The sequence below is a fragment of the Podarcis liolepis genome (assembly GCF_965112155.1).
Source record: "Podarcis liolepis genome assembly, chromosome: 2".
Taxonomy (NCBI): domain Eukaryota; kingdom Metazoa; phylum Chordata; class Lepidosauria; order Squamata; family Lacertidae; genus Podarcis; species Podarcis liolepis.
Window position 1 is genome coordinate 45,858,677 of NC_139555.1, and position 69,852 is coordinate 45,928,528.

The 69,852-nt window shown below is 42.8% G+C and overlaps 4 protein-coding genes and 2 long non-coding RNA genes across 10 annotated transcripts; 4 read left to right on the forward strand and 2 right to left on the reverse strand.

Moving 5' to 3' along the window:
• Window positions 1-2,893: 2,893 nt before the first annotated feature.
• On the forward strand, window positions 2,894-13,249 carry CCNG1 (cyclin G1). 2 transcript variants are annotated; one of them, XM_083482811.1, is made up of 7 exons: window positions 2,894-4,038; window positions 6,126-6,389; window positions 8,086-8,339; window positions 8,768-8,846; window positions 8,937-9,035; window positions 10,510-10,705; window positions 11,544-13,249. In XM_083482811.1, exons 2-7 carry the CDS (start codon window positions 6,126-6,128, stop codon window positions 11,552-11,554), a joined length of 903 nt encoding a protein of 300 aa, XP_083338937.1. In that variant the 5' UTR covers window positions 2,894-4,038; the 3' UTR covers window positions 11,555-13,249. The 2 variants fall into 2 exon arrangements, with proteins under 2 accessions (XP_083338937.1, XP_083338936.1); XM_083482810.1 differs by having other exon boundaries at window positions 2,896-4,189.
• A 3,070-nt stretch (window positions 13,250-16,319) lies between these two features.
• Window positions 16,320-21,617, reverse strand: NUDCD2 (NudC domain containing 2; the record flags this gene model as incomplete). The annotated part of the gene is made up of 4 exons (XM_083483084.1): window positions 16,320-16,658; window positions 17,202-17,353; window positions 18,630-18,678; window positions 21,429-21,617. 4 exons carry the CDS (start codon window positions 21,615-21,617, stop codon window positions 16,575-16,577), a joined length of 474 nt encoding a protein of 157 aa, XP_083339210.1. The 3' UTR covers window positions 16,320-16,574.
• A 155-nt stretch (window positions 21,618-21,772) lies between these two features.
• Window positions 21,773-41,246, forward strand: HMMR (hyaluronan mediated motility receptor). Of its 4 annotated transcripts, XM_083481990.1 has the most exons (19): window positions 22,497-22,578; window positions 24,051-24,109; window positions 24,237-24,335; window positions 25,268-25,341; window positions 26,402-26,491; window positions 27,928-28,116; window positions 29,729-29,809; window positions 30,326-30,426; window positions 32,655-32,726; window positions 34,059-34,237; window positions 34,577-34,695; window positions 35,139-35,311; window positions 35,679-35,795; window positions 37,041-37,199; window positions 37,739-37,885; window positions 38,084-38,183; window positions 38,728-38,904; window positions 40,328-40,490; window positions 41,084-41,246. In XM_083481990.1, the coding sequence occupies exons 3-19, from the start codon at window positions 24,332-24,334 to the stop codon at window positions 41,125-41,127; spliced, it is 1,989 nt and encodes a 662-aa protein (XP_083338116.1). In that variant the 5' UTR covers window positions 22,497-22,578; window positions 24,051-24,109; window positions 24,237-24,331; the 3' UTR covers window positions 41,128-41,246. The 4 variants fall into 4 exon arrangements, with proteins under 4 accessions (XP_083338114.1, XP_083338115.1, XP_083338113.1 ...); XM_083481988.1 differs by lacking the exon at window positions 24,051-24,109 and having other exon boundaries at window positions 21,773-22,578; XM_083481987.1 differs by lacking the exon at window positions 24,051-24,109 and having other exon boundaries at window positions 22,407-22,578; window positions 35,163-35,311.
• Window positions 25,608-42,503, reverse strand: LOC310697053. The gene is made up of 5 exons (XR_014520908.1): window positions 42,429-42,503; window positions 42,140-42,311; window positions 35,344-35,412; window positions 33,757-33,805; window positions 25,608-26,025 (listed from the first exon to the last, which is right to left on the reverse strand). It is a non-coding gene; the product is annotated as an uncharacterized lncRNA (long non-coding RNA).
• A 1,147-nt stretch (window positions 42,504-43,650) lies between these two features.
• On the forward strand, window positions 43,651-56,556 carry MAT2B (methionine adenosyltransferase 2 non-catalytic beta subunit). Its single transcript, XM_083482755.1, has 7 exons — window positions 43,651-43,972; window positions 45,407-45,601; window positions 46,388-46,502; window positions 46,839-46,991; window positions 50,094-50,287; window positions 53,532-53,645; window positions 55,078-56,556. Exons 1-7 carry the CDS (start codon window positions 43,802-43,804, stop codon window positions 55,246-55,248), a joined length of 1,113 nt encoding a protein of 370 aa, XP_083338881.1. The 5' UTR covers window positions 43,651-43,801; the 3' UTR covers window positions 55,249-56,556.
• Window positions 51,951-52,787, forward strand: LOC310697075. Its single transcript, XR_014520919.1, has 2 exons — window positions 51,951-52,677; window positions 52,708-52,787. It is a non-coding gene; the product is annotated as an uncharacterized lncRNA (long non-coding RNA).
• Window positions 56,557-69,852: the final 13,296 nt, after the last annotated feature.

Below are 69,852 nucleotides of genomic sequence, written 5' to 3' on the forward strand. Positions count from 1 at the left end.
CCAACCTACTGTATTGGTATAGTTAACACTGCCCATCTGAAGCACACGACGTCCTGTTCTGCACATGCAACAATCCTGCCCTAAGTCTTTACCTGGTGTAACAACTGAAAGCCTCTGTTCTCTCACCATTACCCTCCAAGCCTGTCTCTATGGAGGGACCCAGAAAAAGGCATTGGCTGGACACCCAAGTGTCCAGGAAGGTTCATATTAGAAGCAGCATTCCAGAAGATATTGGGATCCCCGAGCCATAAAGAGCTCTTTAAGTCAAAACCAGTACCTTGAACTGGAAACATCCAGGCAGGCAGCAGCCATTAATTAGGTGAATTGCTATCCTGCAGTGTTTTTAATAGACACAAACACAAGCACACACATTCAGTTCAGGAAGCGGAACAGATAATGTATGCATAACTTTTAACTTAATTGTGCTCGATTCTAAACTTCTACGGTGCAAATAGCACTCTCTCCAACGTAAGAAAAGAAAGCCATAAATGGTGTTTAACAGCTGAAAGACAAAATTATATGCAATCAACAGCTGCTCGTTACAGAATTGCTACTTTAGGAGTGCAGCTGTTTCATTGTGTCTACTTTCAGCATTAGTCGACTCTTCTTTCCTGAGGCCTTCTAAGATACTGTCGTTCTCCTACAAAGAAGAGAATGAGGGCTTAACCCTACACAACTGTAGCCTGTAAAAGACTATGCACTGTCAGCAGTCTTCGCAGTCTCAGTCAGATCGTATCATTTTCCACTGCAGGGCCAAATGCCTTCACAGGATACCAGTGATATCCAGAAAAAAAGTGCTATTTGTAGTTATTTCCGTCCTTAACATGTCTCGTTCTGCATCAAGGGGACGTTATCTAACCTCCCTACAAACTTTGTGTAAATGAATCAGGATGAAGGTTCAATAAACTTTTCCTTTTAAAATCTGTCCCAGAGTCAGAGAGAATGCTTTAACAGTTTTATTCTTCTGGTCCTTTATTCCCCACATAATAAACAGAATAAATAATAATACACTTTCCCTTCTGTACTGGGGAGACTGTGGGAGCAGATATCCCCCCCTCCCATGTGGTGGTCATGTGAGGGAATTGCAACATTTTGGAATACTGTATAATATTTCAAGAAATTAATAAAAATAATCAATTGTTACAATCAGACCCACAACTGGATTTGCTACTTATTTTTTATTATCATACCAAAACTACAATACATAAAGACTTGAGGTAAACTTTTTTATTAATTGCTGTGATATTTAATATTGCCAAAATTTAGATGGTCCCAAAACCTAAACTGCTATGTTATCAGGCCTTGATGGTAAAAATGAACACATAAACATAAAGTACAGTGGTGCCTCGCAAGACGAAAAGAATCCGTTTTGTGATTCTCTTCGTCTTGCGGTTTTTTCATCTTGCGAAGCAAGCCCATTGACGGATTAGCGGATTAGCGCTATTAGCGGCTTTTAGCGGCTTATCTGCTGATTGGATCAGCTGATAAGCGGCTTAGCAGCTTAGAAAAAGGGGGGGGGGAGGAAAAAACTTGCAGGAACTCGCAAGGCATTGTCGTCTTGCGAAGCAAGCCTTTAGAAAATCGTCTTGCGAAGCACCTCCAAAACGGAAAACTCTTTCGTCTAGCGAGTTTTCTGTCTTGCGAGGCATTCGTCTTGCAGGGCACCACTGTATTATGAAAAGGAACAGAGACAGACAACTTTCAAATGATCTGATTTTGTTTTATTATATATGCAGGCAGGATGGAAAACACATGCAGACAACCAGTGACCAATAGTTACCGTATTTTTCGCCCTATAGGGAGCACCGGCCCATAGGGCGCACCTAGTTTTTTTTTGGGGGGGGGAAATAAAGGGGGGAAAAGTATTTTCCCCCATGCACGGGGCTGGGGCGGGGGAAGCCCAAGCTTCCCCCGACCCCAGCCCCCAGAACAGGCTGCTATCCGCAATCCTTGGGAATCCCCGCCGGGCTCTCCAGGCTTGCGGATATCTGCCCGAAGCCTGAAGAGCGAGAGGGGTTGGTGCGCACTGACCCCTCTCGCTCTCCAGGCTTCGGCGAAAGCCTGCATTCGCCCCATAGGACGCACACACATTTCCCCTTCAGTTTTGGAGGCGAAAAAGTGCATCCTATAGGGCGAAAAATACGGTAACTCCAGTTGGGAAACTTGGGTTGTGCCCTCAGAAATACAGTTATAAAACATGGACATAGCCAGGATTTATGGGGGGGGGGGAGAGGACACCCCCCTGTCATCATCATCATCTGTCTGTCTCTGTCTCACAGATTCGGAATGAAATGTCTCAACAACAGTTGTTTAAATTACAGTGGTACCTCAGGTTACATAAGCTTCAGGTTACATACGCTTCAGGTTACAGACTTCGCTAACCTAGAAATAGTGCTTCAGGTTAAGAACTTTGCTTCAGGATGAGAACAGAAATCGTGCTCCGGCAGTGCGGCAGCAGCAGGAGGCCCCATTAGCTGAAGTGGTGCTTCAGGTTAAGAACAGTTTCCGGTTAAGTACAGACCTCCGGATCGAATTAAGTACTTAACCTGAGGTACCACTGTACTTTCTTTTGACCCCAAGTGATCAGAACAATCTGTCAAAAGCTTCAGTTATTTGAAAACTAGGAAGTTAAATTAAAAAATTAACATTGGGGAGTATATTTCATGCAGTTTACATTTTGCAAAATTACAAAGAACATGCCTTTTTCATATTATTTTTACAAAATCTAAACTAAAACAAGTTTTAAAACAATCTAAACTAAAACTTTTTCAGCACTTCCTTCTCAAATTCCTCCTTTTTCCAATGCAATTTTTCCATGCACACTCTGTAAATATAGCCCATTGAGATGCCCCCCCCCACTGTGGACCTTAGCCAAGTCTTTATACTCTCTGCAAGGTACTGAATGGCCACTCTTCTGTACAAGTGGTGCATGGCTGAGCAAGAGAGATAGCCAGTTAGAAACCACTGCTGTAGTATCCTAAATTCTGATGTTCTGCAGAGAATAGTTCACACACTGCAATGAAGGATGAAATGCATGCATAAGTGTAACAAAAGCAGACCCTAGGAAAATGCTCGCTAGGGAGGGAGGTCGTGGTATCTCAGTGAGCATTTCGGTTTCAAATGTTCTGACGATTTCTACTTTTAGTTATGTATTTTTATTTATTTACTTGATATAATGGGGAGCAGCTGCCCCTCTCCAGCCCCCTGGCTAAACCCATGCTACCAGGAAAGAAGGGGTAAGTGAATATCTACATCAGGAACAAGGGGTTGGGCGATAAAGATCTACATTGGGATCTGTTGTCCTGCCCCTAGAGGTGGTTGTCTCACTTGTGCCGGTCCTGTCAATTAGCCTAAAGGCTGAAACGCCCAGCCTTTCCTTGCTGCATTTGCTAGAGACAAACCTCCCTTGCCTAATACGAACTTCCCTACTTTGCAAACCCAAACCTTTTTTCAAACTTCAGTGCGTGCAAACATTACGTTATATATTTAACAATCGTCATATGAGATAGCGACTAGGTTTACAGCCGCTTACAAGTTTCTTCCAGAGGTTTTAATCCTCTGTCCTTAATGCAGAAATCCCTTTAGCAGTCAGGTTTATTGAAGGAATGGTTGTGTAGTGGGGTTTTTCTTTTTTGCCTCACTCTCTGTAGCCTGTCTGCAGTCCTGGTTAACCTACGCAAAGCCAGGCCAGCCAACTACCGTAAGTTTCGACCAGCGGTAACCGAGATGGTGAAACGGGATACCGGAGCTCGTGCACGACTCTACCCCTTTCTCTCTATGGGCTTTCTCTCGCTCTGCCAGGGGGCGGGGCTGAACGAGAAGCTTTGATTCGCCCATCAGGTCAAAGTAGCGACCAATCGAAGGAGAGCGACCCTTTTATACATATGCGGAGGGGCGGAGCTTCGTGGAAGGTATTTGCAACAGCAGGAGGAAAAGGCTGGGCTGGAAAAGAAATGGAAGAACTTATTACTGCATAAACTTGATCTTTGCTTTCTCTTTTTTAATGCTATTTAAAATAAACGGCTGCTTTTAGAAAGAGTAAGTCCTGTAGAATGCTTACAAGTTTATTTGTTTTTAGTGCAAATCTTTTATTTCCGCGTACTTCGCCTGGAGTTAGGAGGGCGGGCAAGAGCAGCAGCAGCAGCCGCGCTTCCCAATCGCCTGGTTTACATTTCTCCTGGGGCACAAGGTAGGTGACAAGCGAGGGGTTTCAATGGGTAGGTGGCTTGTTTCTGACGCATAAGACCAGTTTTTTGGGGGAGGGAAGAGATTGAGAGGAAAAGGGCAAGCCCGGGCATGCAAAGCCCAGAGCCGGAAGGTGCTGCCGCAGGCGCAAGAGGTGGGCGGACCTTAGGCTTTTGCAAGGTTTTCTTTGCTTTTTCACTATGAAGACCCGTAAGGGCCGCAGATGGAACCGAAACGAAAAGAAGGGCGGGGGGGGGGGGAGAGAGAGAGAGAGAGAGAGAGAGAGAGAGGAGAGGGAGACCCATGTTTAGATTTCCATATAAAAGTGTAGATTTCACTTTTCATTTCATGGGTCCCCTACTCAGTTCTGAAATTAGGGAGTATAGTCGCAGAAGCAGCAGGTCCCAGGCGGCCCATTGATGGTCATGTTTTACATGCAGGGAGCCCAGAGCCTCATCATAAGGCCAGCCCTTGTAACTTCACTTAAATTCTGTTTGCTTATTTTAAGCTTTGCATACCGCTCTTCACCATGTAGGTTTCAAAGCAGCTTACAGCAATAGAATGGAAATATATGCAACATTTAAAACTTTTTAAAATCTCATAAAAGGGATGTGCAAGCTTATGTCTAAATTCAATGGGTAGAACAAAAGCCATTAGATGTACTGCTGGATAACTGTTTTAGTTCTTGTTTTTGTATTGATGTCATTGTTTAAAAATATTGTTAAAAAAGGAAAATAAGGAAAATATCTGGGAAGCATTCAGAGTGCAAAGTCCCCCGGAAATGAAACAGGTTTGGCCAAGCGTCTGACACTCAGTAAGGGCCAGTTCCTGCCCCAACTACTTATGGGACAGAGTTCCCCAGAGTTGGGCCTATAACACTGAAGGTACTCCTGACTTGATTGATGCTTCTGGCCTTAATAGTACTCATCCAAGGAGCACTAAAGGGCAAGGTGGTCCTTAAAGCACCTGGGGCTTAAATGATTAAGGGCTTTGCACACTAGTACAGGGACCTTAAACTTGGCCTGGTAGCATTTTGGAAGCCAGAGCAGGTCTTTCAACACCTGTGCCATGATCCTGTCAACAGTCTTGCTGCAGCATTCTGCACTAGCTGAAGCTTCCCAGACCAGATCCAAGGGCAGCTCCACATGGAGCATGTTGCAATAATCTAATATTGCTAACTTATTGGGGGTTGGCAACATATGCCCATGCATTAAGAGGTCCACCAGTAAATCCTTATGTCTTTGCTAGAAAGGATGCCCTTCATCCAGTTAGCAGCTGTTAGCAACCCCTCCTGGCCGATCTTCAACTCCAACCCAGTTGTGGCCCCTGCTGCCTGTTTAAAAGGGAGTGATGTGGCCTAAAAGCAGTCATGTCTGCACATTGTAGCTGGGAGCATTAGCCTGCCAATTGTCTTGCTTTTGTTTATATCAAGAGATTGTCAACAATCCCTTGGGCTTTGAGACTCACACAGTACCCTCTAATTTCTGCGGCTCCTATGTGGAGTTGAGTCTGTGGACTTGACAAAGATTGTCTTAACTCTGGGGATTTGATCTTTTTAGGCCTGTTTTGAGAGAGCACCCACAAATTCTGATGTGAATATGCATAGTGTTCGCATATAATGTCTGTAACCTTTTAAACTTCAGCCCATTTTTAGCAGAATGCAACACCTGCCATTTTGACTGTTCCCTTCTGATTTTGTCCACATGGGTTGTTGGCACTACTGTCCACCTGTTCCCTCTTTACCCCTCTATTTTGCAGTATCTCATCAAAAGTGGCTTTTGGAGCTTTATTTTAAGATGAGGCAACACATCATGCTTCTTAGCTGTTCCACTATAGCATCTGATGATCTACCTTGGCAGGATTAAATGTGCTCCTTTTGTGAATTTGCAGACAAATGCTATGCTGTAAGCAGTCGCTCTGACCCAAGTCTTGTATTTCAGATGATTGAAATGTTGGCAGCAAGTGAGACTCTGGAATTGCTGCGGCAGCTGAGTGTGTTACTGGATCAAGAGTTAAGATGTCAGCCAAAGTTATCTGGCCTGAGAATAATTGAATCTGCTCACGATAATGGGCTCCGGATGACGGCAAGGTTGCGAGACTTTGAAGTGAAGGACCTGCTTAGTTTAATTCAGTTCTTTGGCTTTGGTACAGAGACGTTTTCTCTCACAGTAAATTACTTAGACAGGTTTCTGTCAAAAATGAAGGTAAGTCTTGGAACAACAAAGCTGTAGGCTCATTCATCTCTTCGTAACTATATGGACTTTAAAGTCTTTGACTGCAAAGGAGTGTTGCATTCAATTCAACATGCATGCATGCAGTTATGCTATGTAAATCCTCTTGACTGGAATTCAGATTTGGAGGTCTCAGTGGTTCAGAGCATCATAAACTTCTCCTTGTCTCATTGATTCACACAATTCTGAACACATTCAAAGACTAGACACTATCAAAGCACATGTCTGAGAGGCTTCATTTGCTCCTGCCTCTTGAGCCAGGAGTAGAGATTGGGTTTCAACATGAAATGCATAACTGTATCTTGAACATGCATGCCAAGTTTAATCTCACCTCTCTTTCACCAGTTGTATTGTCTCTCTTGTATATTTGCTAGCTGCCTTGAAAAGAGATGTGAGGCTGTGACTGTGCTTGCCCTTAAAATGCAGAATGCATATAATTCTGAGGTCTCAGTATTCAAGGCTGATGCTGTGTATCACAAGTGGGAAACTTACACAATACCTTGTTTTTGAGCAGTTTGAACAATGTTGTGGGTGAAAGTGTATCCCACACAGGACCTTCTGTTTCTGGTGTGTTTGTTGCCTTGTTGGAGCTATGTGGAGTGTCCCAAACTGCTGGTAGTGGTTGCTCCATCCGCCGCAAAAAGCAAATGTGTTCATCTAGCACAGGGGTTTTATATCGTTTATGGGCCAAGCACCAAATTGATCATGACCAACTCATCCTAAGCGTATGGCAAGTGGGTCGGGGCAAGACCCAATTCTCAAGCTGCCTTCTCCACCCTAATCATGTCTATTATGTCAATTTTCATTATTAAATTCAGGGTTGTCTTTTAAAATCAATCAATCAATAAATAATTTTCAAAGGACATTTCCAGGTTGGGTGGAGGGTGTTACAAACCTTGTCGAATTGCAGAAGGGGACATTTAGGAGCAGTTAGTCAGTCAGACAAACAAACAAATAGTACCTTTTTGAAAGAAATAAAAAGTATTTAAGCAACTAACTGCTGTGTGCCAGGCATACACAATCTTTCTCGACTGCCCTTTCTGCAAGAGGGCAGGGGTTATCTGTACTGAACTTGAATAGCCTTAAAACATTTGAGACACGTATATGACAGTGGGTGCTTGGGGAGCAAGAAATAGTTGCCTTGCTTCCCCAAGCGCAGAGCTAACTGAGCATGCAGTTCTATTTAAGGGATGACTGCAGGCTTATGCAAGGATATCTGGAATGAACTTTCCACTCAAGGAAGTTAAGATGATTAATTGCAGGTGGTGGGAGGAGAACTTTTGGAAGTTCTACAGGGAAGCACAGCTTAATGGCAGAACATCTGCCTTTCATGTGTAAGTTTTCAGCTCAATTCCCAGCTAGATCCTGAAATGCTTCCCATGTGGAACCCCTGGTGGTTGCTACCAGTCAATCCTGAAGCTTGATAGATCTGACCCAGGAGTGCCCAAAGCTGTCCTAAACCATCTAGCTGCCTATTAATCTTACACATATAAAAATATACTGTTGGACTTGTAGCTCATTAATCCTGTGATGTGAAGTCTTAACTCCCATTGAGTACAGTGGTATTTACTTCCTGGTTTTTTGTTTGTTAGCAGCCTAAGAGTAAAACAAATGAAATTGCACATTAGAAAGAAAAACCCTGAATCTCTGACTGTCTTTCCTCTTCTAGGTACAGCCAAAACATTTGGGCTGTGTTGGGCTAAGCTGCTTCTACCTAGCAGTGAAAGCGACAGAAGACGAGAGGAATGTTCCATTAGCCACCGACTTAATTAGAATAAGCCAGTACCGATTCACAGTTTCCGACTTGATGAGAATGGAGGAGATTATTCTAGAGAAGCTGTGTGGTAAAGTGAAAGCAACGACTGCCTTCCAGTTTTTGCAACTTTATCACTCCGTCCTACATGGCAGCCTAATCTATGAAAGGTAGAGAGTTTTCCTTTTAGAACATGTGTGGAATGGGCAGTTCCGTTTAGGCAGAGTGGAAGTCTTTGCTTGGATGGAATTTGAGAACAGTGGAGAGTGAAATCCGAGGCACCTGCATTTTGATACTTTGTCACCTGCTGAAAATGATTCTGGTTTGAAAACTGGTTTTAGATAATTTGATTCGGTGTTGTTCATTTCTTCTGTATTTTATGGTTTCATAGTTTTATAATGTGTCTCATATATATATATATATATATATATATATATATATATATGTATGTTGGTGGTTTAAGAAATAAAAAAAATGAATATTACTAAACTGATCTAAAATTTCTGTAGCTGTTCAAAGCTTAGTAAGGTTAGCTTTGCCATGTAAACTTTGTGTGCAAAGACGAGACTCTACTAAACTAGGTCTCACTTTCTTACAGGAAGAAACATCTTAATTTTGAGAGACTTGAAGCCCAGCTCAAGGCATGTCACTGCAGGATTGTTCTTTCGAAAGCAAAGGTAAGGATCTTGATTGATTGGTGCTTGAAGATATTCTGCAGGACCTGGAGAGGATTGATTGTCATCTTAATTGCTTTGTCTGTTCCTCAGCCATCTGTCTTGGCACTCGCAATATTGGTCCTGGAAGCTGAAGAAGAAAAACTGCCAGAATTGGAGGGCACCATAGAACTCCTTCAAATACATTCCAAGGTAGGCAGTAGATAAATGCTTAGTCCAGAAGATTAGATCTCTTTGTTTCCAGCAGCCTTGAGTTAATGTATAGAGCCTCTTGCCTAATAAGAGACTATGTACAATGAAGGATTTTGTCTACTTTGGTTTTCAGCATGATTAGATCCCACAGAATCCTAGAGGTTTTCAGCCTTTTGGGGTCCACGGCTCCCTTGAGCAACTACATTCTTTCTGTGGCTGCTCTGTGGGGCTCAGGAGCCCAGTTATGTCACCCCTTGCCTGCAGAGCTGGCAGCCCCTCACCCTTTTTCAAACACCTTCCCTTGTGGAGTGTTCCCTCAGCCTCCTCTCCTTGGTAGTCCTCCAGGCAGCTGCTGCTGTCCCTGGTCTCTGAGCTGCCCCCTCTGCCCCAAAGAGAGGTGCCTCCTCCCACTGCCCCACAGGGGCCTGGAAAGCACCCCCTGGCCAGCCCCAGAGGCACCATTCATCTGGGGAGCTTGTAGTCAGGTCTGCTGCAAGAAACAGCTGTGCAAGCCTTTGGGAGGCAGAGATGCAAGAAGGCATCAGAGGAGGGAGAGAAGAAAAGGGACACCCCTGACCATCATTCAAGGCACCCCAGGGTGCCACGGCACACTGGTTGAAAACCACTGGGTTAGAGGGGATCTCAAAGATCTGCTAGCCCAACCCCCTATTGATATACAGATCTTTCCCTGGGGAAGCAGGATATGGTACTACCTGGTTTGGACAGTTGTCAGGTGGCAGAGTGTAGACTTAAGCGAATAAGAATGTCAAAACTTGTCAGAGTTTGATACACAGGGTGGTGGTGAAACCTTGCTTAAGGGTATTAGTACAGGCGGTGACCATTTTGCATGCGTCCAGTTGATGTGCAACTGCTGATGAACGGATCCTTTTGGACCCAGAAGAGGCTAGAATGGGTGTGCTGGCAGGTGTAACAGGGCAGAGTAGCTTCCACGGCCTCTGCCTGTGCATGTGGGGGTCAGGAACGGAACCCCCGCTCAGAATGGTCACCACCTGCAGTAGTGTGTTAGCTGCTTTATAACCCCTCCCCCAATTCAATTTAGCAAGTTAAACTACAGATAAAATTGATTTAAAGCCTGAAATTTAACAATTTATTATACAGAATTCCTAAAATGAACCTCCCAGCAACACAGAAAGAAGATTAAGTCCTACCCTACCCTACTAAAATATGAGCATCACAGTAAAATCTAACTTAACTACCAAAGGCCTAGATAAATAAAAAATATTTTAGCCTGGCACCTAAAAACTGACAGTGATGGTGTCAGACATGTTGTCCCTATGGAGAGCATTCATCAGGTGGCAGATCAAATTGTATGTTATTGTCTGCCAATCGCAACAGCTTACTTGGTTCCTAGTGTTTCTCATGAAAGCCAAGTACACACCTGACTTTCAAACAAAGCTTTGCTGCTTTCTCAGTGGCACTGATTAGTTTTTATTTTCCAACTTGCTTCTGGCAGATAAATGACAGAGAGCTGTCTTTTTGGAAAGAGCTTGTGTCCAAGTGCCTTTTGGAATACTCCTCAAGCAAGTGCTCCAAACCAAATGTTCAGAAGCTGAAATGGATTGTGTCCGGCCGTACGGCACGGCAGCTAAAACACAGTTACTACAGAATCACCCATCTTCCCACGATCCCAGAAAGTGGTTTCCTGAAAGGTGAGTAAATTTGATTCTGTAAAACTGTAACTTAATCACTTTTAAATAAGTTGCCTATATGGCATGTGGGTTTTCTTGTAACTTTTGATTTGTTTAGAAGAAGTTCAAGGCATAATTTTTAAAATACTTTCTGACCCTCTCTCACTCTGTGTCATAGTGTGTGGCTAGGTCAGCAGTGCTAGTTAAATATCAAAGCTTCATACCTGCTCCACTCCTGATCTTTTCAAGGAGGAAGGGAAGAAGGTTCTTTAAATATTGACAGCACTCACGAGTGGCACAAAAAGTGAGGAAATGAGTAGCCAGTAGGAAAGCAGTCTGCCCCTGGAGTACAGTGGTACATCGGGTTACAGACACTTCAAGTCACAGACGCTTCAGGTTACAGACTCCACTAACCCAGAAATAGTACCTCAGGTTAAGAACTTTGCTTCAGGATGAGAACAGAAATTGCACAGCGGCAGCGGGAGGCCCCATTAGCTAAAGTGATGCCTCAGGTTAAGAACAGTTTCAGGTTAAGAACGGACCTCCAGAACGAATTAAGTTCTTAACCCGAGGTACCACTTTAACTCTTGTTATGTTACATAAACTTTGGATACAACGGACGACTAAAAAATTAGGAGGATTTATAATATGCAGTTGAAAAGGTTAACCAAATAAACCTACGGAGGGGAGAAGTCTAGAGATTCAGAAGAATCTTGTTTATTTGTTATTATTTGTGATTTTGAGTGATTTTTTTTAAAAAAAGAGAGAAGTGAATGTTGTACAGTACTGATTAAATCAACTTATACTATTTTACTTCTACCTTGCAATAACCTTTTTGTTATTATTCATTTAACTACAGAGAATCCATAAGAGAAGATGGGAGTGCAAATTTGGCTAGGATCTCCTTTTGTATTGGAGCAGAGAATCAGCTGGATATATCTTGAACCCTACTGAAAACCAGTATCCATGCTTATTTTAAAATGTTGCTACTTGTTATATCAGTAGTGTTTGTTTTTAACCCCTCATGATGAAGAATGAAGATACTGTTACAGAATGACCCCTGGGCCTAAAGCGTACACAAATGGCAGCTATTTGAGTGTTTCATTCTGACTTCTGGAGGAAAATGAAATTCATACTACCATTAGTGTTTGGTCCTAAACATTTCTACACAAACTTTTTAACATGTTCAGACCACGTTTAAGGAAGTGAAACTTTAATGTCCCAACTGAATCCAGGATTCTGAAACTTCTTGAAATAATGATGCACTTTACAAGTATGGAACTGGATTATATGTCTGTGCCAGGACTGAATCAGATGGGTATTGCAAGTGTTTGAGTTAAACTATGATGTTTTTAATGTGTTTTAAACACCAGGGTATTAGAAGTCAAGCATTTAAATATATAATGTGACTAGCACCACTTCACTGCACATTCTAGCAAAGTGTAAATGCTGCTTAATGTCTGCTTTTTTAAAAACACTGTTTGAAACTTCACAATGTTCACTGACACTTAAGCTGATGTAAGAATGTAGGTCAAGCATTGGGACATTAGCACTACCTAAAAATAGAAAGGCTGTCTGAGACGCTTCGTCCAAAGTCTGTACTGAGTTAAACAGTTTTAAAATGTGTGGAAGTAGAAAGTCTGAAAGGCAGTCCTGGAGTACATCTTGGGGAACACAATAGTGACTGGTCAAAGCATGTGAGGTGGGGATTGCAATAGAACATTGCGTTAGGTTGGTTTTATAAACCTCATACACAGGCTTGTTTTATTTTAAGCTGGAAAGTGTTTCTAGAGGAAGATTGCATAATGTGGCAATGGTTGGGTTTTACCACCAAAGGTCCCCTTGATGCCAGTGTGAGCCAGTTAGGACTAGCTACCACTGATGAGTGTTGGAAGGTTGAAATGGACAGCTGAGGTGGGGAAGAAAACATGAGCTAAGTATTTAGCATCATGACCACTTGAATGCGGACATAGCAGCCTTTGGGAGTGAGGACTTGGGAGCACAACGCCTCCTGAAGTACGAAGCCAAGTAATGCTTAGTGCAGTTTTGCCACATGGCTGTGAATGATGTACTGAAGACCTGTGCCACTGTACATCAAAAGTAGCTTTCCTACCTGGGCTGAATCAGCACCTCTACATTACTTACTCTGAATGGCATCCACTTCTAGTCTAGGTGTCTTCCAGCTGTCAACTGGGTTAGTAACTTATTCTGTAATGAATGTAGCTCCTTGTCTAAATGCATATATGGTCATTTCTACATGTGTTAAAGCTGCTGGCTGAAACGCTCTGTGAGAAAGTATTCTAGAACTTCAGTACCAACTTCTACCTCAATACAAGCTACTCAAAATGAAGTGATAGAATGTTTCCTTGAGCCATTGGTTTCCAAGTGACCATACCGTGATACTTACTGATGCATTGATATCTTCTAACATGTGCCTTTTGTCATCTGGATGTAGAGAGAATTTATAAATCTATTCCGTGTGAGTCAGGGAATGCTGCAACTAGTTAACAAGTGCCATTATGCCTTGTAAGAAACAGTGTACCTTTCAATAAAGCATACTGAAACGGAGTTGTGTAAGTGAATTTCTTTGCCTTACATCCCGCAGGTAATTAGCTTTAAGTAAAAGAACAAGATGCCTCTCATACTACGGAACCATGTGCACAATTTGAAGCCGAAGAGTAGAGACTAGGTGAAGAGCTCCCTGTCCTTTTTTTTCTGCACCAGGGCATATAGAAGTCCTGCAGAGGGCAATGTGTAAATGAGAAATTGCATAAGCCAAAAGCTCTAAGCCTCTTCCCCATACTGTGTTTCAAATTGTAAATTGATTGTGTAAAACAGTAATAATGGAATTACACAATGTGTACTGAGAAGTTAAGCTCTGAAATGTCCCCCCCCCGGGGGGGGGGGAGGGAGGGGAATAAAAGCATTGATTTAAAAATGCTTAAACAACTATAGGGAGTTAAAATCAAAACTAGTCATTGAGTGGTAAGCATCTGTCTAGGTTACATGTGCACCAGACAAAAAGTGGTCTATTTGTGTGGAGTGCCACTGCATAAATAGAAGTTATTTCCTTTGTGGAAATAAACTTTGCAGGGGGACTGCTCTTCAGTCATTCCTACACATCCTAAAAGTGCTAGTTTTCACTTTTTGCAGAGGGTCTAGCACAGTTTTTGCTGCCCTAGGCAAATTAAAATTCTGTTTGCTATACAGCAACATCATAGCTCAATGAATGATCAAGACACGGGCTGTATAAAACCAAGTTGTCTCATTGGTACAAGGACTTCCGCTCCCCATGTAACATCTGTCCTGGTACTTCAATCCCCCAAGCAGATGGGGTGCACAAGCAAAGAGGAAGTCCTGTTGCACAGGCAGAAGCTCTTTTGCTTACAAGACAACTTTGTTCAACGCTGTACTGTAACCCTTTTAGCAACAAAGGCTTCCCACCCACCCCAGCCACACGGAGGCTAAGTGTATGTTTAGACACAATATAAACAAAATAAAGCTGCTCTGAGGTTTGATGAATTTGTTCACAAATACAGTTCATGTGGCAACTGAATAGCTAAAACAATAGCTTTAAGCGTTTGGAGTAGGCTTCAGCAAAGAGATTTTAACTCGGAAATTATAAACACATCCCAGTTTCTGCATATTGTATAAACTAGTTCATGGAAAGGTTTGACTTTCTCAAACATGAAAATTACTACCTCCGCAGGGAACTTAAAGAAAGATGTAAGGCCTACACTATTAAGGAGGTAACCAGACAACTACAATTAAGCGTACAGTCATACCTCTGGTTGCGAACATGATCCGAGCGGGAGGCATGTTCGCAACCTGCAGCGTTCACAGCCTGAAGCACTGAGTCTGCGCACGCGTGTGACGTGATTTGGCACTTCTGCGCATGATGTCATTTTGTGCTTCTGCGCATGAGCCGAAACTTGGAAGTAACCCGTTCCAGTACTTCTAAGTTCGGCATGGTCCGCAACCCGAAAACGCGCAACCCACAGCGTTCGTAACCTGAGGTATGACTGTATTCATTTCACTGTGCATATGCAGTCATAACTTGGTTCTTAAACAATGCATTCCTGAAACCAATCAAAGGTGCGGCTTCCGATTGGCTGCAGGAACGTACTGCAGCCAATCGGAAGCCGCGCTGGACATTTGGCTTCCGAAAATCGTTCAAAACCTGGAATACTCACTTCTGGGTTTTGATCATTTGGGAGCCGATTTGTTCGGGAACCAAGGCGTTTGAGACCAAGGTATGACTACAGGAAACAAGAGGACATTGCACTTACTGTCTATTAGGGTGGGGGACTTATGACTCTCCAGTTGATGGTGGACCAGTTCCCATAATCTTTGACAATTAGCAATGTTGGCTGATAGGAGCTAGAGTCCAACAGTATCTTATCTGAAGAACCACAGGTTCTTCACGGCTGTTCTAGAATGGGGTGCAACTGTTCTAACATCCCATTTCTTGACTGCATAAGAAGTACACTTTATGTTCTTATTTAAAAAGATGTTTACAAACATTTAAAGCTTTGTGTGCAGTACTGTACAGACAAGAGCTGAAGAGCAACACAATATTGCAGCTACATCTGCATGCCCAACGACATTTTGGGCTGGAGTTTCTCAAATGGCAAGAGGGGAAGCTGCAGGGCAAACCCTATTGAAACTCTTCCTGTGTTCTAAAGCAGTTACAGCACCAGACCCTCATCGAATACTAGAAGTCAAAAAGCCAACTGGGAATGCCACAACTCTTGGCTGTATGCGAGGCAGTTCTTTGATTCAAAGCCAGAACCACCACCAGCCTTGTGGAGAGATCATTGGAATGATGACTGGCTTGGTCTGGGTAGAGGCCCAGGAAGAATATTATAAGGTTACTCTGCCCAAGATTGCAGCTGACTGGCTTCCGGCTTTTGGTTCAGGGTTTATCTTACAAATGAACTTGGCACAAAAGTATGGGAGACTCTAATTACAGGTAACTCACATCTTACGCTTATTTCACTTACGCAATTGCAGCTTTGTGTGGGTGGGGTGGGGAAGACCAGAAGAAAACCACTCTCCATTTATTTATTTCCCCACAACCACCCACACAAAGTTGCAATCATGGGCTGACTTGGCTCTGGGAAGGCGACGCAAGAGCCCTTGCAGCATCCCAGAGCCCTTGCGCTGCCTTCTCAAAGTCAGGTAAGCAGTGCTCCACCTTGCACGGGGGTCGGTTCTGGGGTTTCCTGGCTTTATGCATTTTTGTGCCTATGCATGAAGCCCTGGAACTGAACCCTCACGTAAGATATGAGCTACCTGTACACCACACTTTAGCATACACAGCTGGGTCTACAGGCACTTCCACATAATCCAAATTGTGCTTGGATGCCACACAGAATCGCAACAGCATGCCACATCTGCTTTTAATTACCCAGCCTTCAAAATAATGTGCTTTTTTATATCACAACATAGAAGATCACTTCAAAATTCATTTTACTAACTTGCCATGTTGGCAGTTTTCTGTCAAAATTAAAGCCAGGAGCACATGGGGAGTAGTATTCTTATTCCAAAGAATGATGCACCCTATAGTTCTTCAACATAACTTTCAGCTGGCAGGGTTTTTAAAATAATAATAATAATAATAATAATAATAATAGCATTATTATAGGTTTTTTATTGTTGATATACATATAGTACTGACTTGTGAACTATGTATATGCCATAGCATTACCATGTTAGCACAATTTTAATAAAAGCCTATTGTCGTTCAGTGATCTAAAAGCTATCGAGAACAAGCAGTGAACTATTTTTAAGCCTAGTTCTCACAGGTGAGTTCTTTGGCCAATTTATATTTCACAACATTTTTGCTTGAGTTCAAGGGAATACATGTGGAAAAAAAGAAAAAAGACAGCTATCTTCCAAGACTAGAGAAATCTGGCCCTCCTTTGCTGTAGTTTCCAGAAATTTCTGCTCCACTGAAGTCAAATCCAGGGTTCTGGGAAGAGGAAAAAAAACCACATGCAAAAAAGCAGTATTTCATTTATACCCATTCATCAGATTAACTTGCAGCATTTGCTAACTGCTTTGCAAATTAAAAGAAGCATTTAGTCTAAAGGTCTAACCTGGGGTGGCCAACCTGCAGTTCTTGTTGAACTGCAGTTTCCATTATCCCTGAGGACAACAGACCATACTGGCTGTGGATTCATGGGAGTCACACCATCCAAAGGGCCATAGCTTCTCCATCTCTTCCCTAAACTGTGCAGGAAGCACACCCCGCCCCAACATCCCTACCTCTCTGCCACCCGCTCTGCCCCAGTCCAGTGCACTGCACATTCAGCTCCTATGTCAGGTGTAGAGAGGATAGAACTGGCACAACTTAGGGACATTGGGAATATGGTCTGTGGGATCACTACCACTAGTTTGTTTATTTAGATAATTTATATACCGCTGCGGCTATATTCAGGATCCGTCTCAATAACCTGCTTTCGTAATGTACAAATACATAGCCACAAACATTAACAGATGTCCCCGGACTTGCCTCTCTTTGGAACCTTTCTAGCGTCAGCTTCCTCTGCATCTGGTCCTGGACCCAAGGATCAGCAGCATACTCGTTCTCAAGCAAAGAACTCCAACAATTTCCAGCATCACGGTTGGTTTTCGTCAAGACGATTCGTATCAGTTTCTGGTCCTCTGTTTTTTAAAGAAGTGTGCTTTTTAAGAGAGGAAGATGACACACAACAGCTGGAAACTTGCGTGCATTTAGACCAGCTCCTTTCTTTTTGACCAGCAAGCAAAGGCACGTGCTCTCTCTAAACTATTACACACAGTGTTTGTGGAGCCAACACCAAATGAATGAGCTTTCCTTTTGTGACTAAGTTTTTTCGTCTTCAGACTGATGGATAGTGTGCTGCAGGGGTCAGCTACCTTCTGATATCAATGGACATCCTGCTTGGGAGGGGCAGTGGTTCTCCAACCCCAGTGTAGTGCACTTAGATCGATGGAAGATGACCAATTATTAACAGTAGCAATCATATGACAGACAGCTTGGCTGTGCAAAATTGCTGTCAGAGATTCTGAGATTTATCATCACATTAACACATTCCCAGGTGACTGAAGCTTGAACGGTGGTACACAAATCGTTTAATAAGAACAAACTTCATGCCTCTGCAGGAATATTGTGGACTGACAAACATTTACTGAACTAGGAGAGGAAGAAGAAAGATAGTTCTATTTCTCTAGCTTCACTACACCTCCCATTCCTCTAAGCATAATTCTTTAGGCATACATAGAAGGAGGTGAGAGTTCTTTCTGTTTTCGTGCTTGTACCAGAGTAAAAGAAAAATAAAATGTTCTCCCCAGCAACAAGCTGTTGAGTGCCTTTGTAGACCTCTGCATAAAAGACAAACGTCACAGAAACAAACCTCCCACATGCAGATGCAGTAACAGCCCCACATGCTCCCCTTTAGCCCCAATGCATGAGTGACAGGCCTTAATGAGGAATTGGAGGTCTGTGCCTGCCTATCATGACCTCATGCAACTATCTCTATGCTCAGCCAAATGAGGCAGTAACTGGAACTCACATAACATAACAGGGAAGCTGTTTGGGTGTATGGGAAGCATGCACAGTCTTTATTTATTTGTTGAATTTATATCCAACTCTTCCTCCTGAAGGGCAGCAAACGCAACCACAATTTATAACAAGCATTCTAAAACAATGGAAAGATTCTGGAAACAGTTTCGGTATGAAACTTCATTTCATCCATTACTTCCACTCCCCAGGCAGTTCAGGAGAGGGGAGGGAGAAACAGCGCTCTGCCAATCCACGTGTGAATCTTCCTGTGTCCTTGCATGGAAGGATGAAAACCCCATGCAAATTCCACAAATAAAAAAATTAACTTTGCCGGGAAGAAAACTCAACAAAGAAACTAAATTGCCTCCCAAAAGTTCACTTAAACAAAGGTTTTACCTAGTGTCCATGTTGCTTCATCCGCTATTGTAGAATCAAAGAGCTTACCCTGAAAGAAATAGTAACTGTTTTAAAAAGCGTGTCGTAACATGTATTTGTAAACAAACAAGATTTGCTTAAATCTTCAAACTTCTTAAGCTGATTCCAGAAATACCATTTGTTTTGTGTTGCACGTAAGTAAATGATAATTGTTGGAGTTGGTCTATTTTTTGAGAAAACAACAACTTGTTAATTATTTTAGTAAATTTGTTTAATTACAGGGACTCAATCTCCTTGTCTGGTATTGCCATTTTAATTATACAGCTGGCAAGGATTCTATTATGTGTGCAACATCCCAATAGTGCAATATAAACTGAATATAAACCCCTTTATTTCTCATGAAATTGTATTCAATTAATCTATGAAGGCAGAATCTTACAACTTTCCACATGTGATGAAGCAGGCAAATGCTTGCTCACACAAAAGGAATGCAGAAATCTAATGAGGTGCATAGGTCTGCAAGTACAAGGTTCAGACCACATTAATGGCTAAGGCTGAAATCCTGACCCCATTTACCTAGGAGAAAGGCCTACTTAATCCAACAGCATTTACTTCTGAGTACATATGGTCAGACCTGTGCTGTTAAGAGAGTGTAGGGGGCAGCAAGGAAAGAGATCAAGGATACTACCAAACTCCCACACTCACTTTCCTCTTGGATAGACAGAAGCTCTTTTTTCAAAGACTCGGGTCTTTAGAGACAGTATATGTTTGTTTCTTTGTTTTGAGGGTGCATTCTGCAACATGTCATTGATGCAATAACAGTGTATTGTTGTGGATTTAAAAATGGATCCTCCATAGATCATTCCAGTTTATTAGGTGTTGTGCAATGTTGTCCCAATGTTATCACATTATTGCTGTCAGCATGTACACTCCTGAATGAGACTATAGCGCAACAAGAGAAGGACTAAAGACAACTTGGGGCATCAGTAGTATGAAAAGTTACAGGATTTCAGAAGGAAGTGGCAGACATGCACTGATTGGAAACAAAGAAGTATCTCTGCCCCAAACCATTTTGCAGGTGCAAACAGTACTGAGAGTGGGATCACAAATAACCACTCTGATACCACTGGGAGCACAAATAATCACAAATGCCCAATAAAATGGGCAGAGGCCCTGTTTGACACATGCATATTCATCACCTGAAGACTCTTATCATCAAGTGAGACCCCTGGGTATCGGGCGGCATATAAATTTAATAAATAATAGTAAAATAGTAAGTGATGGCTCACATGCACAACAATGGCATGGAATAGCTTATTTATTTATTTGATTTCATTTATATACCACCCTTCATCACAAAATCTCAGGGAGGTTCACAATATAACTCCATTACCAGAAACTCTCCTTCCCATCATATCAACTGATCACTTTTCCATTGAGTCAAGGCAGATGGACCTTTTGCCTTGATGCAGAATGTCTCCTCTTACACCAGAGGAACTGAGGCAGTTACATGTTTAGTATGCAGCCAGACTAGCTTTGGGAGGTAGACTATGGAGCTAGAGAAAGAAGAATCATAGAACTGTAGAGTTGGAAAGTACCACAAGGATCATCTAGTCTCATGGTTCCCAACGTGGGGCACACGCCCCATAGGGTGGCAATTTGATTTTTAAGGGGGGCAATCCGAGAATGAGTTATTAACATAATGGTCTTCCAGGCTTCCTCCATGTGAATAGGAGTTCACATTTTGAATAATAATAATATGTCGGGGGGGGGGGAGTGGCACCAGGATTTTAGAGATGCTTAGGTGGGGCATGGTCAAAAAAAAGTTGGGAACCAATAATCTAGTCAGGGCCACATTTAGGTTTGATGAGGCCCTAAGCTACTGAATGGGGTCCATTTATTTGTCCAGCTGTCCTTTGTCAACAACAAACTGTGGTTGTTTTTTGTGTTGAATATATGCTATATGGTAATTTATGGACCTAATAGGTATCTAAAGCCATCTGCACATAAAATGTGTATTTTATCAAAGTAATTGATATACAGTGGTACCTCTGGATGTGAACGGGATCTGTTCCGGAGCCCCTTTCGCATCCTGAGCAGAACGCAACCCACGTCTGCACGGGTTGCGATTCGCTGCTTCTGCGCATGACGTCATTTTGAGTGTCTGCGCATGCGTGAGCTGCGAAACCTGGAAGTAACCTGTTCCATTACTTCCGGGTTGCCACAGAATGCAACCTGAAAACGCTCAACCTGAAGCAACTTTAACCTGAGGTATGACTGTAGAAATGAGCAAACCAGTGATATTTTAAGCAGCAGGCTAGCAGGTGGGGCACATAACTTACATCATAGGAGCCTACACGACACAAAACACTGTTGCTGTATGTAGGTTTTATTTTATTAGTTTTTTATCTTATATTTTGGAAATGTACATCCAGTGTTTTTTCCCTTTAGTTTTTTTTGGGGGGCCCAAGACAGTGGGACCCTAGGCTATGGCTTGTTTAGCTTATATATAAACCCTGCACTGGATCTAGTCCAGACTCATAGTTATGACTCAGCAAGCCTTACTACAAGAGACTAAGAAAGGAAATATGTGCAACCATGCACTGAAAAGCACTCCCAACGCGCATGGCTTCCTCCCAAGAATCCGCAGAGCCACAGGACTGAAGAGTTGGAAGGGGCGCCGAGGGCCATCTCGCCCAACCCACTTGCAGTCACAAAGGGCGCTGGGAACTCTAGCTCTGCAGTTTCCAGATTCCTTTGGGGGAAGCCGTGCGCTTGGGCGCGGAGTCGCCGCCCCTGGTCCCTGCCTCCTCCCCGCACCTTGAGCACTTCCTCGCCGGCCACGGAGAGAGACAGGTGGCGGCTCTTGAGGCTGCACTCGACGCTCCTGGCGCGGGTCCCCTGCGGCACGTCCACCTCGATGAACACCTCTTCCATGGTCTGGTACCAGCGGCCCCAGGGGGTGGCGCACGGCACCAGCCCGCTGCGCTCTTCGAACGGCGCCGACATCCACTCAGCGGGCGCCTCGCCTCATTCCCCCCACCACGACCCCAGCGCTGGGGAAAGGGCGCATGCGCCCTCGTCCCTTCGCCTCGCAACCCGTCCCCGGAAGTGGTCCTCGAAGTGCCCCACTTCCGCCAGCTTTTCACTGCCCATAGAGCTAGAAAAAAATAAGAGCAGTCTTTTTTTTTTTAAAAAAAATGTTCTACAAATAAGGAAAGGCGGACATCTCGGAGAATATAAACTTGTACCTAACCCCAGCCAGCCACTCAGGTTTGGAAAGGCTTCTTGTCGTTGATTTGAAATGCACAATGTGTTCGTTTGTGGAATGCGCTCGCTACTCAGGATGCGTCCCCGGACGATGCGCGGATGCATCCCGCTGGAGGCGCTCAGAAAGAAAGGCGCTTAGGATACCCGCAACTGGATCAGTAAACTACACCTGTCGCCTACAGTTCAAGAGGAGCACGCGCGTTAAAACCAGACTATTACAACGAAAACGGGTGGAATACAGGAAGAGTTTTCCCTGTGCACGGAGACCTTAACACAATGCGATGAATTCGTATGCTGACGCCTCCCAGACCGTATATAGATTTCCACGTCAGAGCCGTTTACGCAGAGCGAAGCCGTTAAATGAGTCTGCGTCGCCCTTGGCCCGCCTTCCTGGGAGGAAGGCCAGGGGACTGGCTTCTGAGCCGTCCCGCTTTGCGACTGCTCTGGTGCTTCTCCTCACCTTTCCAGCTCTGCGTTGCCCCCTCGCCTGCCCCGCCTCCGTCCCGCTAACTCCTCCTCCCAGCGGCAGCCTCTTTGCCGGCGGCGCTCGTTCCTGATTGGCTGCCTTGAGTTCATATGACGCGGGAGGTGGGGCGCCGCGGTTTTTTGAATTCGTTCTGCTCGCTGCAGGCTGGCCGGACGCTGCTTTTCGCCATGTCGTTCCCGAAGGCTCCTCTCAGGCGCTTCAATGAGGCACCAAGTGAGTAAAGGGCCGGGAGGTGGGGAAGGGGCGCTCGGTTGCGTCTCCTAAGAGCGCAGAGGGTGAATAAGCAGCGGGGAGTATCTACCCAGGGCTTTGCTGAGAGCCCGTCTAGTCCACCACCCAGTCCTCCCCCCCCCCACCTCTTTTTGTCCCCGTTTCTCTAAGGCACACTGCCTCTGAACATGGAAGCTCCACTTAATTCTGTGCCCCTTCCCCACTGAAGGCGGTGTTTGGCCTTCTCTTGTCCAAAGCCCAGTCTCACTTGGGTACCAACCTGTTTGTAGTCTAGTATGACCGGCTCAAGATGCTTTGCTTCCCGAGGCAAAGGGCAAGACACTGCTCCTGCCTCCCATTCCATGTATAAATGTTCTTAATCTTAAACATTGGTGATGGTAAGTAGGAGAATAGAAGAATCACGACACGACCCCACTTACCATTCCCCTCCCCCTCTTTTCTTCCTAGTTATTTAAATTCAGGTAGGTAGTCATGTTGGTCTGATGCAGTCGAAATATATAAAAAATTGTCCAGTAGCACCTTAGAGACCAACTAAGTTTGTTCTTGGTATAAGCTTTCGTGTGCATACACACGAAAGATAACAATAACAAACTTAGTTGGTCTCTAAGTTGCTACTGGAATTTTTTTTTTTTTAGTTATTTAAAGCAATTCATGAACCAAGAACTCATACACTGACCACTAAAAATGAACCATATGTTGTAGATATTACTCCACATTTATTATGCTTTCTTAAAAAAAATATACAGTGGTACCTCGGGTTAAGAACTTAATTTGTTCTGGAGGTCTGTTCTTAACCTGAGGTACCACTTTAGGGGCCTCCTGCTGCCGCCGCGCGATTTCTGTTCTCATCCTGAGCAAAGTCCTTAACCCGAGGTACTATTTTTGGGTTAGTGGAGTCTGTAACCTGAAGTGTCTGTAACCCAAGGTACCACTGTACAAATGAGATGAGAAAACTTGGTATACTTATTTGTACAACATTATTTTTGTTTATAAAACCCAATAATAATAATAATAAACATTGGTGATGGTACAGGGTCATTCACTGCACCTAAAGGCAGTGGGCCTTACTTACGTGGGCCGGACAGGCCTTGTGCACATAGTTTAGTCCTCCAACACATCACCACTGCTCCCTTCCTTTGTTTTTCTCTAGCTTATAGTAGGACTGGCCCTAATTTTAAAATGGACTTTTAAAGCAATTCTTAAGGCACCAGGAAATGGCTGGAGTTTTTTTTTTCTTTTCAAGTTATAAAAATATTGCAAATGGTTACATTGTATAATATATGTATCATTTCTCAATGGGCCCTGATAATGCATTCACGATCATTGTTATTGACTTAGTTGGTGCAGACTAAAGTTTGTAGTGTCCCTTGAATTGGGTCATTTCTACCCTTTCATCTTGTGACTATTTTATCAGGAATTCAGAGATTATCAAAATATGTCCCCTTCCTCAACAGAAATATGAAAAGGAGGTGAAAGAACCCCAGTGCACAATGTAATGAATGCAAACACTGCAGTAAGGATTAATTCAGCTTTTTCTGCAACAGTTGGCTATCCAAAAAGTATTTTTTTAAAAAATGGGGGTCTTGTAATTAGGGCTTTGATTTTTGCTGAATGTTCATCCTTCTTCCCACCTTATCTAGCTTGTGCCCCATCACCAGGCGCTTATGATGTCAAAACTTCAGATCCATCAAAAGGACCTGTGTCTTTTGACAAGTCCCAACGATTCAAAGAGCATATGGGTAATGAAATCGTGGAAAAGCTGGACTGGCAAATGCTTGCTGGATGCTTCTTTAACAAGCTTCAGAGCTGCGCTTCATGCATGAAGAGTCTGTTCTCATCTTCCATTCTTAACCATGTTCCATGTTTGTCAATGACTTCTAGTAGTGTTATGTGTGTGTACCTGGACTCACATGTGCGCAGTCAGCACTCATGTATGTTCATATACACACTACTAAGAGGTTTGGGAGCTTTTGCTGGAGTTATGACTTGCGCTTGTTATGGATGTGCATTAACACTTACTGTCCTTCTGCTTTAGAGCTCCTGTTTGTTGGATTCCTACTTGTTTAATTATAAATTTGTTCATTTTGGTGTCTATTCTAAACACACAAAGAATAATGGAAGGTGAAATAATGCCGAGGGCGACTTGTGCTTGTGTACACGTTGGTTTCCAACTTTCTCCTTGTAACTTCATGCTGTGGCACTTATCCATGCCCTAAAGTAGATTTGCTTATAGTCAATGTTTGTTTTGTGATGTCTAGACAATGTGGGAATGGTGGTATAAAGTTTTCTGTGAGACACCTGGGAAATAGAAGTACATCTGCTTAGTCCTTTTTTAAAAATGGCTGAAACATAAACCTTTTGCGGGTGGTTCTGCAAGATGGGAATTTCACATGTGGGGACACAGACAAGTGCAATAGTGCAACCTTGCCACCCTCTTCTAATTCAGGGGTGATTGGTTTATATCTGTGCAAGTGGAACCCTGATTTGCCAGGGTCCTATGTTACATTGAATGGATAATGCACTTGGTTCTCAATTTCATTTTGTCCACCAGCATCATTTCATGGATTGTTCTTGTGTTTCCTATCTATGGATGCCGAACATCTAAGGATGTTGAACAAATAATTTGGAAATGGAATCTGGTGAAAATTCTCTTATTTTTTTCTTTTCGTAGAGGATGCAGGAATTCAGCAGAATGTTACCAGTATGAAACCTTCGTCAACTGCTTCGAGAAAACTTGACTCGAAAGTAGGATTCATATTCTATCTTGTGTCTCCCTTGGCATTTTTCTAGTGCTGTGTCAAAATCTGCCCTTTAACTTTTCTTTATTATTTTTTCTCCCCGGGGAATGGCTTCTGTTAAGTTGTGGGCGAACATATCAGACGACACAGCGATTCTTCCAAAGCAGCTCTTTATTTGTAAGCTGGAACAGAACTAAGCAGTCAGCCTGCTTATAAAGAGCTCCAGAACAATGCAACTGTTGCCATTTTCTAAAACTATCCAATCACTGAACGTCACTTTTCAATCCTTCATTTGCATACAAACTATCCAATCACTGAACGTCACTTTCAATCCTTCATTTGCATAACTATCTACAGTATCCCCCTGCTGGTCCAGGGTGAGAACTTCAGTACATAACAGCTTCCATGTTTCTGCTTTGTTCTTGGAACTCAGTAGAACTTCTCTATAATTTTTATGGATGTAGGTTTTGAGCTTACCTTATTGTTGCAAGATGGCATAGGGTGGAGCGTTATATATGCACACTTTATAGCAAAGATTTTCCAGTCCTTTGCAGCCTCCCTGGCTGTCTGAGCTTCCTAACTTGAGAAAGTCCTGTGGGAAGAGTTGCTTCATAACCTCCTGCCCTGGACTTTAATTGAAATATTGGCACCCATGAAGGCTGTAGAGCGCAGACAATTGGTGAGATAATTTCTAGAATGAAAGAAAAGGCACACACCCATAAAAGTAAGGTAAGCACCACAAAACTCTGCACCCCACCCAGGATAATTTTGCTAAAGTTTTCTCTTTTCTTTACAAATGCAGTCCTTTTGAAAGCCAGTTATAACTGTCAAACTGAGATAACCCGAAAGATCACTTGTCTTTAGGAGTTTCTTTGTGCATAGAAATTTGGGAAATTATTTTCCCCCAGCAATTGGGAACGTGTATGTGTATATGTGTATCTGTCTGCTGGATAAGTTGCATTTGTTCTTCTGAAAAGCCGTGCTCATAAAGTGTGTGTGAAATCAAAAGGAAATTGTTTTTAGGTTTCAGCCCTTTTATGAAACAAACTTCTTTTCTTGGCCTCTAGAATTTAAAGCCAAACAGCTTGGGAATGAAAGCAGGAAAGGATTTGGCCAGCAAAAAAGACCTGAAAACATGCAAGGAGTTGGAAAAAGAGGTATGAGCACCGCCATTTCTTTTAGTAGCTTATTTAAATAAATCTATTGCATTTCTGGTGTGAGCATCTATGGTTCTTTTAGAATAGGCTTGCAGAATCTGAAAGCAGCCCTGTATAGGGAAGTTTTTAATGTTTGATGTTTTACTGTGCTTAATGCGTTTAATTTGTTGGAAGCTGCCCAGAGTGGCTGGGGAAACCCAGTCAGATGGGCAGCATATAAATAATAATAAACTATTGTTATTATTATTAGGCCTCAATTAATTCTTAAACCTCTTCAGGCTTGTTGGAGAGCCAAAGATTTGACATGTTATTACATAATTTGACCCAAGACACTGGATATATTGGAGTGCAGCATTTACCCTCAGTGTCACTACTGTCCCCCCAAATTTCCTAGTGATGATTAAATAAGTGGGTGGCCAAATCAATTTGTGTATTAGTCAGCATAATAGGAAACTCCCCTTGGAAGTACCCAAGGGCCTTTAAGTCACCTGGCTATCATCAAACTCAACAACATAACCCATTTTGACATTGATGTTACAGGTGTCTGGAGTGTTTCAGTGATAGTTCTTTGTTTATATGTGATGTTGGATTTATGGTTGGCTTACTTGTAAACTACTTTGAAATCATTTATAAAAGCTGACATGTGAATTATTGCTCTGGTGGGTGACTTGGGGTTCCATTCAGACAGCTTGCTTTACTGAGCATTCATTCTGATGTATTTGTAGGGAGCTTTGATGACATTGCATCAGTTCCACTGCATTTCCCCACCACTTCCTTATACCACAAAAAGTCTGATAATTCAGGGAAGTGGGTTTGTGACACAAGCCTTCCCAAACAGCTGTAATTGTGGCAAACTGAATTTGCTGGCATTGCAACTGAATCAGTTTTCAAAACTCCCATTGTTCTAGGGGCATTTTGTGACCGGGAATTACATTCGTAGTTTCTGGGCTCTGGGCGCAGTACTGTGCCTAAGATTTCAGATCAAAACTGCAGAGTGGAAGGAAAGGAGGACCTTTTTCTGCCTCCTCACTTCTAGCTACTCTCTGAAGACTGGAGAAGAGACCCTCTTAAGAATATTAGGGGCGCGGGGAGGGGAAGGACTAGACCATGTGAAAAATGAACATAACATTTTAGCTGCAGTTCATTCATTTTCAGCTTTGTATTCTTGTTATAAAAAAGTGTGCCCAGACATTGTTGTTGCGCCCACAACCTAGTTTTAAGGTGCCATTTAGGTTACAGCTTTCATTTCTCAGTTTCTAACACTGGACTGAATCCCACCCAAAAATAATGAGTCTGCAAGTGCCCTGGGACTTCAACTGTGATACTTATAACGAGAACATTTTGGAATTTCAACTAGTAATGAAACAATATTGTGGGGCAGGGGGGACTTGCTTCCTGGAACTATTTCTCAGCTAATTTCATGCGTATTACTGTAGATTCGGGTGCTGATTGTAGAACGTGGCCAGCAGGATAAAAGGCTGCAAGCTCTGGAGGAAGATCTTGCAAAGTCTGAGTCAAAGCTGTCTGCTGCAATTAGGGAGAAAACCTCACTTTTGGCAAATATTGCTTCTCTGGAAAAGCAGCAGCTGGAGTTGATCAGGACCAATGAATTACTGAAATCAAAGGTACATATCATTATGGTTTTTGTAGCTGTTGTCGTGTTTGGCCCCTCTTTAAGAGGCAGGATGAGCACTTATCTTCTGGTGGTAGTTTCCTCCTGCAAAGCTTTGTGCTTGAATGGGTCTGTCCTTAAGGCACAGTGGGTGAACAGTAATTTCACAAACATGTCATAATCTTTGTAGTTAAAAAAATAGAGATGGTGTCCATCCTTTCACCACCTTTCTTGGTGGCCCTGCTAAGTTGTTTACAATTATGCCTTTATTTTACCAAGTAAATACTAATTTTGGGGTGTATACAGTTAACCTCGGCTCCCGAATGCCTCCGTTTTGGAACATTTTGGCTCCCAAATGCCAAAAACCTGGAAATAAATGCTTCGGTTTTCGGAAGCTGTCCGACGTGCCGTCTGCTCGAGTGCAGGAGGCTCTTGCAGCCAACCGGAAGCTGCACCTCGATTGCTGAACATTTCGGAAGCTGAATGGGCTTCCGGTATGGATTATGTTCAACAACTGAGGTTTGACTATATTGTCTCGCTATCTACTTAATGTGATTTTAGACAGTAACAAACTTAAGCATGGGACATTCTTCCCTTTAACACACTTTAAAATGTGAGGGCTTTGTGCAGCAAGTTCCCTTTAATCAGGGCACCCTACACTGGCATTGAAAAGATGAACACAGAAGTAACTATGTATTGTGCGCACTTCAAAGCACTGATTTCCAATGGATGGGTTTATGCACGTGCTGGAGGCAGTAATGCCCTGCAATAGCCTTCTGCAATTTGATGCTCTCCAGATGTGTTGGACTACAGTTTCCATCGGTCCCAGGCAGCCTAGCCAGTGATCAAGGATGCTGGGAGTATGGAGGGCATCAGGTTGGGCAAGGCTGCTGAACACACAAGGCATGAGAATAAGTTTCATTGACTGCAAGGGGGCTTCCTTTTAAATCCTTCTCTTTATTTAAATTAACCTTTTGGGGCATTCTACATTAGATGATCCTGCTAGTTCAGGCCAATGACCCATCTCACATGCCTGTAGGAAGCCTGCAAGCAGGACATGAGCGCAACTGCACTCTGCCCACCTGCAATTCTCAGCACCTGGTATTCAGAGACAGGGGCAGAGCCACTGTGGCTAGTAGCCATGGATAGCCTTGCCTCCATGAATTTGTCTAATCCTCTTTTAAAGCCAACTTGGTGGCCTTTTCCCACAGCTGCCACACACTGGGTCAACATCTTCGGCAAACTATCCACTATGACCCCAAGGTCTCATTCCTGGGCAGCCACTGCCATGTCAGAACCCAAGAGTAAACATGTGAAATCAAGGATATTTTTGTCCTGGCATGCATCACTTTTTACATCTTTATATAGAATTTCATTTGCTCTTTTGTCACCGATTCAGTTTGGAAAGGTCCTTTCAGAGCTCTTCACACACTCCTTTTGTTTTAACAACCTCGAACAATTCTGTAGGCTCACATTCCAATTTGTTCCCACTGGAATCTAAAATGACAAAGGATAATTTTGGCTAGATAGGATTTGTTCTAGCTAGGTTGCTCCTGAAGATTCCTAAAGATCAGAACTAAAATTGAGAAGAAAACTTTCCTTCTCTCCTGCTTTCTCCCCTTAAGTTCCATGAAGATGGAACACGGAAGAATACAAGGCTATGGATAGAGGTAATGAAGCTGCGGAATCTTAGGAATGCAAAGAAGGTGAGTTACAGTACTCAGACTGGGATTAAAAGCATATCTGTCATAGTATAATTTAGACTTTAAATTTCTTGGCTTATGGGGAGAGGGAGGGTGAAATCTAATGTAATGCTAAGTCTCATTCCATTAGTGCCAATATTTCTCCTTGCACAAAAGGATGTTCTTCCCTTCACTACCACCACATCCCAGAAAAATTGTTCAGGGATTCCTTCAAATTTGGCGGGGGGCAGTATTATTGAGCAAGCAGAAACCCTTGCCCTGGTGGGATGCAGTAGTTGAATACCACCCTCAATGTTGATCTGCTAGGACTACAGTTTTTCTTTATAAATCCATCAGTGAGGGAGAGTTCAAAATTGCTAATGTAGAGATTGAACAGTGGGAGAGTTCATATTGCTCAGGTTACGTTCCTTTTATTGGTTGCCTTATTGCTGCTAAACTTAAAAATTTTGAATAAGGGAAGATTTGATGATCTTTTAAGGTTTTAATCTTTTGTGTAATGCCTATGTGTGTGGTTTTTAGACAGGCTCCGTTAAACAGGAAGACACAGAAATGAAGCTGCACAAAGTTCAAAAAGACTTGGTGCAGTCACAGGAAAAAGTAGCACAGCTGGAAGAGCAACTGTAAGTTACTGCATGAAATGTCAAACAGCAACCCTTTTTGAAAACTTTGTGGTACTTTAGTAGGCTAACCTTTTAAGTGTAAAGGGTCTTGAAAGGTAAGAGTCGGTAACCATCTTCTACGACAAACTGCTTTCTGAAACACCGAAATGCTACTTTTTAAGGCCTTCTCTTTTTTTAAAGAAAAAAAGAGGCATTACTTAACACAAATATTTCAGACTTGGTACAGGTGAGTGGCCAGTGAAATATATTTGCAATCTATAGTATGTTTCCTTCAACTAGTCCATTCAACTTCAGTTACTTTGCTCCTTGTTGTTGTTTAGTCATTTAGTCTTGTCCAACTCTTCGTGACCCCATGGACCAGAGCACGCCAGGCACTCCTATCTTCTACTGCCTCCCGCAGTTTGGTCAAACTCATGTTCGTAGCTTCGAGAACACTGTCCAACCATCTCGTCCTCTGTCGTCCCCTTCTTGTGCCCTCCATCTTTCCCAGCATCAGGGTCTTTTCCAGGGAGTCTTCTCTTCTCATGAGGTGGCCAAAGTATTGGAGCCTCAGCTTCACAATCTGTCCTTCCAGTGAATGTCCTTCCACTTTGCTCCTTAGTTAGCAATAATGCTCTGTTGGAATCTTTTAGAGTGGCCAAGCAATTTGTATCCATGTTGTTGTATCCATAACATTTTTTTTGACTAGCGTGTCCTAGTTGGACATCTTAAGTGACCATCTGCTCACTGGAGAGCCATTTAATCAATAGTAATTAAAATCAGATGTTGGACAGTAAACTTCCCCACTATTCTACCCAGATGGATTTCTGTTCAAAATCAGCACCTCTGTTTATAACAATGGCTTAGCTGGGAGTGGAAAGAAAGAGGGGTGTTGTCCTTGTATTTAGCGTTGCTTTCTCCTGTGACTCCTGAACTCTTAAGTGCCTTTCCCTTTAAGAGAAACAGCTAAGAAAAGAGCTGGAACGTGATGACTTTAGGGATATCAATGGTCCAGAAGTATCCAACACAGAGTGATTGTTTTCAGGTCTTAACCTGTAGTGGTTGAGGATGGAGTCTCTGCTGAGTGGCCTCTATTGCTTGTTGTAAGCATTATGTGATAACATGAGCAGCACCACGCTGCTGCTTTCCACAGTTCAGTTGGTTTGTAGGTTTTATATGCTATGGCTTTGCGTACCCTTGGATACTGATAAAATAATGCTTAGATCAGTGTTTCCCAACCGGTGTTCCGCGGCACACTACTGTGCCGTGAGACATTGGCTGGTGTGCCGTGGGAGGGAGGCGGGCGAGTCGGGCAGTGAGAGGCGGCGGCGGCGAGGATCCGCGTCGAGCCGGGGGCGGCTCCGCGGTGGTGGTGCCGAGGGGCGGGGCAGCGCGTGCAAAAGGGAGGAGCACGAGACAGCGGAGGAGGAGGAGGCCGGCATGTCCGGGCAGCAGCAGCAACAACAGCAGCAGCAACTCCCGGCGACGGCTCCTCAAGCCCCGCCGCCGCCCCCTCCTCCGCCCGCTATCGCCGCCACCACCACAACAGCCGCCGCCGCCTCAGTTGCCGCCGTCCCTCAGTCCCTCGCTCTGCTGCCTCCTCCCACCCCCAAAGCTTGGAGGTTCCCCGGCAAGGGGGAGGGAAAAAACTTTCACTTTCGTGCGTCCCTCCCGGCGTGACGCTGTGCGCTGACGTCACGGGGCGGGGCTTTAATGGTGGTGTGCCGCGAGATTTTTTTCAGTAAACAGGTGTGCCGTTGCCCAAAAAAGTTTGGGAAACACTGGCTTAGATAGAAATAGAGATTGTATGTCTAAATTGTCGGTGAACATTTGACAACATGGGCCATTATATTGAACATATATCCATAGAATTTTTTAAATGGAAAACCACATTTCAGAAAGGTGACATTGGTGCCTTATTTTTCTCTTACAATCGGAACACTTATTTGCCTTTATGCACCTGGTCTTCTGCATCTTTTCCCAATGGTTTTCAACTTTGTAATGCTCAGCTGCGACCTGGGCTGTGGTAAGGATTCTAAGTAACTGATCTTCTGTATACCCTAGGAAAGAAACTGCTTATTTCCATTTCTTGGTTATTTTGTACTTTCCGGTTGAAAACTTAACTACATATTTTAGGCCCCTAAAATATGAAACAAACATTCCTTTTGGAAAACTTAACACTCACTTTTTTCTGATCGAGTTTCTAAAGACCCTATGCTGTGCTCCCATACATTTTCATTCTGTTTTAGGACAGCAAGTGAAAGGCAAGCTGAAGAGACATGTGACTTAGAAAATCTCCTGGAATACGTTGCAGAACTTGCGTAAGTCAAGTATACTTACAATCTTACTTTAACAGCTTTGACACAAGCACTGTCTGGTAAAGGAACCTTGGGACTTGGCCTTGTACGTTTTATTTCTACAAAAAGCCTAAGATTTGAATTTGCCTAATTGTGCATTTGTCTGCACTTGTTAAACTGAAGTGTGAAGCTAGTGGTTCCCAAAGCCATAACTTCCACAAGCTACGTTTTTAGAGGTGACAAGTCCATTGCTGGTTCTCAGAGTGGGGGTCACAAATGCTAACTGAGATAAAAGCTGGGTTTTTGCCTAGGCTGCTGCTGTTCTATGTAAGTGAAGGCAGGGTGTGGAGAAGTGCCCCAGTCTTTAGCTGGCATTTGTGGATGGGATGGACCACAAGTGTCCATGTTGGCTTACTGATGAATCTTGAGTCAGCATTGATGGTAATGTTGAGAAAAGAAGAGACTACCAGCAGGCAGCTGTTCTGACCCAAGATGCTGGTGCATCCATCATTTAGAAGGGTAGAGATTATGGTTAATTAAGATTGTCTTCTCCAGCCAGGTGTCATCAAGATGTTGCTATACTACAGCATCTGTTTATCTCAGACCAGTGGCATTGCTAGCTAAGTTTGATGGGATTTGGATTCCATCTGGAGGGTACCAGTTTGGGAAAGGCTAGACTAGAAAATGCAGTTTGCTAATATTCCTATATCTTTGGCTAACATACCAGCTTATGTTTATTTGGGAAGGCATTTAGACACTGGAGTGTTTAGGTTGTGGATATCTGCTACTCTTATTCGCCCCTTGAAGGAATAATATACGTTGAGGAGTCATCAGCCAGAAGCTTCTAAAACTGCAAGAGAGCCATTACCTCTCCTAAATGCATCTTTGGGCATTTTAGGAACAGCAACGAAATCAGAAGGGCCTCTTGGGGTAACCTTTTGGCATATTTCAGTCCCAGCAATTGTTTCAAGCATTGTGACTTCTAAAGGACTTTGGGTGACCTCTGTTTCTGGTTTGGAGAGTTTGAGGATGTTAATGGGATCCAAGCCCTTACCTGAAGATGAAATGAAGATCTAATCAAGGAGCAGCATGCTAAATATAACCTTAAAATAAACAAAACAAAAATAACTAGGGCAGGTTTACCAAGATATCCTTGTGATCTCTTCTTCAGGCAGTAGTAAAATGTGACTACTTCAGAATATTTCTCAGAAGAGACTGCTGGCAGCACAGAGGCCTAAAATAAGACTCGCTACATTGCAAAGCTAGGGGAAGTTGCTGAGCTGAGATCTAACTTTTGCCAGAGTAAACCTACTGTAAACTAAGAACATCATGTGTTTCTTTTTTTCTCCCCAACAGCAATGTTTCAGAACAAGTTGATAAATACAAGCTGGATGTCATCCAGTTAGAGGCAATAATAGAAGCCAAGAATAAGGACATTGACACATTGCAAAATACTCTTGAAACGAAAGAAGCAACGCTGTCTACAGAAATTGAAGAACTGCATGAAAGATGCAAGTTGCTTGAACAGCAAAAAGGTGACCATAAAGTTACGGTGTGTTTTGGCCAAATATGCCTACATTACTTTCAAAACAGACCTCAGCTGGCTCTCATTTTCTCAGCGACAGCTCCAAGTTTAATCTTGACTGATGTGCACCGTATTATGAGGCAATTTATTTTTATTTTATTGGTGGTGGAAATCATTGTGCTAAGCAAACCTCTTCCTGTATGTTACTTTTACTTTGGAGACACAAATGCAGGAATCTAGGAATGAACTGCAAATGGCAGAGCAGAACAGTTAGAATTTAAAAAGCTGTATCTATATCCAAGCAGGGTTTTTTGTGTAACTTTGTATTCTTTTTTTTTTTTTTTTTTAGAGAAATGCTTAATTGAATATGGAGAAAAGGAGAAAACGGCAAATGCGGAGATAGATCTTCTGAAAGAAAAACTGATTCAAGAAGAACAGGAGCGCCAAAAGCAGAAGGAAGCCTATAATGTAAATAAAGCTGAGCAGGAGTCTAGAAAGCTGAAGAGTTTTATCCCGCTAGTCACCATTTGCAGACAAAAAACAACTACAGTTGGAGATTTTGTGCTGCTATTTCACATTATCTGAAGCTTCCTAACCTATTTCACTCTTGGCAGTTTTGGAGAATAATGGGCATAGTTTTGGGTTATGTCTCAGATTACTGAATCAGCCACCCCAATTTGCCACGGAGAGATTGGGCTGTGTTATATCTACCCAGAAATTTAATATGTGGTGGGGTAGTGTCTCAAAATTTCATAAAAATAGTTTCAAAAAATAACATTTCTTAAATTAGGAAGCAGTGGCAGAGAATGTTGGGTTGAAGCAGAACATGGTCAGAAGGAAGGATAACTTGGCAGATTTTTCTAATTAATGGGTTCACTCGAGCTACATGCTATTTGTTGAATCTACTTCAGGTGGCTTCTGCTAATTTGCGTCAGGGATTGGAAAGAGAATTGAGAGAAACCATGGCTGAGTTGGAGAGATTGCATGCTAAAGAAGACCAAGTTGAGATGGTGGTGAAACACTTGGAAAATGTGAAGGAATCCCAAGCTGAGAAGCTAGCAGCGCTGGAAGCAGAACTGAGAGGGTGTGTAGAGAAATGGTGATTTCCCTACTTACATTTAGACATAGTTCTCACAAATGGCAGGTGATGTGAGCAAACCTGTACCTGAGCTGTAGTCTTTCAAGCTGCAGGTGAAAAAGATCACATGACATATATTGATAAAATTGTGTGTGTGTGTGTGTGTGTGTGAGAGAGAGAGAGAGAGAGCACTAAGCCATTTTGTGCACATAGCTTTTAACTCAAAAGGACTAGGTACTTAAATGGAAAGGTTGCACTAGACTCAGAAACAAGCACTTGGAGGCACTGGTTCATACAATTTTGGCAAGCTTTGGGGGGGCTGTTCTTAAAAAATACTGCTGTTCACTTTTTGACTCACCACTCCCCACCCCAGGAAAACTGAAGAGTTGGAGAAATTAGGTTCATTGCGCAGAAGTACTGTTGTGAAGATGCAAGAAGAGCATAGCAATACTCTGTGTAGGCTTGGGGAGGCCGTTGCTGAATTTGAAACGTACGTAAGTCTTTGGGTAGTAAGTGGATGCTTTCATTTCTTCTCTGCTCTTGTGTAAATGGTGTGTTTCCCCTCTGTCTCCTTCTCTCCCCCTTTCACAGTTGACTTATTTTGGTTGATGCTGGTCTTAAGAACTGTAGAATATTGGCCTTTCCCCTTTTCCTTTGGCCCATGAAAACATCCAAATCAGGACATGGTGATGGGATGGGCAAAGCAAATTGTGGGTATTTCTGTGCGGCCTCTCTATAGCTCTCTGTGTCCACCCCCCCCAAATGATTCTTACTTATTTCAGTTTTCATCTCCCATTAACACAAATCTGAACTCAACACTTGCAGAGGGTTCCAGGTCCCCCACTCCAGTTCCAGAGTTTTATCAGGGCAAACTGCTGCAGGCACCTTCATCTTGCATGTGCATTGACTTGCTTCCGCAACAAAGGATTTTGTGTTGTTAAACAGTAGTAGACACACTCACTCTTTGGGATCCTTCCCAAAAGGCAGGTGGTGCTGGGGAGGAAGGAAAGCATCCAGGAGTAGCAGAAGCAGGGCAGTCCCTTTCCCCTGCCCTCTTCTACCCCCTTGTATTGCTGCTGCTTATATGCCATAAAATGAGTATGGACTACCTTGTTGCTGTGTTACAAGGTTCAATATATTTAACTAACTTTGCTGAAATGAGGGTGGGTGGGTAATTAAATAGCTGTCTATGACACCAACCTTGCTAGTCTCCCTTTTGGGAGGGGGCAGGAGTGGATAAACGGTTGCTCACTCCAGATGCTGCTGGGACTTCAATGCCCATCATCATATCCCAGTAGCATGCCCAGTGATTGGGTATGATGGCAGTTGGAGTCTGACAACATCAGGAAGGCTATAGGCTTCCCATCCCTGATGTAGGAGGGATAGAAAAATGAAAGGCATTATTTGACTAGCAGCATGATGGGGTTTTGCGTGGCACATGGGGAAATTGGCCTTAAGCCCTTGATAAAACCTTAATTCACACAAGTGACTTGAATTCTGCTGTGCAGAGCTCTGAAGCAGCGTGACCCTTGTCCGGATAGTTTGCACCAGTGAAGGAAGTTTATCCCCCCCCCAACTCTATCTAAGCTGTTGACATGTAGGCAAGGAGGAATGGGAAGAGTGAGTTGACCAGTGCCAGAGGTGGGGCAAAGCATGGTGTGTAAGGCATGGCAAAGGAGAGCTTGAGCGCAGTGTCCAAGTCAAGCAGGAATGTAAATATTGTAACCCTTCTTAGTTACAAAGCTTTTGTGGTCCAAGAAATCACATCCCTCAAACAAGAGAAAACGGCCCTGCAGGACAGATTACTTGAGATGAGCAAAACTGTTCAGCATGTGACCCAAAAGATGGAAGATGCGCAGCTTGCCAAAGAATTGGCGCAGAAAGAAAATGCAAGGTAAGGGCGACGATAAGAAATTTCACCTGATAGACCTGATGGTGAAGTGGGCTGATATTTACATGTGTATGCTCAGCCAGATTTCTGACTGTCTAGGCTAAAGAGTTGTTCGTCACTAGCACAGATCATAAATTATAACGTCTCCCCCCCCCCCCCCCGTCAAAAGGTTTAGACAGAATAAGCTACATATTCATCTCCAAAGGCCCACATAACAGCTGAGGGAAGCAGTCTTGTCTCTTGGTCCTATCAAAGAAAAGCATGCATACAGGATAGGATTTGTATAATAATAATTTTAAAATGCAAATCCTTCGCATTGTACCAGTGTGTAAATTGCAAAACATATTTGATCCTACAAAGTGAGGATCTAGTCAAAGTACTTGACTCCTGACTGACTTTTAGTACTTGACTCTCAAAAAATAAATAAATGGCAATTTGTGCCATTTATCTATATGTTCATTCTTTTTTTTTTTTTGCCGACCATCCATCAGGTGGAGAATTTAAAAAGATCTCCTCCCTCCCTTTACCCACTCCCCACTTAGGATGATTCTGGATGCCCAGACAAAAGTAGCATTAAAAGATAAAGAAATAAAAAGAATCAAAGAATCGAGTACTGTGGAAATTGCTAATCTGCAAGCAAAACTTGAAGAACAAAGTGAATACTTTAAAAAGCAACTTGAAATAGAAAGGTAAGTTTCACAATTTTGAGTATATTACTGTGCTGTCTTCTGGCCTATCCTACCATAGCTCCTCTTTTATAAGGATCCCAGGAAGGAGACTAGTAGGTGTAAAAGCAGGCTCCTTGATGCCCCAAATGCAGACTCCCCTTGCATCAGGTAATTGGATATCTGAAATTAGAAATGAATTGCACGATTCTGTTTCCTTAGGAGAACTGTTGCTGAAAAGGTAGAAGCTGATTGCAGAGAGAGGCTGGAAACATGGCGTACCCAGTATGAAGACCTGCTTAATAAAGTCAAACCCTTTCAGGTTAGTCATTAAGAGTCTAGATACTCCAAAAAACCCCAAAATAAACTCTGGAATTTTTACTACTCTCCAGGTGCTGCCACTGCCTTAAACCAGGGGTAGTCAACATTTTTATACCTACTGCCCACTAATGCATCTTTCTTGATGGTAAAATTTCCTTACGGCCCACCAGTGCTCAATGGAAGGAGGATTCAGCTTGTGCCGTAGAATCCCCTACCGCCCACCTAGAATCCTGAAACGCCCAGAGAGACCAGGTTGACTACCCCTGCCTTAAACACTATTAGCTGTTGGTAAAATTCAGTGATGACCATACATGTGCAGTTCCCTTTCCCCTCTACGGCCCTCTATGCCTTCCAGAAACTTCTCTGGAGGGTTGGGGACCCTCAAGCAGATGAGGGGTTGATGTTGGATTTCATCCGGGGTGTGTGTGCGGGTAATGGGCAGTTTCGTTATTGAATTGGTTATACAGTAAAGACACAGCATCTGAAAGCAACTCGAGTTTTGCTGATCGCTTGTAGTTCAGCTTATATTAAACGTTACATTTCAGAAACAACTTGATGCATACGAGGCGGAGAAGAATGCCCTTTTGAATGAGAATGGTGCCGCCCAAGAAGAACTGAACAAACTGAGTGACGCATATGCCAAGCTGTTGGGCCATCAGAATCAGAAGCAGAAAATCAAGCATGTCGTGAAACTGAAAGAAGAGAATGCACAACTGAAACAGGTTTGTGATATGCAACATTGCTATGAGTTGGAGCAAAACAAACTCAAGAGGCTAAGTACCCATCAGTCTGGATGCAAAATGGGGGCCATGGAAAAAAATCCAGCAATGGCCTAACACTGTGGGGGGAGGGGAGATGGCATGAGGTACAAAGAAATGCATATGTTTTCAGCACCAGTCAGGCTTTTTAAGGTAGATTGTTGACATATTGAGCCACTGACAATAAGTAAGGAGTAGCTGTTATACTGATGCTTTTAAGGTTTTTAGTGGAATTGCCTGTTTTTCAGATTAATGTGCCCTACCATAGGTTTGCTTGTTTGAAGGGAAGGGGGTGGGTTAAAAATTAGATGAAATAAAAATGTGAATTAAAAGAAAATAGCATTTGGGGGGGGGGGGACTACTTCACAAGTTCCTGTCAACTGGCAGGATGCAGATGACTATTTTTGCACCTGGCTGGGGGCAGCAGGGAGTGTTGCCGAAAAGGATGTAAAGAAACCACAAGCCAGCCAAACTCTGAGTCAACCATTTCAAGGTCTGTGCTGAAAAAAGTTTGAGGTACATGCCTGTCGGAACAAAGACAATGTGATATATAGAGATGGAGTTTATTTTGCTATTCCTCATTTTTTGGCAATTAGACCTATTGAGTTTAGTCCTTTAAAAGCTGAACATATGCTTTCTGATAGTCATAGCCACAAAAGATTCTGAATGTGTACTAGAGCTTTATTTGATGTAGATATCTTTAAAAGCTGATAAAGCCTAATGGATTTTTACAATTGCCTGGTTCACATGTCACGTTAAACATGATTTAATGTGACTAGGTGCTGAAAAGTTCTCATTCAGCTCCCGTTGTTTTTTATGCCTCAAACCCAGGTCATGGTTTGTTTGCAGAGATGGAAACCAATACTGTAGTAGTAAACAAGGTTTGTTCTTGGCTTCCTGCTCATACTTTATTTGGAGAGAAACAATTCACAAGGCCAGGCAGCATGACAAACTTGAGCCTGTATCAGCATGCTAATAGAGTTGTGATTTTAATATGGCTTACTGTAATGTGGAAACAGAGCCAACAATAGTGTAAAGTGAGACCAGCCAGGAGCTATTTGCAGGTAAAAGTATGGGAGAATTTCCTGTTGTACTGCCTAATGAAAGGGGGAATTTCAATTTTGGGAGTGCGGGGGAGTCGAAGAGCATTCTTCAAGGACTAATCATTTCCCAATGATCCTATTATATTAAAACTAGATTTTTTATGATCAAAATTTTTGCACATACACAATCCATGAGTTAATTTTTAAGCTGTTGTGCATTTTAGGCCTTCAGATTGAGTGGAATTAAGTCGGATCAAGTTTAACTGAACCGGTTTTGAGTCACATCTTTTCATGTTGTCACCAAATTTGTTGTTTAACTTACATTGAAGTCTTCTGTTCTTTAGGAGGTATTAAAACTACGATCTCAAGTAGCAAAGGAAAAGAAAGTTCGGGGAGAGCTTGAGGACCAACTGAATGCGATTCAAGGCATTAAGCGATTTGATCCTTCTAAAGCTTTTCAGCATTCTGCCAAGGAAAATGTCAGTCCAAAAACACCTTTTAAAGAAAGTGAGTCTGCATAAATATACCACAGTTCAAATTTCTCAAGTGTTTTTAAGGATGTTGATAATACTCCAATAACCTTATTTCTTTAATTTGTATTATCTTTTACATTTATAATTAAGTAATGAACAGTAAAACAAAAATGGAACTGAGGTGCAAGTAATTGCTTACCCAAATAACAAAAACTTGCCCCACACCTGATTATATGTAGGTCAGGCAGAGATATGGTTGCCAGTGCACAATCAGAAGCCTAGAAGGGCATTCCTGATAGTGTGTCGGCAAAACAAAGCAGGTTTAATCTCTACCACCTCGCAGAAAATTCCTTCATGCACCTGTTGCCTAGGTGGTAAGTGTGCTTTTGAAGTCCTGTGAGGCTGGATCCTGAAATTTCTGGCTTGCAGATCCATAAAAGTTCCCCACCCCTTGCTTAGAGACTTACACAGGGCTATTTAGCAGTAGTCCTGTGATTTTTCGTGATCTGTATTTCCATCCTAATATTTCCTGCATTATTTCTGAACTGTTCATGTCTGTCATGCACAGGCAGGCAGTCACTAAGAAGGCTTTTTCAAGTATCTAACAATGTCTTTTCTGTACAATAGGTAACAAACAAAATCCAGCCTTATTTCTGTCGAACAGACCATGAAACAAACCCACATGTTGCTGCTTCATATGTGAACATAATACAAGTCTTGACCTTTAAATTCATGGTGTCTTTAATCATGTACTTTTAAATTCTCTTGAAAACAAAGCAACTATTAAAGATCTCCTTTCACAGTGTCCTTTTTTTCTTTTGCCTAGAGAGAAACTTTCCATAGCACTGACATACTTGAGGTAGCAGTAGGACCCAATTAGACATTTTTATGTGCCATTGCATCTAATATTTGCAGGTGTTTAAATTCTAAAAACACATGTCATGCTTGCTGTGTAAAAATCAATGCTACAAGGCTATGTATCCCAAGTGCCACTTGTTTACTGTAACAGAGGCTATGCAAGTATTGTATCTTTCTGCAATTTAGAAATTGAAACAGTCGTTTCGGTTTTATCATTCTATATTAGAATAGCTCAGTTATGAATGTGCTACTATCTAGACACTGGCAATTTAAATTTATGTTTTTTGAAAAAATAAAGTGCTTTGTAATACTTAAGATGTTGGAATTTTTTCTTGAGCTTGAAAGCGTGGAAATAAAATGCTGCTTAATGGAATATTTTCTTCTGCTTTTGCAGGGGAATTTGTACCAACTTCGTTACCCATTAAGCTACTTCTGTTGAGTTCAATATTCAATTCAGCACTATGCCGCAATTGAGCTAGAGTTTCTGTGTAGAAAAATAATAGGTAGGGCACTAAAGGAAGGCTCTTCCATAGGCACTTAAAACTCATCTGGTACATCCCAGAGACCAAATGGGCCCAGTGCCTGAAAGGCTTCACTCTTGTAGTGCAGGTTGTGTTTAGAAATAGACTTTGTTACCAGTAATCTGACTTGAATGGTCTTTCTGAAGGCCCTAGTGATTCTGAAGCTGCATCCAGACTGCATTCTGCAAGCAGAAGGGCTACTTTTATTCACAAGACTGAAATATAGCAGGTGTTCCCATTGGAAAGACAAAAGGGAAGCCATTTTTTGCTGAGGCCCCTTTACATACGGAACCCTCTATCTTACCTTAACGCTGTTCCAAAAGATTTCCCAACTTTCCGTGGTTGCAGAGAAGAGTATTTAGCAATCCCCTCTTCTTTTCCCCCCTTCCTCCATTTTTTCTAGTTCTCTAATTCTACTCGTGGACACTCAGTCTTGCAAATTTTGTAGGCTTGGTGCTCCTTACTTCACACCCATCCTGGAACAAAATAAAAATGAACAAACATGCTTTTTTCCAAATGAGAAAGGGCTACGGACAGAGGTCTTGGCCATTGGTTAACTTGTTCAGGTCTGTAGAGTATGTTACATTTCTCGCCCTTGGTTCTCTAACTTGGCATGTGAGGGAGATCAGGCTGTGACATCTGTCACCCCACTGATCACCAGGGTTGATTTGGCTGATCTGGCTGGCTAGGCGGGTGTACCCTTCCTCCCTCACTGCTCCATGTACGTCCTTCCTGAAGCTGCACACTTGGTGGATGAGGACAACCATCCCAGATAGGAGTGTACTGTTCTTCAGTCAAGGGTATACAATAGCTGCGCTCCCCTGCAAGAACTTCCAAACAAGCAGATGAACTAAAAATTATAGACAAAGTTCTAACATTTATCTTTTCAAAAGTCAAGTTACTATACAGTGGTACCTTGGGTTACATACGCTTCAGGTTACAGACTCAGCTAACCCAGAAATATTACCTGGGGTTAAGAACTTTGCTTCAGGATGAGAACAGAAATTGTGTGGCGGCAGTGTGGCAGCAGCGGGAGGCCCCATTAGCTGAAGTGGTGCTTCAGGTTAAGAACGGACCTCTAGAACGAATTAAGTACTGTACTGGCTCCCCCCCCCCCCAAGGATCACTTCAGAAATGGGTAATAATGAAAAACCCATCCTCATTCCACAAATAGGCTTTTGTTGTGCACTGACTGCTTTTATTCACTGCGATTTGCAGAGCGCCCCATTCTTACATTGTTTTAAAATCAGGAACAAAGTTTATTTAAACAGACACTGTCATGGTATGCCATGCCACAAATTTTTAAAGTCAATTTCCCCATTTTGATGCAGAGCACAGTTCTTGGCTGGGTGCCTCATCCATTTGCCCTACTTTGGTTCCACGACTGCTTCCTGCATTAGCACATCACTGCAGCGCTTGCTCTAGCTGTACAAGAAAACAGTCTCCGGCACCGGGAAAAAACATGTATTTTCATTTTGGCAATGGGTAGGTTTGGCAGCCTGAACCAAGGTGGAAGGGCGACCTGTGCTTAAATTGACAATGTGAAGCTGCGGCATGATGCTCAACACTTTGCAGTGCTGGTCTGCGTGATTGCATATTGCAAGCAGATTTTTTTATTCAGAAATAAAATAAACGGCATTCCAAACAGGGCCCCTGACTGGAGGGTAGGCCGAAATACGTGTGCGGTAAATGGAAGCAACAAGACTAGAGTGTTTCCAACTATACAGCCAAAGAGCTTGAGCGCTTAGACATTGCAAATGGGCATTAACGGAGGGGGGAGGGGGAAAGTGAGGGAGCTCGACGTGTTCCGTCGCGCAAGTCTCTCGAGGGGCTCGCGCGCCGCCCCGTTCTAGAGGGACGGGCCAATAAGCGGGCTGGCCTTGAACGTGTCCCAACGGCAGCCGCGCGTGCGTCCGTCCGTCCGCCCGCCCCTCTGAGGCCCTACCTTCCCAAGGCGAGGGAGCCAATGGGCTGCGGGGCTGCCGAGTGGGCGTGCCCTGTGAATGGCTGCCGCCGCCACCGCGAAAGTGGAGCTGAGCGCGAGCGGCGGGCGCGGACTGAGGCAGGCGGAGGGATGGTCGGGTGGGAGAAAGGGCTCCGGATCCGGTTCGAGCCCGGCAGGTGCTGGCTGGAGGAGGTGAGGCAGAGCTGGCGGCTTTGGGCCTTCTTCCCCGCCTTCCCTCCTTCCCCTCCCTTCCTTCTCTCCGCGGGAGGTAAACAGATATTAGCCGCGCCCCCTGAGCGGGGTGGGGCGAGCCGAGGTGGGGCCGCTGCTGCTCGGGGGTCTGGGCAAAGCTTTGTAATGGCCAGCCCAGCCCTGCAGGGTAGGCCTCCGCTTGGGTGTTAAGAAAAATCCACCCCCGGGTTGAGTGGCACTAACTTACTCCTGACGATCCCAAACACAACTTACCTGAGAGCAGCCTCCGTCGGGCTAAGATGGGGGAAGCCTCAGGGCGATGGTGATAATACAATAATCCGATTTTAGGTGCCCCACTGTGCGCAACGGGATTTACTTTCAGGCAGTGCTTTTTATCTTGTTTAGGGGTACTCTCATTTTGACTACAGAAAATCACCATTTGACAGGCCAAATCGGGAAAAATAAATACAGTAAATGGACAAAAGTACAAAGATTCACAAAATGTTTAGGGGTATTCGTACCCCCCCCCAAAGTACTTCTTTCTGTTGTAATCACCACCCCCAAGGCCTTATTGCTGGGCTGGGGAAGGGAGGGCGAAATGCACGCTTCAGATGTTGCCTGCCTGAGAGGAAGCCTCGCTCATCATAGTAGGATTTTGCTCCGAGATCAGGATCAGTTTGTTAAAATGTTTTCCATGCCCTCTGTCTTAAGTAAAATAAAATAAAAATTCGTGGGATTTCTGACCGTTAAGATGCCCAGTGTGGGTTGCAACAGCAGTGGGATCCTACAGCAATTAAAAGCAAATAAAACAATACAAAACCAAAACTGGAATAACAGCTTGTCACTGGTCTCTCTCTGTAACTAACAGCCCCTTCCCTGTGCTTGTAACTTGGAGTGAGGGAGGTGGAATGGGGAACTAGTCATTCATCCCCGTCCTCCTTTTAAGTATTTGATTCTGAACCACGCCTGTGATGTACTTCCTCACATAGCTGGAAATTCCACTTCAACCCACATATTTGAAAGAATATTTATTTTGATCATTCCAGTCACCATTTTTGCTATGCAAAGAAGCTTACTAAATTATTAGCCTTTTGCTGGAACAATTGTAAACATTATCTTTATTTATACGATATATTTAAACAATCCCTTTTAATGCAAGTCAGTTTCAGTAAACAATAGTAAGATATGTCCTTCTGATGCTAGAAATGTAAAGCTTGGAGCTATAAGCAATCTAAGGTTGTTGTCTTCAGTATACTGTGGGCTGTTTGTGCAGTCCTGTGCATGCTTCCTTGGCATAAGTCCCATTGAACTCAGTGGGGCTTGCATTGGAGTAGACTCACACAGAAGGTCCCCTAAAGCCTTCTAAAACAAATATTAAACTATGGATTAAGTTTTGTTAAGAATATAGACGATAACAATTTTCTTTTTTTACAGGAGGATGTTGATACGCCAAACAGACGTGTTCTGATTACTGGTGCCACTGGGTTGCTTGGCAGATCTGTGTATAAGGAATTTAAAGGAAATAATTGGAATGCTGTCGGTTGTGGGTACAGCAGGGCTCGACCAATGTTTGAGCAAGTTAATCTTCTAGATACTACTGCTGTTCACAATGTCATCCAGGATTTTCAGGTGAGAATGGTGGAAAGAAGGATAAAGCGGCTAACCACCATGTTTCTCTGAAGGTTTCTTCAGTAAATTCATGTTAGTTGGTCACATAAAGTTTTACTGATTATTGATGTCCACTATCTATCACAGCAATATTTAGCTTTGTTTATGTATTTTTCCCCCCTCTGTAATCTCTGATGCAACCCTTGGTGCACCTTCTGTATATGAGGTGCATGATATGAGGAAAACTAGTGTGCAGGAAAGTAGCTATATACTAGTAGTCTAGTAGAACCTAGAAAGCCTTCTTTAGAATAACACTGCAGAATAAGTTGGGCTTCTCACTTAGAGAGTGATTAGGGAATTCCTTTCTTTTGGTTATGCAAATTGCATGCACAAGAAAAATGGGGGAAAGAGCACCTCCAATGAGCAAAGCAAACAAAGGAGAAGGAAGGCTTCTGTATTCACTGATATAAGAACTATTTTATTTTCGCTCACTGTGTTTCAGAGTATAAGGACTCCTTCTAGAGCTTGAGAAATGTTAAAGTTTGCCAAAAAATAAAAAAATTAATTCTTCATATCTAAACCGCTGCAGAAACAGCTTGAAGAAATGTCTGAGCAAAAAAGATGATTTTCTTTCTCCGCATCTGTGTTGAGCCTTACGACTTAGTCAGAGATGATCTAGAGTAAATTTGCACTTTAGATGTGGTTTACTCCATGGGACTATTTTCTGCTAGCTTTCCATGAACAGTGTGGATTTGGTACAACTACTTGCTTGTTCTTTGCTCATTAAAATGGGTGTTTAATTTCCAGCCTCATGTGATAATACATTGTGCGGCTGAGAGAAGGCCAGATGTTGTAGACAGTCAACCAGATGCTGCTTCTCAGCTCAATGTGGCTGCTTCAGGGAACATAGCAAAAGAAGCAGGTAAAAAAGGTTTGGTCTGCATTTCTTCTCAGGATGCATAATTATCTTTTATGTGTCATCATAAGTATGGGTTATACACCTGAACTTAAAGAATTCTTACCACAAGAAATGTATCATTAGCTGTTTGAGTAACATGCATTGATGGAGGAGACGGATAGCGGGAACTGGCTGCCAGCTGTTGGAATCAAATTCTGGGTTAGAAATACTTAGGTCTTTCACAATCACGTAAATATTTGCTGTTTGTGTGTTTTAAATTCTTGGAGAGAATAAAGATAAAGAGAGTAACTGCTTTGTATTTACGTCTCTTCATATTGCTTTAATTTATTCTTTTTATAGCTCAAGTAGGAGCATTTTTGATCTACATTAGTACGGACTATGTATTTGATGGAACAAATCCTCCCTATAAAGAGAATGATGCACCAAATCCCCTAAATCTCTATGGGAAAACTAAACTAGAGGGTGAAAAGGCAGTTTTAGCAAACAATGAAGGTAAGTGTCAATTTACAGCTGGTAAGGTTTTCTTTAACAGTTAAGGCTTGAAATCTTTTACTGGATTTCCATAAACAGGAGTAAATGGATTTGGAAGTTCAATTTTATTTTATTTTCAAAATAAGAAACGTATTTTAAAATGGGGAGGGGGTTTAAAAGGACTCTGTAGAGAATAATTAGAATCAAGTCTCTTTATAAAGTTTTGAGATTATGTAAAACCAATATAACAGAAGGTCAGATAAAATGTATACCACTGAGTTGAAATGGTAAGAGAGAATGGTAGCATTGTTAATTAATTGTTGAGGTTGAGGTTAGGGGTAAGGAGCAGAGGAAGCTATAAAAGTCTTCCTTTTTAAAAAATAATAATTTGAAAACCTTGTTAAGAGGGGAACAACTAGGCACAAACTCTAGCAAGACAAATGAAATTTGAGAATAAAAAGTGGTTGGAATTCAGGACACCTGTCCTTTCCAATAACTAGAGGTAGTTCTTTAGTGAATTTCTTCTTACCCCTTTCATTTGCACCTCAGATTAATCCATCAAAGATTATACAGCCGTATCTCCACTTACGTATTCCTCCGGTTACATAAACTTTGGGATTCTTAAGCGGCAAACCCGGAAGTATATTTTCAGGTTTTTGCCGTGCATGTGTTCGCAGAAGTGGTCTCTCCGGTTGCAAAAACCTTGGGATCTGGCTGGACCTCCGGTTATAGATCCCATCCGCAACCAGAGGTACCACTGTGCTGAGATTTGAACTTCTGCAAGACTTGCTAAAATAGAGTAGATAATGACAAAAGCAATACTGTTAGTGTGCCAAAGGCAATAATGATGCATGTTCTCGAGTTGCTCTCTGGTAACTTCTGTTGGGTGTCAGAATGGCCACAGCAGCTTTCACCAACCGAGTATCCTCCAGATGTTATTGGACTTGAACTTCCAGCTGTGCTGGTCGGAGCTGGTGGGAACTGTAGTCCAACAACATGTGAAGAGCAAGGCTATATGTTTTGTAGTGGCAAACTAGATGATCACCTCAGTTTCCTAAGTGATTTGTATTGGTATTGGTGGCCTAGAAGCTGAGGATTCTATTTATTTGTTTTCTTTACCAAATGTACTGGACACCCAATGGCTATTGTTCTGTGAGTGTTGTACAAAAGGTGGTGGGGAAAATTAAAACAACATACAGAAACATTCATTACCTACTGTACATTAATGAGTATCAGGAAGTCATGCTTGACAAAACTACATAAGAAAGAAAGGAGCCATAAAGTTTGGGGCCATATGCGAATACATCACTGGGAGGTCTAACTAAGGGTTTATTCAATTTCTTATTTATCCTAACTGCTCCTTTTCAGTGTTTAATGTCAAGGCCAAGGAAATTCCCAATCACTGCCACCTGCTGGCAACTCTATGCTATTTATCTTGCTTTTTATTTTGCCTCATTTTATAATTTTAGAGCTTGGTACTGAAAGGGAGATTAAAGGCCTGTGTGCTATAGGGAAGGAGTAAACTGGGTATGGGGAAATTGTTGGGGAGAAAAGAAAATAGGATTTTTGTAGGGGCATTGAAGAAAAGAAAGAGCTTGAAAATCATACATCCAGAGTATTATGCACTTTTCTGCTTACTCCATCTGATAAGTCAAAATGTAGTGCTGTAAAAGGAGCAGTAAAAATGTCCAGGGGGTTAGCACACCCTCCCTATACAGAAAAGCTAAACTATTTGGTGGGATTTAGTTTAGCAAAAATGACTACTGTGGTCAGGATGGAGGAACATGACACAGGCTTGTTAATTACAAATGATGAGAGAATTTATACGGAGATATTTTTTTCCTCCTCCCCAAAATCTGTGATCTCTAGATTATCTAGTGAAACTGATTAATAACAGATTCAGGACTAAAACTATTTCCATGCACAGGGAGAAATTCAACATGGCACTGAGCAGCTGCTGGGCAGTAGAGCCGAAGCCTGCTGAATTTCCTGTATGTGGCACTTTGAAGTCCCAGTTTTGGGGCTTCAAAGTGCTCAGTCACCTGATAGCATTGTCATGTCAGGTGACTGATGGATGGGTAACCCCACTCATCTGTCAGATTTGACCTGCGAGGCTAAGATCCCTGATAAAAGTTCTCACCTGGAGAGCTGAAAAGATTCCTAACCCTTTTTAAGGATTGTACAGAGCAATAGAGTTCATTGGCTGGGTAATCATTAGAAACAAGCAGATCCCTGTCATCTGTATTGTATAGTGATACTATTAGCTGAATCCAAAGCCTCTGTTTAGACAAGTTGACTCGTCCCAATTGGATCCAACTTCTGTTTTAAAAATGTGGATGTCAGATTTCTCAGTTGTTAGGAATGGTCGGTGGAGGGATACATGATAGCGAGAACTCACTGAATGGCTACCAGATTTAGCTCACCAGTTTGCGTGCATTCATGTAATGCAGGGCTGGCTGAGAACAGGTAACTCGCAACTTACACACATTTTACTTGTATACATTCAGCTTTATGCGCTTGGCAAACAAAGGGCGCAAGCACCCAGGGAAAAAAGACACTGGCAATCCCACCCGCCATTGACCCCAGGTGTTTTGAAAATATGTGAATTAGGCTTTATGTGCTATCCCCAGAATATAATCCCTACATAACTTGAAACTCACCTGTAATGAGTGTTTGCAGTCATTTTGTTGCTTACTATGGGTTGGTAGTTAACTGCAGGTTTGTTGTAGAACATTCTCATATACTGGTGACACAGGATTTCAAGGAGAAAAAATGAGTTTTATGATGGGGTAACAGTAGATGTTGACTTATACCATTATTTCTTTCCTACTTATCATGTGGATCCTGGGCATCTTTTCTATTGCATGGTAAGGTGTTTTTGATGTAATTTAGCACTTCTTCCTTGCATAAGTGTACATAATCTGAAGTTTTCATCTGAAATCTTCACACCCACCGAGATTTATTCTCTTTTCCACATAAGTAGACTTGCCTTTTCAAGGGAGTGAAGTGTCTTGTAAATAGTTCAAAGGTGGTTTAATTTTCTTTTCAGAGATGAGCTGAGGAATTTTCATTGTACCTGTTCATAAATACAGCTTTGTATTCATAGCTTTTCTCATCTTCTAGGTGCTGCTGTGCTTAGAATTCCTATTTTATATGGAGAGGTTGAAAGGTTGGAAGAGAGCGCTGTGACAGTTATGTTTGATAAAGTCCAATTCAATAATAAATCAGCCAATATGGACCACTGGCAGCAGAGGTTTCCCACCTATGTCAAGGATGTAGCCAGTGTTTGTCGGCAGCTAGCGGAGAAGAAAATGTTGGTGAGATATTCTTAAAATAAATTTCAGCCCGGATTTTTCGGACTACTTCACATATTATCATATGTGTAAGATTGTAGTAGTACTAGCAGTGATTCTGTGCTTTTATGATGTATTCAAGATTTCAGAAATACTGTGGGCTGTATCCAGTGGTGCCTTCACACTAATGGATGACTTCTGTTGCAAGGACATGGTTCCTATTTTCACCAGTGCGTCCCGTCCCCCGTCCGTCCCCCTGTTGCAGTCCTCTATGCCATTCCATCTGGACCAGATGATGCTGTGCAAGTGACTGGACACAGTGATGGGCTGGATGATAGCCAGTAATAAACAATTATGATAAGATGGGGGCTTTGTGGGTAGGTGGTTCCTAGGTTTGGGAATTAAGTAGATAGCCTGTTCTGGTCAGGGTAGTACTCCTCTTAAAGAACAGATGGGTAGTCGGGGTTTTTTCCTGGTTTGCAAACTGTCACTAGAGGTTAGATACCATAGAATTGGAAGGGAGCTTGAGGATCATCTAGTCCACCCCCCTGCAATGCAGAAATATGCAGCTGCCCCATACAGGGATCAAACCTGCAGCCTTGGTGTTATCAGCACCATGCGCTAACCAACTGGTTCGTGTGGCCTCCGTGGTAAGGAATGCTTGTGCCCACCTTTGGCTGGTTTGCCAGCTATAACTGTTCTTGAATTGGGATAATCCAGCTACAGTAGCTCCTGCTATAATAACCTCCTGATCTGAGTATTGCAATGTGTTCTACAGAGGCCTTCCTTTGAAGATGGTCTGGAAGCTGCACAAGATGCAGAATGCCTCATACTGTTTCTTTACGGTGGTGAGATGGGGTCATGTTACACTGATCCTGGAAACACTTCTGGCTGCCCGTGAATTGCCTGGCTTAATTCATGGTACTGGTGTACAGAGCACTGAATGGCTGAGGACCCAAGTGCTTGAATGAATGCCTTCCTCAGTACCAGTAAACCAGGCTTTGAGATTTGCAGGGGAAGGTTGCTTGCCATGCCTCTGGTAAATATGGCCTGGGGGAGGGCACAGTATATGAAGAAGGGTCCTCTCAGTGGCAGCAGCCCACCTGTGCAACTCTGTTCCTGTTGAAAGGAGATTGTTCCCCAGGTGCCAGTTTAAGACCTACTTTTTCCAGCAAGCTGTAGTAATCTATTGCTTACCAGTATATTGTATTCTATATTTTATTTTGCATTGAGGTTTCAACTTTTAATGTTGCATTTTGTTGTTGTTGTCATGAGAGGAAGGGAAAGCTACAAGAACTAATAATATTTCCCACTGTTTTTGAGCATCCAGAACCCTACGGGGAAGCTTTTGGAAGGCATGGGGGTGCACTGGGTATATGCCCCGCTTTGCACAAGGGGAAGTGTTTGTGCTATCACAAAGCTACCATTGGGTACAACCCTATGTTAACTGTTACAACTAGTCTTGAATACTGTAAGAGTGGGCAGGGTTGTGGTGCTCAGCTGACCTCCCATTGCCCATGTTGCTGTTGCTTACCTGGAAGTAAAGGAGAAGGGGGCAGCTAGGACAGCCCAGTGGAGATGCACAAGCTTCACCTCCCCCATCCATTTTGCAGGCAAGCAAAAGCAATTCAGGCAACAGGAAATCAGGTGAGCAGCCTCACCCTACCAACCAGTACTTTTTGTAACATAAGAAGCACCATTCTGTTCAGAAGAAGGCTAGATTGTGATGTGATAGGCATTATAGAAACGATAGATGGGTTGATATTTTGACTGGAATTTTTACCAGGGACTAGAAGAATGGTGGCGGTGGCAAAGGGGGGTTATTTTTTTGGTCAGTAAATGTGCTGGTGGCAAGAAAGCATGATCTAAGGTGGACCTCTGAGGTTAGAGTGCAGGCATTCTCTGAGGACACAGCTACATGCTGTTTGGGTGGGGTTCAGTTTTGCTTTGGCAGCACATTCACTGTGGAAAACATGCTGTCAGAGCATCTGCTCATCAGCTGGTAAGTCGAGAGTTCAATCTTGCTAGGTGCTGGTTCACCCAGAACAGTATGTTCACGGTGGGAGGAGATGGTTCCTTCAGGTAAACAAAAGTGTTCACACTGACAGAGCAATCTTCTTAGTGCAGTATTGAATGCCTCTGTAGGAGGAATGCATAAGCTGCTGATTTAATGCTGACTATACTAGGAAGTTGCATTCAGGTGCATGTAACCTTCAGAACACTTGCCAGGGTTTTTAAACTAAAGGTAGTTCTTTCCCCCCCTCCTGTTGACCTTGCATCATGATAGCTTTATCTTGGAATGAGAGGTGATATTGCAGTAGAAATGCTTAGCAAGCAAGTTCTAGTCATTGCTTATACACAAGAGATTATAATAGCTCTAGATTGTGGCAGTCTTTTCATATAAACATAGAAGAGTAAGATGTTTGAAGTTTTGCTTTCTAAAGGAAGAAAACTGCCGCCCAGATTTTTATTTTATTTTATTTATTTTTTTACAATACTTGGTTGAACTGATGTAGTTCTAGGGGGGAAAAACCTTCAGTAGTTGAGTGAAATAGAGTGCAATAGAGAAGTGGAGAGAGATCTGGTGGATTACTGTTTTTAAAAGAATAATTGGCCTTGTCTTGATCCAGCAACGTAATGATTTTGTTCTTATGTGGACAGAGATTTGCTTGAAATGGAACTCAAATCCTTTTTCATAGCAAAGCTACTACTCAAAGAACTGTGGAATATAGAAAAGAGCCAGGGATATTGAGCTTCTTGTTTAGTATAATATTCCAATAACATGGTTATAAACAAGGTGGTTCGCTGCTGTTGTGTTTTCTACACATTTTCTGAAATAACCGCATGGCTAAACAAATAGTTCTAGAGGGGGGACAAAATATAAGAAGGCATATAGAAAAGAAAAGAAAAAGATTGCTCTTTGAATAAATCTAAGAGTGAGCTAAAACTGAATGTTTTTACTCTGCAGAAAAACACAAGGCTGGGAATTGCAATTAGGCAGAATATTTATTTATGGAAAAATAAGTTCTCTTTGAGTTAGGGTGGCAGAATTGTCATGATCAGCTTTAGAATGATCATATGTGAAATTCTCTGTTTTGCAAAAACTTATCTGGGTGATCCAGATATGTTAGATTGACTTAAAACTTGCTTTTCAAGTTAGCCTTAAAGGGAATGTTCTCTAGCTTTGTTTATGGTGTTTTCTCTGTATTTATTTAACACCGTAAAATAAACAAGAACATAAACTTTGTATACTTCTCTTTTTCCTTAGGATCCATCAATAAGAGGAACGTTCCACTGGTCTGGTAATGAGCGGATGACTAAATTTGAAATGGCATGTGCTATGGCGGATGCTTTCAATCTTCCCAGTAGCCACTTGAGACCAGTAAGTCATAGTGTATAACCCCTGACACAGAAAGAAAAAGGAATGTGCAAGAAAAACTCTCACAAAGTTTTATCAAAGGCAGAACTTTCTCAGGAGTAATATTGCACAATACAATATAAAATAATTGCAGAATGTTCACCAGCTGTGGTTTGGCTGTTCTCTTACACCGAGGGTCCCAACTGAGGCTCCTTAGAGTCCCACTGTCTCTCATTTCATCAGAGACAGATGGTGAGCTTGTCACCTTGGTAAGCTCAGGGCTCCTTCCATCATCAGACATGCTTTGTGAACAGTTTGTTCAGATTCAGGGTTCCTGTTGTTCTGTCCTTAGAGTGCAGCCAATACTACTTCAGTTTCTTCTTTAGGTGGCGGAACAAGCTTCATAATTTTCTGCTTCCTCCCCTAATTGTTCTAGGTAGAGCCTTCTAACCTCTCACAAAAGCAGCCCCTTCACTGGTTACAGGTCTCTTACCTTACCCTCAGAAGCTTCTTCCATTTCCTTCTCCTCCTCCCTGCTTCTCCTCCTCTGCATCAGCACTGTCCACTAAGTTCTGTGGGCCTGTCCCATTCCTCTCCTTCATTCACTCGCACACCTTCCCACAGCCACTCTGCGGTTTCATCTTCCACACTCTCACCCTGCTTCCCTTTCAGTCTCCCCTTCTTGTGTTGCCTTGTCTGCCCATTTCCCTCTCATTGCCTCTCCTTTCTTTTCCTGTCTGGGACTCTCCTGTGCTGCCGGCTGCGGCTTTATGTCTCAGCCAATAGGGTGTTGATACCTCCTTGGTGGTTGCATTTGTCAGGCTGCCAGGTTCCACCTCCTGGGGCTCCCTTAATCCCCCCCCCCAATGGGCTGCATCTCCTATCTTCCACCCTTTGAAATAATGCAGATTGATAAACCATATCCGCAGAGCTACTTTCTACCAGTTTGGAACTCTCTTGTATTTTCACCTCTGCAGTTTCAAAGGTAACCACATAACTCTGCAAGCTGGAAACTTGAGCTGAGATTCAGGGAACCCAACGCATGCAGCTAAGGGAGATTATTCCCACCTGACTACAATTTCTGACTCTTCATTATATAATAGCAAAAATAATTTATTTCTTGTACCCCACCTATCTGACTGGGTTGCCCCAGCCACTCTGGGCAACTTTCAACAGAATTTAAAAGAACACAACAAAACATCAGACATTAAAATATGAGTCTCAGCAGTTCTTTCTACCTTAGCCTTGGAACTGGCCACTCCTTTGGTAGCTGTAGGCGACAGGGAAGTGCATGCAGGCAAGTCCATGGAATTACAGGCTTGTTATGGGAAAGCATTTAGGCTATCCTACATTGCAGAATTGTGAGTGTTTTCCTGAGAAGAGATTTCTTTATTTTTATTTTTTGTTCTAGACAGAGTGCATATTTCTCTTTTACTGCCTATTTTTATTTTTAAAGATTACAGATAGCCCAGTTGTGGGAGCTCTTCGTCCCAAGAATGCTCAGCTTGACTGTTCTAGACTACAGATGTTGGGCATTGGACAGCACACTCCATTTCGTGTTGGGATCAAAGAATCACTCTGGCCGTTCCTTACCGACAAGAAGTGGAGACAGACGGTCTTCCATTAGTTGGAAATATTTTAGAACATGTATGGTATGAGGCACTTTTTAAAGGGGGGGGGGAGAATGGTTTTGTATTGAGTGTTCTGTGTTACAAGTTTAATTCAATCAGGTAAAAATATGGTCTTGCACTAGTGAACTTATAAGAGGTGTTGGCAAAAAAGAACCTTGTTCGAAGTGATTGCTATTTCTTTCTGTTCCGTCACTTGTTTCTTTAAATATTTAGCAACCTCTGAGTACTACAACCATCAGTAATGGTTGAGATGAGATCCATTTTCCTGAAATACACTGTTGCTTTATGTGTCTTTGATTGCAAAAGAGTATCTCTCTTAACATTATTTCCCTATTTGCCAAAATAATTAAAATAAAGCACTGGATTTTGGCATTTCATTTTTTTAAAAAGCTATTCTGATGTGATTGAAATGGAAGTGAGAAGTTTGGAGTTTGCTTTAGCTATGATCAAAATATTCTAAAGTAATGCTTTATTTTTGCAATTAAGGTGTAGCTTTAATGCTTGAAAGATGTTCTGTATTTTGAAATCTCAACTGCTTTCTTACATTTGTACAAAAATAGTTCATATATCTATCTGTCACATGCACACTGTTAATGAGCACACTGGTTCATTTTGGGTGTTGGAGGCACAAAATACAAACATTATTGCTGTCTTTTCTCTATTGGTGTTTCTGAGAACCCCATAGAATCCAGAAAATTATTAGATGTTCTCACTAAACAACCAGTTTACACATTGTGTCAGAATTGCCATTGTTTCAATTGGACCAAAAGAGCTATACCAATAGAACTATTCCTGGTTGTTCATTCCTCATTGCATACATGCAGATAGGATGGCTGCATTAGGTATTTGTACTAGCCTATTTCTGAGGAGAAAATTATATGCTTACAGTGAGAAAGTTTAAAACTATTAATACTGTTCAGCATGAATGTCTAGCTTAAATGGCAAAGTGACTTTTGTGTAAATTTTGTGTTCTTACTTCAATAGAGTGTTAGAGTGTACGTATTGAAACCAAGCTTTTTACTTAAAGCAAGAAAACCTAAGGCAGCTTGTGGCAGGCGTATCTTTTCTCTCCTCTACTCTCTCTTCTGTCTCCTGACCAAGGTAAAGCATCCATCAAAAAACCTTCTAAAGGTGATGAAACAGCATCAGTCAGATTCATAAAATATCTCTAAGCCATTCCTATTGTCATTCCCTTTTCATAAGGACATATCCTGACTTGTTTGTCTTAGTCTGACAGTCTGACATCTTGATATGCACTTGGTAAGTTATAAATGCAAAACAATATTAAATATATATAACTGGCATGGGATCTTGTGTCTTCTTCATTTCTTGTGGAAATTTCTGGCTGTGTTAGGTTTTTGGGAAGGCTGTTGTTACTTAAGTGTGTGAGCATTTACATTTTTTATAAATTTCACCCTCCAAATTAACAAGTCAGCAGTTCATTCTCTCTATTCCAACCAATTTTCCAGTAAGCTAGTTGAGAACATGATCACAGATCTAGTGCTGATGCTGGAATTTTGATGGCCTTTGGCATGGCACTCTCAGTGCTCATGCATTCACCTGAAAAAAGTTAGGGCATGAAAACTGAGCAATTTGTTTCAGGAGATTTGATCATGTTTATACTGCTAACTACAAATGGTAATGCTATTTGACTGGTGGCCCTATAACAGTCAAATGACTAGGAATATCATTTAGCCGCCTTAAGAGCATTGGAGAGCCACTAAAAATTAGTTGCTAAAATTTGGTCGTGGTTGTGTTACATGCTTCACCTGTGGCCTAGAATGTACCTCCCATCCTTGATCATTGGCCACTGCTTTTCAAAGCTATGGATTAAAAACATAGAAGTCACAGCTATACGATGCATGTACACCCTCTGCAATATTTATACATTTGAAATCGTCACACATAGCTTGCATGCCAATCCTTATGTGGAAGTGTTTCCATCTAAGGATTTTGTAATGTGCTGTGCTCTTAGGTATTTTCAGTCTTGGAGGATATGTTGCCCCCACTGCTTACACCTTCCTATATTCCTGTGTCTTTTGAAGCCTCCATTTGCTGCTTCTGCCTGTTATAAAGTGCTCCTACTTTTACAGCAACTGTAGTACTAATCAGTTTGTAACTTGTTATCGTGAGTTTCAGATGAGGAAATGGAAAAGAAAATTTGTTGGCCGAGTGATGTCGCATGATATTAATATGAGGTTTTCATTATGAACTTTTTTGACAAGTAATAAATGTTGGGTTGGAACAGAAACAAGGAATCGGGGTGTCACATGCCAGCAACTCCAAATTGCATACACCAAGCATGATGCGAGAAAATAAATGGGCGCACAGATTCTGATACTGAGGAACTAGTGGAGGAACATTCTGGTCCCGCAGTGTCTTCTCTGGGAAGAATTCAGTCTTGCACTTTTCTTATTGTTCATCACCGCCATCATTTCTGCTGACCAGAGAGAACAATCCCTCACCTCTCCTCTCCCCACGCTGTTCTGGGGGCTCCTCTGACCCCCCCAGTGGATTTGGGGGTGGAGGGCACATAGTGAGTTTCTGCTAGCATGCTTCCAGTAGTAGATAGGTAGCCGTGTTGGTCTGCCATAGTCAAAATAAAAAAATTCCTTCCAGTAGCACCTTAAAGACCAACTAAGTTAGTTCTTGGTATGAGCTTTCGTGTGCATGCACACTTCTTCAGATGCTAGCATGCTGTATTAGTTGAATCCATCCCTCTGACCTGAAGTTAACCATATGAAAACAAGCTACAGAAGAATACAGAGTCCTGAAGTTGCCATGTTCAAGTTCATAAGGAAAACTCAACACTTTTAAAACAAAGACTGAATGGCTTTCTTGCTACAGCAGGTAATGTATTTTCTGGCATATAAGACTACTTTTAACCCAGGAAAATCTTCTCAAAAGTTGGGGGTCATCTTATACGCCGGCTACAGCAGCAGCTCCTGCAGCAACTCCCCACCAAAGGACAAAACGACAGCAAATTAAATCAGAGGACACCAAGCTCTCTAGATCAGTGTTTCCCAACCTTTTTTGGGCAAAGGCACACTTGTTTGATGAAAAAAATCTCGAGGCACACCACCATTACAGCCCCGTGACGTCAGCGCGCAGCGTCACGCCGGGAGGGACGCACGAAAGTCTAAGTTTCAATTTTTTCCCCTCCCCCTTGCCGGGGAACCTCCAAGCTTTGGAGGGGGGGGAGGAGGCAGCAAAGCGAGGCAGGAAGGAGAGCGCGGCTTGGCTGGGTGAGCTTTGGCAGGGGCAGGGAATAAGAGCCGCGAGGCGGGCGCTGCGGGCGGAGGCGCTGCTCGCCGAGCTCGCAGGCAGCCAGGCAGGCAGACGGCGAGAGCCCCGCACTGGGCGGCCTCTCCTCGCCGCCGCCGCCCCGCCTCTCGCCGCCCGACTCGCCCGCCTCCCTCCAGGCAACATCTCGCGGCACACTAGTGTGCCGCGGAACACTGGTTGAAAAACACTGCTCTAGATGAAGCAGAAATAAACTTGAAAATTGGCCCCAGAAGCCCCCCCAATCACCAGCAACAGAACGACCCTAACCGCTCTCGGTAGTAGACCACGTGGTCCAAAATGGCGGCCTCATGTTGCCCCAGCAACTAGACACGTGTTCGCTGCTTCAGCCCAAGCAGCCCCCACAGTAAAAGAAAAGGAAAGGCTCACAACAAAGGCAGGGAACGGGAACCAACAACAGCATTAAGCACAGCAGAAGGGGCACAGCCGAAGGGGCAAGCAAAGGTAGAATACAGCTGGGGGGGGGGGAGCTGATTATCAAGCTGCGAGGGCAACGACGAAGGGAGCAGTTCGGGCAGGGGAAGCTGAGAGGGGGAGGTGGCCGGGAACGGAGAAACCTGGAAGCATCTTCGCCACAAGGGTGGCAAAGTTGTAAAGCGAGAGTGGAAATTGAGACAACACTCCCCTCAAATGCCCTGCTCCCTACGCACAGCGATGGACTCACCCACTGCCAATTGATCGGGGCGTCCGATAAAGGCTTTTTTCCAGCCACCCTGGGTTGAAACAAGTGTTCCACGTCCAAGCAAATTCCACGAGAGTGGCTCAACAAAAGCAGTAAAAAATCCCCCCCCAAATGCTTCAGCAGGTCCGGCAAAAGCAATAACTGAGCGAAGTTCAGTGACTTCCTAGTGATTGAGGAAGCGAGCCAAAGAGGAAGCCCTCTGGCTTGCTCCTCTGTTTAAACGGACCCAGCCGCGCCCCTGGCCACTGGGAATTGGAGCGGATTTCTGAGCCGGACTGGAGACTGGTTTTTTTAATTTTTATTTGGTGTGCGTTGGAAGAGGGGTAGTCTTATACGGCGAGTATATCCCAAACTCTATATTTTAACTGGAAAAGTTGGGGGTCGTCTTATACGCCCAGTCGCCTTGCATGCCAGAAAATACAGTAATTGTATCCTATAGGTGGTAAAACCTTTCAGTGCAAGTTTTTGTGTCAGCTGTAAAATTCCTCAGTTATTTTTATTCCATTGAAATTGGGGGTACTTTTAGGTCTGATTGTGTGATGCACTGTAACTCTACATTTTCTCTTGTGCTGTAAAACAGTCTTCCCTCCACTATTCACAATTTTTTTTTTTACCCTTCAGCTATCTTTCTTTAAAAACAGCCTTCATGCCTTTCACAAAGTAGTAAAGCTCTCCTTGCTAATTTTGTTCACCTTCAAAACGTCACAGAACAGCGTGTGTGTTACAAGCCTGCTTAGTTTTTCATAATAAATTCTTTGTTGCTAATCTCTTCCTTTGACATTAGTAGTAACGCGAGTGATATTTGAAGCCTTTTAAAAAGAAATTTTATTATCCCAGTGAGTTGCACAGATCCATATATTCCCCTCCCCCTCCCTTAGGCTTCTGCTGTGAATATTTTAAAAGCAGCATGATTTATACATCTTGGTCTCAAAACAAATGCTGAAATAGCTTTCACCTTGAATCTATTCTCTTTCCTGACACATTTGCTTATGAAAATGAAAGCTTCAGTAATTGCATGTTAACTCATCTTCAGTCAGCACTGTTTGCAATAGCTTGGCATTGTTGTTTTACATTTATATGCCACCTTTCCTCCAAGGAACACTAGCTGGTGTGCCTTGTTCTTTTCACCATTTGATCATCAGGTTAAGAGGCAGTGACTGGCCCAAGGTCATCCAATAAGCTTCATGGCTGAGCCGATTTGAACTCTGGTCTCTCATGTCCTAGTCCAATACTAACCAGTACATCACACAGTATCTACTTTACATATCCTCTGCTTTTACACAATTAGTGCTCAAATAGTTCATGAAAACATACAAGGATCAGGAAATTAATAGTTTGGTAGCAATTTTTTTTTAAAAAATGAAATACTATATGGCAAGAGTTTAAACATTTTTACTCTTAATCAGCCAAAGTCACAGCATTTGAACAGAGGCTCAGAAATGTTCATGTGGGTGCCAACCAGACATTCTCAAGGGAATGTTCTACTATTGGAGTGGTGGATTAACCTAGTGGCATTTGTAATATCCTGAATTTCAAATTCCTTCAAAGTAGCACTTTTCATACTAATAGCTATAGAGCACAGGTGGCCTTGGGTTTTGCCCTTCAAAGTTCATTGCATGCTGTCTCTGCTTTATTGCTTAACTTGGAAAAAGTACTCGGAATGAGCCACACTGCAGTGAACATTTTGGCTTAAGCCAAGTAATATGGATCTGTTCCAAGAACTTCACAACTGAGAGTTGATAAACTGCAGAAAGAAAGAAAATGTGCACACATGCACAAGAAAAGGACAGAAGCTGCTTGAACTTTCACGCTCCAAGCCATGAAGGAATAACTCCTACCAATTTCCCAGAAAGTTGGATTCCTGCGAGTTCAATAAGAAAAAACCACTTTTCAGAAGCAAATCACTTGAGGAAATTTCTTGGCCGTTTTAGAAAGCACTGAAGCATAAAAGCACTTTACCATCCAGTAGGAGTTTTGCAGGGTTGCTGTGCTAGTGATAGAATCTCTACTTGAAGGTTTAGTTCGAATCTCGGGCATGAGATAGCATGTCGTTGAAACTTCAAATTTAAACCTCCAAATTTAATGAATACTAATATTGTTCATAGGTCCCTGCTAGGTCCAGGAGTTCAGAGCACAAGAAATATTTAGCACTGTATGCCAAATGCTGTAACTTACTTCATGGGGGACTACTTTTGAAGGTGGGTTGAAAGCTTCAGTTGCTGCAGAATATGATCGCCAGAACCGAGAGTGGGTTTAAAATATTGCACTGGTTCCCTGTGTGCCACCAGACACAACTCAAAGAGATGACCAATGTAGAAAGCCCCAAACGACTTGGGACCCAAATACCTAAAGGAGGTACCTCTACACACATCAGCTTGCCTGAGTTTTAAGAGCAGTAAGATAGTCCTCTTTGTGGTTCCACTGATGTGGCAAGCTTACGGTGTGGTGGCCCAGGATATGAGCATCCCGGTGGTGGTCCCTTGGCTGTGCAATCCCCTCTCCCCTGAAATGCAGCTAGCATTGTCATTGTTGACCTTTTGGCACTGGCTGAAAACTTTCCTATTCACCCAGGCCTTTGTAGGGTCCTCATAAGATAACATGACATATATACTTAGATGAGGATTGCTGCTACCTGTTTAATGTGTCATTGTTATATTTTAGTTTTTATTGGAGGCTATTCCTATGTAAAGCTGATGCTCCAATACTTTGGCCACCTCATGAGAAGAGAAGACTCCCTGGAAAATGCCCTGCTGTTGGGAAAGATGGAGGGCACAAGGAGAAGGGGACGACAGAGGACGAGATGGTTGGACAGTGTTCTCGAAGCTACAAACATGAGTCTGACCAAACTGCGGGAGGCAGTGGAAGACAGGAGTGCCTGGCATGCTCTGGTCCATGGGGTCACGAAGAGTCGGACATGACTAAACGACTAAACAACAACATTTCTATGTGCAACCCATCCAGGATCAAGAAATGAAGGGTTAGGAGAGGAATGACTATAATAAATAATATTTTAGAAGAGATGTTAACAGCTGTTCCTGGAGATTCTTGAGAAGCAGAATTCATTATGAATTTCATACTGCTGTCGCTGCTTTCTCCCTGCTTGCAGAGAAGCCTGTGACTAAGGGACCTTCATGACCAACATGGGGCTTGGGTGGGGAATAAGAGAAGATGGATGATAAGCCCAAGGGATAAGTGTATTTATTCATGTAAACATCTAAGCTGCGAAAAGCCAGTGGGAAGTCAGTGGAGAAAGATGAAGATGAATGGTGCTGATCTGGCTAAAACCCTGAACAGTAGCATATTATTCATTAGTATGACTAAAGGAGGTCACATTCTGGAAACAAGAAGAAGTGAGATGTTAAAAGGCTTTGTCATTATACTAAAGTCAACAGGCAATTAAAACTATTAAAGGCTGACAAGGCAAAAGGTCAAGATGGATTATCTCCTCACCCCAGCTCTCTTAATTGTCTCAGGTAACATTGCCTAACAAATAGCCAATGCAAAGCTTTGGTGGAGGGAAAATTATGATTTTTGAAAAAAGGTCTTTAGTTAACTACTGTGACTGTGTCCAGGAAACATCCCAAGTGACTGTCTTGTTTGCTTCCTTCCTGAATCCTTAAAGCCTAGTGGAACTCTTAGGAGAGTCATTTAAACAATGCAGTGACAATGCATCCTCACAATGCAATGTTCAACTAGTGTTTAACATGTTTCAGAATAGTGGACAGTCAGCACGTTCATGGAGTGGTCTGTAATTGCTGAGCTGTATTTTTGTCATTTTTAAAATGGAGCTGAATAAAGGACTTGAAAGCCACTCTGTCTTATAATTTCCAGAACCAGAGCTACCTTAGTCCACTGTGGAAAACAACAACAATGTGATACCTTAAAGACAAATAAACTTCTTCTTGCATAATAAGTTTGTAAGCTGCTATAAGATTTCTTGTTGATCCTCTTTGGGTATTTGTTGAATCAAGGAAACAGATGGCTAGAAAGTTCTAGGAGACTATCAAGAGAAACCCTCTTGCCCTTAAACGTTATAGAAGTTTGTGGAAATAGTTTTGTTTCTTATTTTAGCATGATTAAATATACTCATTGGGGGCAGATCTATACCCGTGATTTATAATGTTTTATTAAAATGTGACACCAGAAGGCGCTGCAGAACAACCAGCCACCGCAATACTTTTAACTGCATGTTAAAGGTAAGGAAACCCCTCTGACGTTTTAAAGATCAATGTAGATCCAGCCTGGCTGGGTTTTGTTTAAAATGTCCTTGCTAGGTCTACTAGTACACACTTACCTGGGGGGGGGGCACTGCTACATAAATACACCAAGCATCTAGACTATTGATTTCTCAAAGTTACATGGCTTTGCAGACAATTTTTACTGTCTCCTATTTTTTTCTACAATGAGCTCCCCAGCCTTAACCCTCCACACTTATTGATTCATAAAGCTTAACTACTATGTCCGCCGGTGTACATAATATACACTCACTGAATGTAATATGTGAATATCCTTTCTGTTATCAACTTACATTGTTAGACCACAACTCCCATCAGCTCACATCACTGGCTGGGACTGAAGGAAGTCCAGGAATATGGGGGTGGGGGCACAGTTTCCACAGGTGTGACTAAGGCAGCATTTTGTTTCTTGAAATTGTCCCTCCTGTGATTCGAGCTCTTCATCTGTAGTCCCATGCCTCTTGCTGTTCAACTCATTGAACTACAGATGACAAGAAGATCAATTAGCTGAACTGGCTGCACCAGAGCCTGAAAAATAAGTCAATGCAGGGCGAATAAATAAAACACTCAATTTTAAAACGCTTTCTAAATCATGGATGGAGAACCTGTGGGGCTCCAGATGTTGGTGGACTACAGCTCCCATCATTCCTAACCATTCACTATGTTGGCAGGGGCTGATGGGAGTTGGAGTCCAACAACACCTTGAGGGCCAAAGGTCCCTGCCCCCATTTAGAAGAAGCCAAAGGCTGCAGAGGGAGGCAAGATGCTGCAGGGAAGGGGTGAAGTCCATCAAGACCTAGAGCAGGCTAGAAAGATTTGCTAATGCTCTGGGACAGGGGTCAGTAAAAGATTTTAGCTGTGGGCCAGTCTGGAGTCCCTCAGACCTTGTGGTGGGCTGGAGAAATGGCACTGGAGGGTGGGAGGTGGAAGAAGAGAGCAGGGGGGCAAGTAGTCCTCCCCACCCCCACCCCCCAAGGCCCAGCCACTGTGATTACCTTCCCAGGGGCTGCAGCCACCACCACCACTGCTTCTTGTGGGGAGGCAGAGGGAGATTGTCTGCTCCACTCTCTGGCCCACAGGAGCAACAGGGCTGCAGTGACGGAGGGAAGTTAAGTGCACAAAAGGGCTGGCTCCGGAGAGGGGCTGCTTAAAATGGGGCTTAGCCAGCTCAGCCCAGCCCCCTTCCTCCTCTAGGCAGGGCGGGGAGAAGCCAGGAGGAGGGAGGGAGGAGGCACCACCATGGTGTGTGTGAGAGAGGGAAGGGGGAAATGGAATGGAGCAGGAGGGGAAATGGCGCAGTCCGAACAAACAGAATCCCCATGCCAATCCACGGACTGTCTGCAGGTCAGATCCTGATGGCAATTGGGCCTGATCCAGTCAACGGACCTTAGTTTGCTGACCCCTGCTCTGCAACATTGCTGAAAGTCTGTAGCCTCAGCTACAGAACCACAATCTGTTGTCCTGAAACTTCTGCTTATGTCCCTCTCCAAGGTACTGATCCTGTTTTGGCTGTTTCTTTGCTTCCGAAATGCAGTTTAGTGCTGGGGTGGGGGAAGGGAAAAACTGTTTGCTGATCTAGGCTAAGTTTGCTGCATTTAAGTCCCAGTGAAATTAACAGGAGAAACTTAGTTATGATTTAAATCCCCTTTGATTTTAGTTCGACTAAATTAGAGTCCAACCCATTATCCATTTTCCTGATGTGCTTCAAATTAAGCCCTTGTTCATGGGAAATTGCCTTTACAAGTGTAATGCGAGTAATTGCTGTCAATATTAATGGCCTGGGAAAATATTTTATTGACAGCCTCAGTCTGTTCCAATAAGTCATTGTTGTTGAAGTCGGTCTGAGGAGGTCTACAGCTTTTAACTTAGACATAATATTTAGACATTTGTCAGTTGTTGGAATTGAGAGGCCAAGGAGACCCAGGTGCCTTATTTGTGAAGACGGTTGTCCCTGAAAAAAATATTTTGCTTGAAATACAAGATGAATAAAGGATGCTATATTGTCCTGCAGATGTGAACCTGTTGCCAAGAGATGCGTTTCTTTTTAAGCATCTGAATGCTGAGCTTATCTGAATGTGAGCTTATCTCTGCTGGGGGCATGGCATCTGTAGGAATGCAGAAAATGTCTGGGTAAATAGTCATCCACTATGCATGAAGAGTTGTTGTTGAGTTTCTTGGTATAGCTATGATCTCTTCTCTAACTGATGAGACGTTTCAAGAGTACAGTGGTACCTCGGGTTACATACGCTTTAGGTTACAGACGCTTCAAGTTACAGACTCCACTAACCCAGAAATAGTGCTTCAGGTTAAGAACTTTGCTTCAGGATGAGAACAGAAAACGTGCTCTGGCAGCACAGCAGCAGTGGGAGGCCCCATTAGCTAAAGTGGTGCTTCAGGTTAAGAACAGTTTCAGGTTAAGTATGGACCTCCGGAACGAATTAAGTCCTTAACCCGAGGTACCACTGTACAGAGCTTCCTTTGGAAGGAAGGCACTAAAATCTTATAATCATTTTGCCATATTTGAACTTACTACTAAAACTACTACCACTACTAATAATGATGTTATTATTTGTACCTGGCCCATCTGACTGGGTTGCCCCAGCCACTCTGCATGGCTTGCAACAAATATAAAAGCATAATAAAAGACACACCTTGGACAAGGGTGGAGGAAGGAGCAGCTGGCCTGGTGGGATGGAGCCGTGGAGCTATTCCCTTGACACCAGTGTCACTGTCAGTGTGAGGGCAGAGCACCAGGGAGTTCAGGGCTGTGTGTATTCACTAGTGGGGCTAATCTGACACACCTGCCAGGGGACCTGCACAACCCCCAACCTTGCTGCTGTCTTGCCTCACATGCATCCAAGGAAGTAGCTGCAATAATGGTGTCAGGAGGGAGCAGCTGTGGCCTCATGGACCTGCTTCTGTGTACAGGCACACTTTAAGCACAGACAGCCAAAGCTCCTGGCCACCATATCAGATCTTTGAGGGGGGTGTTAGCTGACAGAGCTCCCTGTGCTTCTGTGTCTCACTCAAACTGCGGTCTTTTGTTCTGTTCGTGCACAACACCTCCGGATTATGACATCCTTTGCTAAAGGGGTAGGAGAGATCTGCTTTTGACCCCGTTCATGTCTTCCTTCCTCATTCAAAAGACGTAAGGAAAATTGCATGGCAATTAGCTGCCATGGAAACACATCTTGCTTTTCATATCGTTTTGTCAAGTCCAAGGCTCTGGCCAGGTATTGCCTCAAGGCAACCCATAAAGAGAGGCCAGTTCACACAAGTTGGAGAGGAAACCTGCAGTGTTATGTTTTCATGAATAGTAAAGGCATAGTTCCAGATTCAGACATTTGCAGGTTTTAAAGTAATGGAAACTCCAGGATAGTGACACTTTGGAAATAAAAGAATGGAGTAGTTGAGGGATTTTGTGAGGGCCCCCCCCCGAGAAGACAGTGCTAAGAGTTCAGAATCTAGACATGATACAACATTACTGCTAACATCCTTAGGGTGGTATTCCACTCAGAGCAGACACAAATAAATATATGAAATTAAGTTTTCAACATGTCTACTCTGAGTAAATCTTACTTGAATACCACCCTTCATTTTTCCAGACGTTATAAGTTCCTTGTTCCTCAACAAAGATGTTATCATACTGTTTTAGAAGACCAGGAATCCCTCAGTTAGTTTGCATTTTGTCACACAATTCCTGGGGAAGTTGTTCAGACTTGAATTAGGCTGATTGCTGATGGACATCTGCACACCAGAAAACAGTATTGTTTGCTTGTTTGATTATTATTTCCCAAAACAATTTATACTTCTCAAAGGTCAAAAGGTCAATTTATACTAATCAAAGGTTAAATGTCATCTCTGCAGTAAAATAAAATAAAATAAAATAAAATAAAATAATACAATATATATTTGCCAAATCAGACACAAAAAGAGTATCAGAACAGCTACTAAAGAAATCCCCTTGGGCTGTGCTTTTACTTTTATTTTTCATCCCTTAGCTATATGGTATATACATACAGTATTGGAAAGTAAATGTTAATGAATGCTGGCCCTAGAATCAATGAGTTGCAACTATCAGAAAACCTGCAGCTGTGAATTTCAGTGTTGCTACTTCTCTTTGCCACAAGGTGTCAGCCTTGCCCCACCAAAGTGTTCCTTTCTTGGCTGGCGCACGGCAGAACAGACGAGTTGTTTGATTTTGCTTGGCTGTGTAGAGTGTGTATCTTATTTGAAACACAAGATAATTTCATATTTTCAGGTAGAATGAGACAGGTAGTTAAATTTATACCGTGCATTATTTGTGGGGTTTATATCACTGGAAGTAGCACAACGAACGATTCGTCTTCGTTTGCCAGCTTGATTGACGCATGCTAACAATCTGAATAGGTGGTTCAGTTCTGCTCTGATAGAGCAATTACAGAAGATGGGGTAGAAAGCTCGAAATGTCACTGGGATAATACATGCGCAGAAATGAACGGAAGCAATGCTGGACAATGTTTAGCAGGCCCTGTCATTCATTTCTCAGGGACTTGCACATATATTGTGTAATTCAATCGACAGCAGGAAACATCAAAGGCTTTGGGGTGATCTATTTATTTCTCATTTAAAAACATCGGCGTTTGCCCTCTGCAGCTCATGCACTCTAGCAAGCGAGCGTCAGGAAATAGGAATCGGTGATCTTTAGAGCACCAGTTTCCCAAACAATTTATTAAGGGGCAGGCCCACACCAGAACTTTGTGCTCTGTTATTGCAGGCCATTAGTTGACTCCTGCCCTGCTCTGGAATTGAGGTCACATGAGATGTGATGTTCAACGTGTCTCTGAATCCTATGTTTGGGATGATACCCCTCCCTTTGAAACAAAAATAAACATCTGATCCAGATTGTGTCCATGGTGTGGCAAAGGGGTTTTATCCCTTTCCCTCTGCTCCAGCTCTTGATGCTGTAAAACATGCATACTTTCCTTACTCATTGTTTATACAAGTTATGTTGGTAGAATCTGTATTAGGCTATGTTGAAATCTAATTTTAAAATATTTTGGGGTGGGGGGAATTGCCTCCCCAGCTGCCATTTGCTTAAAGGCACTGAAAAGAACAGCTTTGCAGGAGGTGAGTGTTGAATTTTCACCAGGAAGGTGAAAAGGAATGTGGTCCTAAGGCTGGAAAAGTTTCCGTTCCCATTTCTTTTTTAAATCAGATTTGCTTGTTACATGGACCTAACAAACAATGAAAGAATATAGAAAGTAGAACCTCATCACAACAAATTGAAAATATCCATTGCTCTGCTCCTGTGTTTCTTCAAATACTCCCCCCCCCCCCCCGGATTACGTGTTATGATTTTAGGCACCATGTCATGGAATGGGGCTAGAAAAAAAATTGTAGAAAAGTGTTTTAAAATGCCACCAGCATGTTCTTCTGATTTCATAAATTAGACACACCCCACAATCATTCATGTGAATACTACCAGCTTCTTCTCTCGTATATTTTCTACTGTATTCTACCAATTGTTCCTCGAGTTGAAAATCTCACCTAAACTATAATGGCAGAGGGGTATATGTGTGTGAAGAAAGCATTGTTGGAAGGGCTTTTTGCTCAGTGACGAATAGCTGCTTTGTCTTACAAATCCTCTTGATGGCACTGGAACCTTACAGATATTCTCAAGTCCCATCTTTTGGGTACCAAATCCTATTATCTAGGTTAGCTCATCTGTATTCAAAAGATCAATGTTGCATTATTACAAAGATCCTTTCAAGTGTAAAAAGGATGGCACTTCATTACAGAAAGTAAAAGAAACTAATCAAACTTTCTTGGGGAAATCATTGACTTTTTTCAGTAAAGGGCAAATTTAAGAATTTGAAAGTCCGAGATGTGAGCGAGCCACACTGGGTGCTTCTTGCTTTGACTCAAATCTTGTGTAACACATTTCTTGGATTTTCATGTAACCTGAAGAAGAAAGTGGCACAGTACTGCGCTCTAAATGGATTCCAATTACATAAATGTTGCCACTCACTCTCCCTGAATGCTCAGCACTCTGTCTCTGGCAGCCTGCCCGGTTTGTAAGAGGTTTCTGAGAACGGGGAAAAGAGCAAGCTGCCACGAGCAAGAAGTGTGTGTATGTATATATCAGAGAAGGGGAAGAAGGATTTCTTAAATCTGAAATCACATGTGCTTAACTTTAAAATTCAGGGCAGGTACTGGCAAGGGATTAGCAAATATCTCGCAAGCAATAATTTATTCATGGGATTGCTTTCTTTCTCCTCCTCCTGCATTTGTGTTTGTGTGTTACCCTCAAATAAATTGCAAGGAAATCAGGTCCATTCACTGCTTCCAGTCCAAAGGTCTGCAGATATGAACAATTTACATTCCTACTTGATTTCTCT

What these genes read in the sequence shown, in the direction of transcription:
- CCNG1 (XM_083482811.1), top strand. Translation starts at nt 6,126, where the DNA reads ATGATTGAAATGTTGGCAGCAAGTGAGACTCTGGAATTGCTGCGGCAG. An exon ending in GGCAGCCTAATCTATGAAAG is followed by an intron (nt 8,340 to 8,767) that starts GTAGAGAGTTTT and finishes ACTTTCTTACAG; the next exon opens with GAAGAAACATCTTAATTTTG. An exon ending in TCCTTCAAATACATTCCAAG is followed by an intron (nt 9,036 to 10,509) that starts GTAGGCAGTAGA and finishes TGCTTCTGGCAG; the next exon opens with ATAAATGACAGAGAGCTGTC.
- HMMR (XM_083481988.1), top strand. Translation starts at nt 22,455, where the DNA reads ATGACGCGGGAGGTGGGGCGCCGCGGTTTTTTGAATTCGTTCTGCTCG. An exon ending in ACGATTCAAAGAGCATATGG is followed by an intron (nt 24,336 to 25,267) that starts GTAATGAAATCG and finishes TTCTTTTCGTAG; the next exon opens with AGGATGCAGGAATTCAGCAG. An exon ending in GCCGTTGCTGAATTTGAAAC is followed by an intron (nt 35,796 to 37,040) that starts GTACGTAAGTCT and finishes AACCCTTCTTAG; the next exon opens with TTACAAAGCTTTTGTGGTCC.
- MAT2B (XM_083482755.1), top strand. Translation starts at nt 43,802, where the DNA reads ATGGGCTGCGGGGCTGCCGAGTGGGCGTGCCCTGTGAATGGCTGCCGC. An exon ending in GAACATAGCAAAAGAAGCAG is followed by an intron (nt 46,503 to 46,838) that starts GTAAAAAAGGTT and finishes TTCTTTTTATAG; the next exon opens with CTCAAGTAGGAGCATTTTTG. An exon ending in TAGCGGAGAAGAAAATGTTG is followed by an intron (nt 50,288 to 53,531) that starts GTGAGATATTCT and finishes CTTTTTCCTTAG; the next exon opens with GATCCATCAATAAGAGGAAC.